Source organism: Enhydra lutris, unplaced genomic scaffold (genome assembly GCF_002288905.1).
Source record: "Enhydra lutris kenyoni isolate GAN:26980312 unplaced genomic scaffold, ASM228890v2 scaffoldscaffold49, whole genome shotgun sequence".
Lineage (NCBI taxonomy): Eukaryota > Metazoa > Chordata > Mammalia > Carnivora > Mustelidae > Enhydra > Enhydra lutris.
In genome coordinates this window covers 4,578,159-4,650,247 of record NW_019154133.1, presented here as the reverse complement: position 1 = coordinate 4,650,247, position 72,089 = coordinate 4,578,159, and the positions used below count along the sequence as shown (strand labels likewise).

The 72,089-nt window shown below is 39.0% G+C and overlaps 1 protein-coding gene across 1 annotated transcript; it reads left to right on the top strand.

The window, feature by feature from the left end:
* Nucleotides 1-17,488: 17,488 nt before the first annotated feature.
* LOC111156778 (stathmin 2) lies at nucleotides 17,489-68,782 on the top strand. The gene is made up of 5 exons (XM_022517848.1): nucleotides 17,489-17,837; nucleotides 44,216-44,311; nucleotides 46,866-47,038; nucleotides 58,004-58,195; nucleotides 67,145-68,782. The coding sequence occupies exons 1-5, from the start codon at nucleotides 17,819-17,821 to the stop codon at nucleotides 67,202-67,204; spliced, it is 540 nt and encodes a 179-aa protein (XP_022373556.1). The 5' UTR covers nucleotides 17,489-17,818; the 3' UTR covers nucleotides 67,205-68,782.
* The last annotated feature ends 3,307 nt before the right edge of the window (nucleotides 68,783-72,089 follow it).

The window sequence follows — 72,089 nt, the reverse complement described above, 5'->3', positions numbered from 1 at the left end:
TCATCTCTGTTAGCATCAAGTTAAGTGGACAATTAGAGGTCAGGGAAGGCCATTTTATAGTACGTGCACAAGTAAGTCAACCTGTTAAAGAGAGAGGAAAGTAAAAAGGCCAAGAGAGAAAGACAGCAGAGATGGATCGACAAGGACCCAGAGGAAGGGTGGCAGAGAGAGTGAGGATGTAGTGGATTGGAATAACTTTCCATTTCTGACTCCAACTCTTCATGAGCTCTGACTTCTGTTCCTCTCACTAGGTTGGTATTTATTTTCAACATATCCTATTTTTGCTTATGTTAATTTGAATGGATTTTGATCAGTGGTAAAAGTGATGGTGGATTATAACATAAATGCCTTCCAAAATAAAAAGAGACTAAGAAAATGTGAGGGAAAAACTCAAGATCCGCATTCTAATTCATTTACTTTAGGAGAAATCACAAGGGTGACTTCAGATTGAAGTTGTTCTTATAATGCTGTTGATTGATTCTACTTGGATATCCATTGCGTATGCTCAAGTCATCCGAGAGTTTGGCCTGTCTACTTCCTTAAGGGCTTTCTGGAACATTTTCCTGCAGTGCTACTACAATGCACAAAATTGTAGGTTGGTGGACTGAAAGGATTAAAGAGCTTCTTTTATTAGCCAGCTTTCTACTAAGAAATGACTTGAGTATTGGCCAAAAGAGAGGACTCTAACAAAGACAGAAACCTGGATACTGTTGACCCAACAGTGGGAACTGTTAATGTAAGTTTTCAAGCAATCAGGTCTTCAGGGAAGCATATATAAACTGGGAAAGAAATAAAATATCTTCTACTTCTTCCAGAGGAAATAATAATTTTTGGTGTCAATACTGATAATTCAAAAAGAAATGTGAGCCTACCTCCAAGCATGTCCATGCAGCTATTCTGTTTCCTTGGACTTTATTTGCCTCACAAGCCATCATTTGGCTATAGGGAATTCTTCTCAAGAAATGTGCATGAGTCCAAAATGGACTAAGAGCTGTATTTTCCCCACTTTTATGTTAAATGCAATTGTCTGAATCACAAATCTTGTCAGTGTGGTGTAGCTGAATTTCTTGTCTCTTGAGAATTGCTTCTTACCACTGGTTTGGGATTTGAAATCTGAAACCATGTTCTTGTCCTATGGCTATAATGGTGAGACTGATCTCTATGATGAGTCTACAATAAAAATCATCTTTTCCATGTAAGCACACACACACACCATGCTGATTTACACACAGTTCTTCCATGCCATGTAGTCAAGCATTTAGGGCCCTGGGAACAAGGAGTAACCCAAGGGAGGAAACCTCTGCCCATGTGGGAAAATTCTCAGATACAGAATAGAGAGAGAACTCAAAGTTTCTGTTTTCATAAGATACCCTAGCCTTAAACATGAAATGCAGTGTTTCTTCTTCACAAGAACCTAAAGAATCCATTATCCTAGTGCTCTGCCTTTCACATGAGTAATTTTCTTTCCTTATTTGCATCTACTCAACCAGATATGTGGGTCTTCTAGCACGACTTTGAAAATACAAATTAAAACAAAGAAGACTAATGATAATCACAGAATAGAAATAAAATAAATATAATTGTTCTATCTTGACTTCATTGATTTTTTTTACATCTTATTTTTGAAGAATCCAAGTCCACATGTATATCTTTGCAAATGCTGTGCATAGGTCAGTAACCTTTATATTGAAAATATATTGAAATGGTTTCTGTGTATCTGTCTCTCTCATTAGAGTATAAACTCCTAGTTACAGTATCTATGCCTTATACAATTTTGTGGTATGGCATAAGATAGTGTCTTGGAAATTTTGCCTCTGTTTTTAAACTGTTTACACTTAGATAAGACCTAACATGAAATTTCTTTTTTTTTTAAGATTTATTTATTTATTTGTTTGTTTGTTTATTTAACAGAGAGAGAGAGAGAGAGAGAGATCACAAGTAGGCAGAAAGGCAGGCAGAGAGAGAGGGAAGCAGGCTCCCCACAGGGCAAAGAGTCCGATCCCAGGACACTGAGATCATGACCTGAGCCAAAGGCAGAGGCTCAACCTACTGAGCCACCCAGGCACCCCCTAACATGAAATTTCTATAGTCAAAATCAAAATGAGTTTAAGCTGACATTATTTGAAATGAAGGCAGTTGTGTCTGTTAAATACTGACGTAAACATCTAGCTCTGGTACAGAAATACTTATAGGAACTTTGACCTTTATTTTTTTTAATAATTTTTTTATTATGTTAGTCACCATATAGTACATCATTAGTTTTTGATGTAGTGTTCCATGATTCATTCATTCCAGGGCTCCATGCAGTAATAACCATCACCAGGCTCACCCATACCTCCACCTCCCTCACCTCTAAAACCTTCCTTTTGATTCCCAGAGTCCATAGCCTCTCATAATTCATCTTCTCCTCTGATTTTCCCCCCTTAATTTTTCCCTTCCTTCTCCTAATTTCCTCCATGCTATTCCTTATGTTCCACAAGTAAGTGAAACCATATGATAATTGCCCTTCTCTGTTTGACTTATTTCACTCAGCATAATCTCCTCCAGGTCCATCCCTGTTGATGCAGATGTTGGATATTAATCCTTTCTGATGGCTGAGTAATATTCCATTGTATATATGGACCACATCTTCTTTTTCCATTAGTCTGTTGAAGGACCTCTTGGCTCTTTCCACAGTTTGACTATTGTGGACATTGCTGCTATGAACATTGGGATGGATATGGCCCTTCTTTTCACTACATCTGTATCTTTGGAGTAAATACTCAGTAATACAATTGCTGGGTCACAGGGAAGCTCTATTTTTAACTTTTTGAGGAACATACACACTGTTTTCAAAGTGACTGTACCAACTTGATTCCTACCAAGAATGTGAGGGGGTTCCCCTTCTCTACAACCTCTCCAATATTTGTTGTTTCTTGTCTTGTCGATTTTTGCCATTCTAACTGGTATAAGGTGCTATCTCAATGTGGTTTTGATTTGAATTTCCCTGATGGATAATTATGGTGAATGTTTTTTCATTTGTCTGATAGTCATTTGTATGTCTTCTTTGGAGAAGTACATGTCTTCTGCCCATTTTTTGACTGATTATTTGTTTTTTGGGTGTTGAGTTTCAGAAGTTCTTTATAGATCTTGGATACCAGCCCTTTATCTGTAATGTCATTTGCAAATATATTCTCCCATTCCTTGGGTTGTCCTTTTGATTTGTTGACTGTTTCCTTTGCTGTGCAAAGGTTTTTATCTTGATGAAATCCTAAAAGCTCATTTTCACTTTTGTTCTCCTTGTCTTTGGAGACATGTTTTGAAAGAAGTGCTGTGGCTGATGTGGGAAAGGCTACTGCCTATGTTCTCCTCTAAGATTTTGATGGATTCCTGTCTCACATTGAGGTCTTTCATCCATTTAGAGTTTATCTTTGTGTATGGTGTAAGAGAATGGTCAAGTTTCTTTTTTTTTTTTTTTTCAAGTTTCGTTCATCTTATATAGCCATCAAATTTTTCCAGCACCATTTATTGAAGAGACTGTCTTTTTTCTATTGGAAAAAAAAAAATTTTTCCTGCTTTGTTGAAGAATATTTGACCATACAGTTGAGGGTCTATATCTGGGCTCCCTATTCTGTTCCATTGATCTACATCTATATGGGATTGTAAATTAGTGAGGAAAAGATGGACATTTTTAAATGACATTGGAATAAAGAATAGCTATTTGGAAAAAGAAAACTGAATTTTCATTTCACACTGACTCCAAGGAGATCCAAGATCTAAAATATAAAAATTAAATTAAGTTAAGGAAATTATGCAATGGAGAAATAAAATAAGGGTAAGTTTCTTTATGACTTGGAAATTGGAAAAATATCCCTGATTCGCAATTTAAAAACAATAAAAGGAATAATAAGTTTGACTAAACTAAAATTTTGAAAAAACTCATATAAGAAAAAATATCATAATCAAAAGCAAAGGACAAACTAAAAAAAGATATTTATAACTAATATCATAGACAAAGGGATGATATTTTTATGACATGAAGATATCTTAAAAATTTAGACAAAAACCAAACAACAACCAGATAGAAACAGGGACAATCGATGTGAACAAACAATAAACAGAAGAATGAAACATATAACAAGTTGCTTAACCTTAACCATACATGAACATTTTATTAAGATATCACCTCCAATTGGGAAACATCCAAAATTTTTACAATATCTATTTTATTTTGATGGAACAAATCCATGGCAGATAAGAATACAAAGAAGTTAACAGTGATAAAGGGGGATGTGACAGTAATTAAAAGAACTATTTATGCATTTTTTTAAACTCACTTCTAAATATCTGTAAAGAAATGGCAAAAGTATGAAATACGAAATATTTTATGTACAAAGTTATTCTTTGCAAAATTATTTTTAAAAACCAGGGTGCCTGGGTGACTCAGTCGGGTAAGCGCCTGGCTCTGGGTTTTGGCTCAGGTCATGATCTCAGAGTCCTGGGATCCAGCCCTTAGGGGCTCTGTGCTAAGCCGGGAGTCTGCTTGAGATTCTCCCCTCCGCCTCAGCCCCTCCCCCCAAAATAAATCATTCTTAAAAATATATTTTTTTAAAACCAGAAACAGGAAGTCACTCAAATGCTGGTTAAATTAATTATGGTAAATTAAATAGTATCTAACCATAAACAGGACTGAAAAAGATTGCTATACACTGATGTGAAATGATCTCCAAAATATATAAAGTGGAAAAAAACTCAGAATAGCATATATAATATTCAATCTTTAGTATTAGTAAGAATTTTCATTTATTTAGCAAATTACACTTGTAAAAAGAATTTTTGTGTGTTAAACTTGTACTAATCACAACTTGTTACCAAAAAAAAGGATAGCTACAGAAAAAGAGAGGGAAGAGGATGGAATACATTGGAATTGAAGCAAGAACCCTAAAATATGAAAACAAAAAGAAAAAATAAGCCTAATTATATATCTAGTTAAAGACATAAGCACACACCCACAAAAAATTGTTTTTCCACATAGTGTTTTGACTTTTCATACTTAATGGAATAAGATGTATTTCATGGACAAATAGAGTTCAAAAGAAATTTTAACAATAGTCTATTTGTTGGTAATAATATTGGTAAGTTTATGTTGACATTTTATGTGTATATATGCAAATATATAATGAAGTTTAATATTATTATATAGTAAAATGCAAGAGAAAAGTAGAAAATCAAAAATTTGACTTAAATATTTTAATGCTAAATCTGAGTTTGAAATATCATTATAAATTCATAATTTTTTTCTCCTTTGAAAAAATACAAGTGCCCTAGTTCTGTCTACTGAAGAGACCTAGAAGTCATGATAGCCAAATAATACTGAACACAACTAGCGTTATGGTTTCCAAATGCCATTTCCTTCTAAAAGGATTCAGGAACTTCAGAGGAAGACTTGATTCTAAGTGTGAATCTGTAAATATACAAGATGAACATTTTGCTGTGTCAAGGAGGAAGGAAATTGTCAAAGTCAAAGAGTCATTTCCAAAGGCTACACACTAAGCCAACATGAAGGGGTGCCTATTGGCCAAAGTTGAAATGATCTGACTGTCAAATACAATAATGAATGTAATTGTTTAAAACATTTAATGTAAGTGTATTTTAAATGAGTAAATAATAAGAAAAAAGAAAGAAAGCAAAAAAAATCTATTTAATAAACATTTTTAAAAACCTTACTTCAAAAAATGTCAATTAAGAGGATGAAATTGAGTGTCCATCTGTCATTACTATTTGAGAGAACCAAAATCATTCTTCCTCTTCTTTTTTTTTTTTAATTTTGTTTGTTTATTTATTTGTTTATTTATTTGACAGAGAAAGAGCACACGCAAAGCAGGGGAGGGGCAGAGGGAGAAGAAGAAGGAGACTCCCCGCCAAGCAGGAATCCTGATGCAGGGCTTAATCCCAGGATGCCCAGATCATGACCTGAGCCCAAGGCAGATGCTTAATCAACTGAGCCACCCAGGTGCTCCCCAAAGTCATTCTTCTTAATTAGAGAAAGTTCTTCTTTGTAGTATGGTGTGGATGAATTTATGGGATTGTAATGTAGAATTCGTAAAAACCTGTTTTATACCCTGAAATGAAATAATTGATTCAAACCTCATCAATAGATGAAATCATTACATGACAGAGGCCTTTACAATGGAGGGAGGGATGAGGCTGCCACCACCCAAAACCCCCTGACCATTTATGGCATCACAAAAATTTAGACAATGCATGCACCTTAATGTGTTGTGATATAAGGCATCCTGTGCCACCTGTGAGAGATTCTTACCAAAAAGTTTGGGGGAATTACAATGACGGGAATAAGACATACCCATGAATGGAGATACCCAGAACATTACCGGCAGCCATTACCCAGAAATTTACATACCACACACATTCCACAGTCATAAGCATTTTTTGAAAATAGATGAAAATGCCCTCTTCCCTGATTACTGTCAGTCAGCTCCAGGACAGGTAGCTAGCTCTCTCTGAGATCTGCAGGCAGAAGGAAGGAAATAATAAAGAAAAAAGTACAAATCAATGAAATATGAAACAAAGTACAATAGAAAAAAAAATCAATGAAACCAACAGTCAGAATGACCCAGAAAAAAAGAGCAAAGATACAAATTAGCAATGTCAGGAAGAAAAAGGACACTTAAAGAGAAATCTGAATAGACATTACAAAAATAATAGGGAATTAATGAACATTTGCATTGTTTGAAAAACAAAGAACTCTATGTATGATACTTATACAAATACACTATAAAGGGGATGCAGATGGAATGAGAGTCATAGCTTCTGGCTTGTCTGAAGATTCAGGACCTCCCAAGAAACCTGAACTTTCCTGGGTGCATGACTTTTTCTCCTCTCTTTAGAAAAGAAATAGAAATCCCATAGAAATACATACAATGAGCCAAATCAAGATGTAAGAAGAGCTTCTTATGAAAAAAAAAATTATAAAAATAAATAAAAAAAAAAAAAAAAATATATATATATATATATATATATATATATATATATATTAATAAAACTTCAAATTGAGCCCATAGCTTGACTTGGAGAAGTCCTACTGAAAAAAACACTGCTTAAAAATAGCACATAGTGAAAAAAGGAGAGCCTGGGTCTCTTAGTCAGTTAAGCAACCAACTCTTGGCTTCCACTGACCATGTCAAGGTGGAGAGATTAAGCCCCATGTCCAGCTCATCAGGGAATCCACTTGAAGATTCTGTCCCTCTGCCACTCCCACCACTCGCTCTTGTGCACACACTCTCTCTCTAAAGCAAATAAATCTTTAAATACATAAACCACCCAACCCAGAATCTTCATTGATCTATTAGTCTAACCTGAGGAAGTAAGATGAATTAATAATATTTTTAAATTTTTACATTTTTATTTTTTAAAAATCCAATTTAAGGGTTTCTGGGTAGCTCAGTGGGTTGGGCTCTGATTCTTGATTTCTACTCAGGTCATGATCTCAGGGTTTCAGATAGAGCCCTGTGTCAGGCTCCAGGTTCAGTGGGAAGTCTGCTGGAGACTCTTTCTCCAACCCCATGTTCCTATCCCTTCCCCACCCCCTGCACACTTGCACTCTCTCCTCAATAAACAAATCTTTTAAAATAATAATTAATTAATTAATTAATTAAAAATCCATATTTAGAGAAAGTCCCAAGAACAGTTAACTCCTATATGACCTTCACCTACATTCATTGTTAACATTTATACAGTTTATACATCTCTCTCCTTTCTCTCTTTATATATATGTTATACATACTCATAAAAATAATAAAATAATTATTATTAAAAATGCTATACCATTTGAAAGTTGATTACAGATATTATGACCCTTTATTTTTATTTTTTTAATTTTTGATCCTTTATTTTTAAATACTTCCATGTTTATCTCTTAAGAATATACTCTCTTACATAACCTCAGTGCAGTCATCAAACTCAGAAAAATCGATAGTAATATAATGTCACAATAGCATAAACTATTCTTCTATCACATACATTCTTTATATAATTTTGTTCTTGACCTAGAATCCATTCCAGAATCATCCATTGCAATTAGTTGTCATGTCTTTTCAGCAGTTACTCATCAGTCTTTGCCTTTATGACATTGATATTTTTTAAGAATACGAGTGTCTTACAGACTCCATCAGTATGGGCTTTTTGATGTTTTTGTCACAATTAATTTGTGTATGTTTGGCAGAAATGTCAAGTAACTGATGATATGTCCTTAGTGTGTCACATCTAAAGGTACATGATGCTTATTTATATTACTAGTGATGTTCACTTCAATCGCTTGGCTCAGTTGGCTTCTGCAAGGTTTCAAGGTTCCATGTAAAATCATCAATATTTCCTCTGTAATTAGTAAGTAATCTGTGAGGAAATACTCTGAGAGAGTTTAATTATCTCTTCCCCATCAAACTTTCACCTAGCAGTTTTAGCATTTATTAATGATTCTTGCCTAAGTCAATGATCACTATGGCAATTGCAGAATGATTTTTTTCCAACTTTATCTTCCCTTCTACATTAATTATATAAAATTGCATGGTAAAGAAGAGCTTTTCCTTCTCTCCCATTTATTTTTCTATCATCAGTGGAGACCCAGGAATTCTATTTTATTTAATGAATTCTTAGCCATTGTTGCTATATTTTATCGATGCTCAGATTGCCCCAGATTTGGTCATTAAGATTTCTTCAAGCCGGCTCCTGTGCCCTTTTTATAATATCCATTAGTTTTAGAACTTCCTTCTGTTGAGGTCCATTATCAAAGGAGCGAGACTGATACAATGTGAAGGTCAAGCAAAGCTTTATTTCGTGCCAGCACCGAGAATCAAACCGACCGGTCAGGGCGTCTCTTACGGAGAGAGCGACGACCCCCAGCCTCACAGACTGGCTTTTATAAAGCAAAGGCCATGTGGTTGAGCCTGGCCAATGAGATTGTAATACACAGAGAAAGTTGCATAGTCATGCTAGGTCACACACGGGTGGCCAATTGAATTACAATCTACCCTATAGTAGCTATTTGAACTAGCCTATCACTTTGGTCAGAATTGGCGCTCAAGTTGGTGCCCGAAAAGGCGGGGCCCACATTCTTTGGTGGTTAGAGAGATAGTATGTGTGCTTTACTGATTGGATGCTTCCATCTGGCCTGACTCGTCCTTGCATCTGGGCTCTGTTATCTCTGCCTAACCTGACCCATTCTTGTATCTGGGCTCTGTTATCAGGGACTGGTCGGCTACATTTTACTGGTTTCCCAAACTTGTTTCTAAGTGAATTCCTCTGGGGGGGGGGGGCGGGGGGAGGGCAGGGTCATTTTAAGTTTACTGCACAAACAACAAAATGGCTGTTTTACTGAGATGGAGTCGCTCTGGCTAAGTAGGCCCTTACACTTTCTTTTTGACTCAATAACGTGCTTCAGACTCCTCTTGAATTTTCTCCGTCCCAGCCCTGGAATCAGCCAAGTCTCTAAGGTATTCAGAAACCACTACATGGTTTGTTTAAATCTATGTAGACTATTCATTCTCATATCAATAAGTTTATGTCTCCTCAATATACACTCTCAAGGAAACTTCTTCCTAGTAATTAGATGGCCTTCTCATGCTCGCTACATATAAATGTGGCATATATTTTGGCAAGATCACACTGCCCAAGCTCCTTTTAGTGGAGAATGGTATTTCAAAACCATATTCTGGGAGCACCTGGGTGGCTCAGTTGTTGAGTATCTGCCTTCAGCTCAGGTCATGATCCCAGGGTCCTGGGACTGAGCCCCATAACAGGGTCCCTGCTCAGCAGGAATCCTGCTCTCCCACCTCTCCCCCTGCTTCTCTTCCCTCTCTTGCTGTCTCTCTCTATATATCAAATAAATAAATAAATAAATAAGTAAAATCTTAAAAACGAAAACAAACTCTGGGTGCTAGCTGTTCTCGTTATACCAGTATATAATTGCTTCTAAGTGCATTGAGTAGATAAAACTAAGAAGCACAGACTTTTATTATATATATGGTATATTTTAAATCATGAATTAAGAAATGCATATATATTTTTATACTATGAATTGTTATATGTCTAATTCCAATCTAATACCACAATATTCTTTTCCACCTTCCCAAATTCCACATTTGTATATCTCTTCTGCCACAGAGGCAAACTGTCTGGCTCCCAACAATAAGGTTAACATTGGTTCAGTTTCTCATTCATAGGATGTATGTACAAAATGATTCCAGAATTTCCACATCCATATTATACATGTAAGAAATAATTAAGAAATGTTCAAGGTTTTGTTTTTTGGATTTGGGGGTAGTTGTTTCAGATTTGGGCAAGGGGTTTACAGTTTTGTTGTCTTTAAACTGAGATTATAGAATCAAAGCACCGTGTTTAAAAGTTGTGAACTAATGGTATTTATAATTAGAACAGTTAATATTTATGGAAGAATTTAATCCTCCTTATCTTAAAGTTCTACCCTAGCCTTAATTATGATATAATGTACATACAAAATCCCCATAAATTCTCATTTTCTTATTGACCAACCTTATCCTTACCACATTTTGATCTTATCAGGTGTTTTCAAAACCTAGCGTCATATACAATCATAACCAACAGGTGCAAGCTTTATTTCCTAAAGAGATAGAAATGAACATATCCCTATATAATACACAACCAGTAGACTGATTACATAGGGAAAGACACCAGTGAAAGTCAGTTTTAGAACTGTATTGAAAACAGGGTCATTTCAAGTGTTTCAAACACCAACGCTGTTCTTAAATTCCAGAACATATAATCCATGGATTTATGCCTCCCAAAACAAATGTACCAAGGAGTTTATAATCTAATAACAATTTCCATTGGAGGTCTAATTCAGAAACAGGAAATTTACAGAAATAAAATGACAATTACAACAGACAATTGCCATAGCTATTAAAATTGCCAATTGTGGAATTTCTTATCTGGTCCAGATCCTCCTAAAGAGTATTAACCCAAACACATCTAAGGCAAAATCAATTGAACTCTAGGCCTCCCACAATTATATACATCAAAGACCTCATGATCACCAATAGAATGTCAAAAATGGAAAGCGACAGGTCACTAATAATGTAAATTATAATTCAACTACCTTGTCATAAATCAATGCAGACCATCACATCATTTGTTTAAAACTACCGAGGATGTTCTTTGCAATTAGACCAATTACAATTAGGAAGCAACTAGTACCAGCTGATTATCTTTATGCTCTCTCAATATACACACATGGGACTATTTTTCCTATATAATTAGATGGGCCTTCCATGCTAATGATATCAAAATATGATTTACACTTTGAGAAGATCATATTGCCTTTCTGAGGATTCAAGACAAATCCCTCTACATCTCATATTTTTGGTGAGAAACCTGGCTAAGTAACTTATTAGAAAGATCCAAGACACAAGATATCATGAAAATGTCGTTCTCAGACTGAAATGTGTGATCCCCAATTTACAACAGACTATAACTATGTGACAAATAAAAGAGCTTAGGCTTTAGAAGTCCACTCAACCCGCAAAAATTTGTTGGCTAGAATAGTTCCAGCTAATAAAATTGTCCCTGACTATTTACAGGCCAACCAAATCCTGAGTCAATACAATAACTAACGCCTGGGAAACACTTCAGGAAAAGTGGAATCATTTATTTGGCAGGGTAGGGGGCGGCGGTGAGGGGTAGAAAAAGGCACGTAGTTGTTAAGGTTGGCCAAATAGATCCATGAGATTTATACTCCTTGTTGGTTCTGGGCAAATTAAAAATTAGATACAAAGTGGGATTGCAAATACATCTTGCCTTTTCTACTGAATCATATGCTTAAAAATTACCCCACTGCCACTATACCAGAGTGACACTTGCTGGTGCTGTCACCATTAAAAAAAAAAAAAAACTGAAGCTATTACAGCTCACTTAGCCCACTTTGGACAAAAGGACAATGGTGTTATTATAAGAGAAAAAAGGTACAGTCAGTTTGACTAAGGAGGAGAATTCAGTGAAGTCCAGCCAAGAGTTCAGCAATAGCCATATCCAGAAACAAAACACATCATTTTCAGTAATAAGAGTTATCAGAATACTCATAAATAACTACAGTTGCTTTCCCTGATATGGAATATTTTTGCTTCAGGAACATTTTCCCCCTGGTAAGTTTTAACTAATAGTTGAATACATGATGCTTGAACTCAAGGCTAATGTTACTGTCAAATTGAATTTTTGATGAAACAGCTTTTTAAAAATCCTACCTACATCTATTAATTCAATTCCATTTGATAATAAAGCAGAACAGGGGTGAGGGAAGTTCAGACGGTCAGAGAATGAGTTAATAAATGATTAATGGCAAAATATCACTGGAAAGCAGTATAATAAAATGTTTTTGCTTTTTCCTTCCATAATTCATCCTCCTCCTCCTTGTGTGATTTAAAATAAAGTTCTTAGGCAACTACTGTTAACAGTATTCACAGCGTAATGCTCATAGTGGGACTTCTGTTTAAAAAATAAAATAAGGGGCACCTGTGTGGCTCAGTGGTTAAAGGCCTCTGCCTTGGGCTCAGGTCATGGTCCCGGGGTCCTGGGATCGAGCCTCACATCAGGCTCTCTGCTCAGCAGGGAGCCTGCCTCCTCCTCCTCTCTCTCTCTGCCTGCCTCTCTGCCTGCTTGTGATCTGTCTGTCAAATAAATAAAAATCTTAAAAAAAAATAAAAAATAAATAAAATAAAATAAAATGGGACCTATGAGTTAAGTAGAGTGAGTCATACTTCCCCTAGATTTTTCCTCCAGCACTTCAGTATTGTATCCATTGTGTTCCCACTCAAATGTTGTAAGTAAAATGCTGAGTGGAATCCCAAGGGGAATCAACTTCCCAGCTTCAGTGATGTCCAACTAATACCCTTCTTAGACTCAAGCTGTAAATCAACTCATAGAGAGAAGGAAACAGTCATAGTAGTTGCTGCCAAGAGAGCAAACAGGTTTTCAACATACCAATTTAATGTAAAGATTCAATATATTTAATTTATATTAAGTCCTTCTTACGATTAGAACAAATTTGTTTTCAGAGAAGTTCAATTATAAAATCATCGATAGGACTTACTAATTTCAATAGGTCATTTTCCTTCCAGGTAAATTATACTAATTACTAATATGTACAAGTCCCATTTGAACATAAAGAAACCCTAGGTACAAAAAAGGAGATAGTAATTAACTAAGGACTCTTCATCTTTAAATAATTGATCTAAGGAGAAATAATAAGATATGTTCATTTACCATTGCAGAAAACAACTCTAACATGTTGGAAAATCCTGAACAATACAGATTTCATTATTAATAAGAAACACTAACTCTCCCTCCTCAGATGTTTTTCATTTTAAATAAACCATATTGGAAAAATGCTACTAAAGAATATTTGATTCTTCTTACTTTTCATTAATCTATAAGGGTTTAAGTATAGCAAAATAGGGGTGCCTGAGTGGCTCAATGGGTTAAAGCCTCTGCTTTTGGCTCAGGTCATGATCCCAGGGTTCTGGGATCGAGCCCCGCATCCGGCTCTCTGCTCGGCAGGGAGACTGCTTCCCTTCCCCTCTCTCTGCCTGCCTCTCTGCCTACTTGTGATCTCTCTCTGTCAAATAAATAAAATCTTAAAAAAAATTTTTTAAATAAATAAATATAGCAAAATAGTCAAAATGTTAGTCAATTAACTATTTTTTCATCTTATTATTTTAGATGCATTTCTAGATATCTTCAGCTATAGCTGCATTCCCAACCACCTAAAAAAATTCTTTGGCCTTTTTCCCCCCACAAACTTCCTTTGTAATCAACTGAGGCCAGACTCTAACAATATTTTTTGTATCTACTAACTTCTAATAATTACTTTAGGATTCTTTCCCAGACACTTGATTATTAATAGCAGAAAATCATATGACTACATTAGATTACATCAGCTAATCCTCCAAAGCAACTGTTCCTCTCCAGTTTGGAAAGAAATCAACACCTCAGTTCTCCTCCCTGAGATAATACACAATACACTGTAACCCACAGTAATTAAAATCTCTGTTAGCACATCTTGACTTCCACAATTTCCTCTTCCGGCTGTTAAAGATTTTAAAAAGTTAACAAGGGTCTTCTACCAATGTGAGTTCTATCCACCTATGTCCTTTAGGAAATGGGCAGTATATAAATAAAGGAACAATAGTAAACAGCTTATTCACTGCTCCCAACATGAGCTAAGCAAAGAAAGGTGGTTGAAAGTATCACAATGGTTTCACCACGTTCAATCCTTTTGAATTATGTTCAACAGTGTTTTATTATTGTCATTGTTAGTTCACAAGCATTTACAGACTTACGACCATGTGAATCATGAAGCCAAGCACTAAAAAGGACATAAAAATATACACTACCCAGTTCCTACCCTTAAAAATTTTAAATATATTGGAAATCACAAACATAGTAAGTATAATTTATTAAGCATCCATAGTGATTTAGGCTGGTTATACATGATAACACTTACCCTACCCCAAATCCTGGAGGATAGGTAACTTTGGGCCTTATTAGACACTTTACAGACCTAGTACCTATTCCTTAATTTGGGTATCCACCCATCCTTATCAAAACCACTTGCTTCAGGCAACTGGGTGGCTCAGTTGGTTAAGCATTTGCCTTCAGCTCAGGTCATGATCTCAGAGCCCTGGGATCCAGCCCCAAATTGAACTCCTTGCTCAGCCAGGAGTCTGCTTCTCTCTCTGCCTGCTGCTCTCCATGCTTACACTGGCTCTCTGACAAATAAATAAATAAAGCTTAAAAAAAAAACACTTGCTTCAGGGAAAGCTGATTCTTATCTCCGGACTGTTGGGGCCTACTCTACCTCTATGTAGTTAGATGAATAAAAAGGAAAAAAAAAAAAAAAAACCTTTTATTATCAGAGTCACTTTGGTCATCTTTTCTATATTTTGCAACCAAAACACCCTGATACACAGGACAATATTTGTCCTCCAAAATTAATAGCATTTTCTTGAAGAAATGGGGGTTACATTTTCTTTCATTGTGTATTTTTGAGACATTAGGGAAAAGGTTGGCTGATTTCATACTATTAAAGCCCGAAATTTCATTAAAAATATTTGTTGGGTGAATGAATTAGCTGAATAAATGAATGAACAATGAATAAACTACTGAATATAAGATAATTCTCTGTTCCTGTTTGTCCCTACCCCCCAAGCCAAATCTATGATTGAAATTACGATCTTAAAAGAAAAGAAAGAACAATAATTGATGATAAGTCAGCTCTTTGAATTTATTGAGTTTTTCTTCGCCACTTGATGACAGTGCTATCTCGATGTTCTATAGTTAAACATACTAACCTACCCTCTCCCCTGCTTGACATTACTTGAAAATCACACATAGGTGAGGTTAGGTGGCTAGCACTCAGAAAGTCAGAAATGGAAAAGAGAAACACATGTGACAGCTGTCCCTATGGATACTGACCTCCTTCTCATATTCCTATCCATTAGTAAGTCATGTTCACCATAGGAGGAGAGATTAGACAGTAGAATGTGTGTTTTGTTTTGTTTTGTTTTATTTGATTAAAAGTGCAAAAGATCTTATTCAACTGCTATGTGGTAATTATTAAAGACATTAATGCCATGTCTTAGGGATCTTGTTCTCCAAGGAAGCTAAAGAATGTGTAAAGATGTTACATAGCCTGAGGGGGAAGGGGACGGTTGGGAGAAGAATATTCTAAAGATATGAGTCACACAGAATGCTAAAGATCCTTCATCTCATGACTGGTAACTACTCCACTGAGAAGGAATTAGCTCTCACATTTAAAGTGGGAAACGACCATAGAAAGGGAGAAAATGGTTATTTATTTCCAGACCTTGCCAACTTCCATACTGCTCTATTGCTGTGTCATAGCCACAGACCTGTACAATGACAGGAAAAATAATTTCTAATCTTCCTGTTCAAGAAGTAATTTTATTGATCTCCACTTTATCTTTTATTTTTCCTATGATTCAGCAGGTCAGAATTGCTCTAGTTCCAGTACTTTCTATCACTCAGCAAGATGTCCATGGAGTTTAAATGTCTCAAAAGTTAATAGGAGGTGAAGAAATTTATTTCAGCACCAAGGAGAGTGCCTGTGGGGGTTTTTTGTTGTTGTTGTTTTAATGGTTTTGTGTGTTCAAAACTGCTTATTATTCATGAGGCTATGAAAAAATTTTGAAATGTGATTTAATAGAAAGTTGCTAAGAATTTATTTCATTCATTAGAATAATCCCAATCATTTCTTTTTATAAAATTTAAAATTGCCGGGATTTTGTGTATGTTCATGATTTCAACAATGTGTTATTCTTTCAACTTTCAAATGCAATGGAATTAACAATCCTTTGCCTTTTTTTCAAATGTCAAAAACCACATTTTCTGAATGGATCTAGAATGGAGGAAGGTGCAGTGAAATCACAGAAGTGTTAAATTAACAGAGATTAAAATCTCTATGAGAACAAGGTCTAAAATCTTTTTCACCATTGTGTCCTCAAATCTTGGCATATGATAAATGCTCAATGAATATTTATGTGAGTCTTCTGAGAAAGAATGAATTAATGAATGATGTTCATTAAGTCAACAGGAATGAATTAGTGAATGTCTTCTCTCTAATGACAGGTCACTTTTTGCACCTGATCTGGGAGATACTCACACACCACATTGCTCATCCTGAAACCTGAACACATCTTTCTTTGGTCCATATCAATGGAGTCTCTGGATCTCTGAAGAATCCTGCTCCAGGTCACACCTTTCATCTCCATGAACTGTTCACTGTAAAGGTTTCTCCTTTAAGACCTGCAAAAGTCACTGAGATCTCAATCCCTATAACCCTACATCTCCAAGTCAGAATGGCACTACCCACCCATGGTTCCTCCAGTGCTCCAGTCAGTCAGCCAAACTGGTTCTGTCCTGTAGCCAGATGAACAAGACAGGAAACTGACTTTCATCCTCCTCTATGAGGTCCCAGGTAGACCATAACTATTTGTCCCTATTCCCAACAGCCCAGACAGCCCCTTCCTTTTGTGCCAAGAGTAGAAAACACCAGGCCTCACTCTGCTGAGAGACTTCAACAGTCCAAGACATCTGAGTCCAACTGTGCCGAGAGACAAAGGACAATAATGCAGTTCTGTTTCAAGCTGCCACCATAGCAAGAAACAAGGTCACCCTGGGAGACTAGACACTACCAAAGCAGGGCCAAAGGTGAAGGAGAAAACATGAACAAGTAAACCCACGATGTTCAAACAGATGTTTCCAATAGTCAGCAAGTTGTGAAGACTTCTCAAAGTTCTAAATCCCTTCCCCTTTTTATGTGTATTTGTGCGATAAAACATGTGTGAATAAAGTCAATCCTCCTGGCTCCAAGGTAGACACAGCCCAGTTCTTAGCTCCTAGGAGGCTTCTGGGCTAAGGCTCCACTCTACTTGGACTGTACTATCAGGCCCCCAAAACGGGGGGGAGCTGCCAGGGAAGGACTGATTTCCATTTCAAACTGCATTCTGGTACTTTGTACTCCAGCACCATTGGCCGATCAATATTTAATGCTTGGAGATTCTGACTCTGCGGGAGTCATGTCAGGGGACCTTGGGAGCCAATCTGCTTGAGCTTCTGAGTGATAATTATTCATGGGCTCCTGCCTCTTGCTCTTTCTCTCGCACGGTCCCACTCTGCAGACTCAGTGCCTTATTCAGTCTTCTCTCTCGCGCTCTCCGCTGCTGTAGCTGGACCCTTCGCCTTCGCCACCGCTCAGCATCTGCACATCCCTACAATGGCTAAAACAGCAATGGGTAAGGCATCGCGCCTCCTTCTCCCTCGGCTCGACCTGGAGCCCACCTCTCACCTTCTCTCTTAAGAGATTTTAAGGCATTGGGAAATATTTTATAAAGAGAAAGATGTTAATGATAAAACAGAAACCGAGAAGGACGAAGGCAGTTCTGGGGGTTTGAGAAGGGCAAAGAGGGGGTCCCTGGAAATCTAAAACTAAAATTTTCTTTTGAAAGGAAGAAGCAGGTAAGTTGCCTTCCCATGGGAAGAGAATTTGTTCTGTTTCCATGTTTTAAATTAGGGCTCAATCGTGGGGGGAGGGAGCTACCTTTAATGTTTGCCTTAAATGGGGTTAAGGGACATTTTGGAAAGTGCTTGTAACATCCTTTATTTCTTCTCTAGTTAAAAAAAGGAAAATGGGTAAGAGGAGAGGGAGGTGGCGGAAAGGAAAAAGAAAAATGCGAAGTCAAATCGGTCCCTTTTAGGTTGTTTGAAAGATGGGTGGAGACCGGGGGGGGGGGGGGGGGGGGGGGGGGGGGGGGAGAGTTTGGGGGGGTGGGCGTGGGGGACGCGGGTGGGCAGGTGCAGGGGCGGGGAAGCGCGCGGTGGGGAGGGGTGGAGGGACAGCGGTTTCGCAGGCGCTGGGGTGGGGTTTCTTTGTGTGAGGACGGACGGTCCCAGGGGGAGGCACCTGCAGCGCTGGGCGCACAATGCGGACGGCCCCACCCTGTGTGAAGCCGAGCCGGCGCCCTCACTCCTCCCCACCGCCGGGTGCAGCAGCTTCAGCGGAAAGAGGGCCTGGTGGGGAGCGCAGCGCGACACCCAGGAGCCCAGCCCTGGGGGGAACAGCAGCGCCACGCCCCGCGCTTGTAGCTGACTCCGACTCGGCTTCCGAATGAGACCTGACCATTGCCCCTGCCTTCCCCACCCTGGCCTCATTGTTCTGTTTAACCGAGAGGAGGAAAAAAGTGGGTTAACATTCTTTTTTTCCAAAACCACATTGCATAGGGTAACTAGACATTGACGCAGATAAGGCTTCTTTGAGCTCATTAACCGTTTTGGGTAAAAGCTTCGGGAACCTAGATAAGTGTAGATATAATAATACAGATACAAAACAGGTCAACTTCTTAATAAATTGAGCCACGTGAAAATACCCGTCTTCTAGGTCAGACAGGGCCAAATAATGGCAATTTCCATAAGCTCAACCTATATATCAGGGAAACAGTTGAGACCCGAGAGATCCCCAACCGGTTGTACGCCTCTAAGTGCCCCCATGGTTCCAGCGCTCGGTGGCCCCCGAGGTGGACAGGCAGGGATGGGCCCGAGGTCTGGTGACTGCTGGAAGCACCCCTCCCCCGGGACACTGGTGCGGGATGCGGAGAAGGGATAAAGCAATGGACAGGGCTTGCTCCGCACAGCCCCGCCCTGCCCCACCCTTTTTGCGGAGCTGGGAAGACCTCCGGCTCCGAGGCTTGGCGAAGAAATGGAGTTGGGGAGGGGCCGTTGAACGGTCTGCTGTCCTAAAGCCCCCCCTTTTTTCAGCCCCGCAGTCCAGAACAACCCAGACACCCCCTTGCTTAGCGCAGACACCCGGTATTGCCCCAAGTCCTGGTGCCGAGCCCCTCCCAGCCAAGCGGGTGTCTCTGCAGAAAAGCTGGCTCGAGCCCCGCCCGGCCATACAAAAGCGCGGCCCCACCCCAGCCCGCGGCGAGACCGCAGAGGTGACCCCTTCCCAGGGGTGCGGGGAGGGTTCTTCTCTTCTCGCCCTCCCACAACCCGCGGAGTTCAGGCTACTTTCCCCCCAGTTGAAACCCTTGGCCCAAGCGGGGTTCTCTATCATTTCCCGGGACGTAGTCCCTTTGGATAGTCTCTCCAGAAGGGACCCTCACTAATCGAGCAAGGCGCGGCTCGGCCCCACCCCTCCCAGCTGCGGCCCGGACTAATCAGCCGCTGGCCGGGTGGGGGCGCTCTTGGCGAGCCGGCGCGTGGAGCGCTGCCAGCCCTGCAGAGCCCCGCGCCGCGCCCTGTGCTCCCCTCCCCGGAGCTGGGCGCTCTCCCCCGCGGGTGCAGCCTGGGAGACGCGTTTCTGCGCAGTGTCCTAAGCTACCCCCACTTCTCACAGTTCTCGATTCACCCGCAAATCCAGAAAGGTTCTCAGAATGAGGGATGGGGCGATCTCGCTCTGCGTTCTGCACACGCACCGGGAGGTTTCTGCTGCAGGAGGGGGGAGACAAACTCATCACTATCGGTGTTATTTCATATTATTATGATTATTATGATTATTATTATTACTACTACTCCATGATTCAATGGCCTTATTTGTTCAAAAGGTTTGAATGATTGAATTTAAAGATTAACCCTTGTTGCACTCTCTTTTTCTTCCTTCTACTCTTCCCTTCCTTCACCACCCCTTAAAAAAGGAATTTTTTGTTCTGTTGTTCATTTTACATTATAAAGCGAATGTGTTTTCAATTCCTGTCTGGATTACATATGTTCTTGTGGGTCGGGTATTACCCGAAGGTGCTTGCTAAGGATAGGGTTTGTGCGCCAGAGATTGCTGGAAAATTCTTCGCAGACAATTGTGACTGCAAAGGGTAAAATTATACGTATATAATTGAGATGTAATGATCTTCACTGTGTATTCCATAAGGTCATATCTACCAATCAATATACATAGGTTATGCATACATTTTTAACTGTTTCTTTTCTTTTTTTCTGAAACTGTTCTTCCAATTGCTGATTCTTGATAGTGTCTCAGTTCGGCACAGAAACCTGGATCCTGAAATGGTAGCCACCATTCCATTAATAAAAATCCCACCCAAAATATGACAAATGCAAGGGTTCTTTCTGTCGTGAGTAAGCTGTATTTGCAAATCATGAAGAGAAGTACAACCTCTGCAATACAAAAATAATGGATTTTGGACTTGTTTCAGTTGCACAGCATAATCAATTAATCACCAGGGCAGGTGCTTTTTCCTGATTCATTAAACAATTATTCAACATGATTGTCCTAGGTGCATATAGTATTCCCCATTATCTACTCTAATAAAGTGGGCACCTTTTAAATGGATATATAAATAACCAGAAGTGGAAAAATGAGGATTTAGTCAGGATTGCAACATAAAACTGAAAGAGAGGGGCACCTGGGTGGTTCAGTCGTTAAGCGTTTGCCTTCAGCTCAGGTCATGATCCCAGAACCCTGGGACTGAGCCCTGCATCAGGCTCCCTGCTCAGCAGGAAGCCTGCTTCTCTCTCTCCCATACCCTCTACTGTGTTCCCTCTCTCCCTGTGTCTCTCTGTGTCAAATAAATAAATAAAATCTAACAAACAAAAAAACTGAAAGAGAAATAGCAGTAGCTTATCAATTAATTATATATATGGTTAATACCAGTGAGTAAGCTGAACCTGTAGTAAGCATTACGTGACCCAGTGTAGCCCTATACAAAAAGTTAGTATGATGATATAAATTAGTATACCTGGTGGCATTTGTCGACACACGTCAAAATTCTCTGAAAGTGTACTTTAAAATAATAAATAAGATTGAATGGTTTTTATCATTAAAGTCTGGAATTTTTTTCAGTCACTATTCGCAATAGTTTTGCGAAGTGACCTATGGCTTTGTAGTAAATAGTTTTATCCTAAGGAGGAGGGGAGTATTTTTATTGTTAGAATGAGTGCCTCTGCTCTTAGTCATTAACATTTTTAGCAGGATTTTTATTTGTTGCACTAAAAACACATTTATTTACTTTGGAGATTTTTTAAATTATTAATGGATAGAAGCATTCAGTCATTTGAGCCAGTATGTCTTCCATCAAGTAGCCTGTGATGAAGAGGCTGTAAGAGGCTACATTTTGCTCAGATTCCACAGTGCCTGGCAGTCCTTTCAGAGTGGATAAAGCCGACGCACGCAATAAAACCCTACACTGTAGGATCAAAATAGTTACTGAGTTCTGTGAATATCTAGTAGTTTCTATCATCCAGAATTGCAAGTTAAATCTGTAAGGTTAAAAATGAAATGGGAGATGAATCAATCATTTAATTGAGCATTTTTGTCATTAATGAATCCAGACCATCTTTAGGAAAATTCCTCATTTGTCAATCACCACGGTTTTTTTTATTCCAACCGAGCAGCCCTGACTACATGCCCCATTCCATCTCAGGAGCTCCTTGCTCACAAGGCTGGATGATGCTGGCCCTGGGCAGGTGGCTACCTGCTCTGGGTGTGGCCATTCCCAAGCTGCTAAAACCCAATTCCAGCTCACGCCAATTTCCTATTTGTTTCTTGGAGAAACACATGCTACACTGTTGTCACAGGATCTGTGACCTTATATGAAAAATGCAAGAAATTGGCCACATAAAATACCAAATTAGCTGATGACCCAGATGTTTCCAGAACCAAGGCTGGTTCTTGTTTCCTGTTCTCTCCATTGGAAAGCCTTGGAGTCCGCATAAGCTTTCACCCCACTAGAGGGCAATCTAGTTCTCTAAATAGGTGATTGATTTTTTTTTTTTTAAACCCAGTTTCAAATACTATTTAATAAAATCTTTTTTTTTTTTTTAATCTGGAACATTCAATTGCTTATTCAATAAATTAATACCATACTTTACCCTGCTGGATGAAAATTTGTGCACATTTTCAAGGAGACTATTAAAAATGAGTGGAAATGAGTGTTAACCCTGGTTAGTCCTTCTCTTATGATTTTACTTTCTAGTTTTATTACATTGTTATTATAATATCATTTATGTTACTTTTGGGAGTTTGTAGTGGATGAATGGTAGAAAATGGTCAGTAGTAATAGCAAAATTATTTAGGAACAGAGAGTTGTAACGTTTAAATAAAGGAATAAATTAAACAAAAACATTGTTTAATTTATTCCTTTATTTAAAATGTGCTCAAGATGTTGGGGACATACCTGAATGTCAGTGTCCACCTTTAGGGAGCTTTAGGCTAGAAGTTAAAACAGAGATACAACATGATACTGAGGAGGGGGTTACCAAAAACAAGCCTAAACTAATTTTTAGGATCATCAAAAGTAGTTTTTTTCCATGTTTGAATTGGCAGGGATTTTTTTTTTCTCTTGTGTTTCACGTAACTATAATCCATCTGTAAAATATTTAATAGTTTCATATTACTGTGCTCCTCAAACTTTAATGTGCATATGAATTACCTGTGATTTTCATTAAAATGCTAATTCTGATACAGTAGGACCAGTTGAGACCAGACATTCTGCATTACTTACAAACTCCCAGGTGATGCTGATTCTAACCACCCAGTAAGTCAGTTTCAGAAAGAGAGAATTGTAATAGAGGTGTTCCTCACTTAATAAACTTTGGTATTGGGTCTTAATATTTTCAAATGCATGGCAATCTTTACAAAATATTTCACTTCCCCCTTTATACTCTTAGGGATTTATTCCTCTGGGACTTATGTGTTCTCTGCCATCAGTCTCTCATAATTGGATTTTTAAAAATATATTCATATTGTAGGACTCAGCAGAAGACCTTCAAGAAAATGTAGAAAATGAGAATTTGGCTGTGTGTGTGTGTGTGTGTGTGTGCCTAAGAAAAAATGAATATGGCTTGTGGCACAGTGGAGAAAGATGCTAAAGCAATATTGCTAGCTTAGTGTTATTTACAAAACAATGTGCAGAGCAAAGACTTCAACTCACAATCTTTTAGTTATGGGATAATCTAAAATTTGCCTAATTCAATTTGCCATATAGCTAATCCCATTTGCCACAGAGATAATTTGCTACAAATACTCCACATACTGTATAAACTAAAACAGATTAAACAGCACTAAAATTGCCTTTCAACATAGCCCATAAGTGTTACTTACCAAATTATTCTAACAGAATTTCTTCCACATGAGAAAATTATTAATAATTTATTGAGTATGGCTGCATAATTGAAAACAGATTATGTGTGTGTTTTCTCCTTACTTAAGCCAATAAAGGACCTCCATTGTTCCATACTAACTTTGGAAGAAAGTCAACCTAAAGGGAAAAAAAAAAAAACTGGACTTCGAAAAATAGCTCCAAAAATACCATATGTCAGTGCTCCCATGCAGTGGGGTGCATTCCTACATTTCTGGAAATGCTATCCTACAAAATTATACTATACATAAAATATCTCAAATTAGAAATACATTATTTCCCAAATAGAGCACTAAAAACAGTCCCCAATAAAACTGGCCCCACAGCTGTAGGATAATCTATTATGCAACGTGAAGTTGGATTAAGCCTCAAGATTATCCATTCCTGTTTTGTAGCTGTTGTTGTCAATCAACAGTTTTCCACTGCCACTGTTCTCTTTCAAGATTCATTTTTTTTAGCATAGACATAAATTTTAGAGTATCTATAAGAAAGGATTTTTACTGATTGATTTAACCCTTATATAGCATATATAACATGCTAGGCACCAAGCCCTTTACACATATTCATTACACTAATCATCCAATAAGCCCAAAAAGTAGTACTTTTACAGAGGAGGAAATTGAATCACGCGGGGGGAGTAACTTTTATCCAAGGTCACACAGTTAGATACAGAATTTGAACCCAGGCCAGCTGGTTCCAGAATCTGTCCCTTTAACCAGTACCAGTTACTCTTACAAATGCTCCATGTCAGAGGTGTTCCCACCATGGAGGTCAAACCTGTGAGACTGCCATTTTGTCTAACAAGCCTGAGATGGTCTTATCCTTTCTTAGCACCGATTCACTTTAAAGAGGCGATGCCTTCAAATTGATGGCTACCTTTAATTGCTAACCTGGGACTTATTAAAATAATTGTTTTGATTTAGGCTTTGGGGGAACAAGAGCTATGAGACCTTGGGGGTTGTAATGTATGGAACACATGATTGTCTGAGGGCTAAGAGAGAAGCAGAGACTTCTCATGTGGACACACCATGATGACCAGTCTGGAAAGAAAGAAAGAAATGAAGATCTTGATTTAATCTAATCAGTGTCATCATGGTTATTGCATTTTAAAATGGACACTTACCTCCTTACATAGACACTAGATATTTAGCTTTAATATTTTTTTATGAAATAAATCTAGAACTAAAAGAGATATACCGCCTAGGCATCCACATTTAGTATAATCATTAGATATTACTTCAAGACTCTTCCCCTTATTATCTCAAAAGCAGGCGGGCAGGAGGAAGGCTCTGAATCCCTTGTGAAACATTTTTAATTATCTTTTAATAAAGGAATCAGGTCCTGTCATTTGTCAAGGAGACATCTGCAGTAGTAAAACCTGTGTTTATATAACCCATTTTTATTAGCCATGATTAAAGATAACATTTTGTGTACATTTGTTCTCACAAAACACTTTTATGTGAATATAAAGGTTAATTAATGCATTTCAGCAATCATTTTGTTAGTCATCTGGAAATATAGCTTCTCTAGGAACTGTACTTAAGAGAAGCAGTCATACATTTTACTACAAAACCATAGCAAAAATTTTAAGATTTTTCTCATTTTCAATTTTGTCGACCTCCAGATTAAAATATCTAATACTCAAAAATTACGAAATTCAAAAAATTTGACCAGAAATAGATAATTATAGTTTTTGTATAGTACACTAAAAATAACACTGTCGGGGCCTGACTTTTTTCTTTTTCTTTTTCTTTTTTTTTTAAGCGAAGTTGTAAAGCAATGCCTGTATGAGTGCTTATTTAGCAGTTCTTTTGGGATAAGACTTTTGATGTCAGAGTTCGTACACCATCCATTGGACAAATAATTAGTCTAACAATAGATCATCCGAATATCAATGTGTCAATCTTTCAACCATTCAAGTAGCAGGTCTTTTTATCAGAATAAAAAGAAATTGATGAACTTTATCTAAACCTTGTTCCAGACATATTTGTACGAGAGAGCATTGTAAACTTTAATTTTTTGTTAGCACTCTATTCCCTCTTTTGGAAGATTTCCCCATGCACCGCAGCCCTGGTTGATTTCCATTCAACAACAACACTCACAATGAACCTAATGATAATCTTTCAGTTCCGGGTTCCTAGTAGATAGAAGTCTAACTCACGTGACAAAGTTCAGCCTGCAATATACTGCAATTTACTATTGCAAAACGGAGACCAGAAAATCTCAAGACGTTCCTTGATAGCACTCCCCCAATCTCAGCGGAAGGGGCACCAACCTCGTCAGGCAGTTCATCAACCCTGAAGTTACTGGAGGCTCTCTTGGAATCTTGCTATAGAACATCTTGTCCTTATGCCTTCCAAGTTCTTTTTTATTCCCAACACTAATATCTGTTGTTGTAATTTAAGTCTTGCAGCTTTCTCTGAAAAGCACCAGTTAGCATCCTTCTCATTCTCATCATTCAAACACATCAAAAATTACCAGTCAATTCTAGTCTTTTGATGTACAGATTACATGATTATCCAAGACTCCTTGTCACTTTAAAAATCTTTCCATTCTACTTCAGACTTACCTTTTCCTTTCATATTAAAAAAAAAGAGTAAACATAGAAGACTGAGAAATGTAAAAGTTTCAAAAGAAGAGTTAGATAGCATGATCTACCTGTAAGGACCTTGTAGTTCTTAGAAAATATTTACTTCCTCTATCCTTTTTAATCTTCACATAGTCCCTATGAAACGGACATAATATACATGTTGCTTTGTTTAAAATGAGTCAGTTTAAGCTCAAAGAATTTACTCAGTCAAGTTCATATGTGGTAAGCTTCAGGGCCAGGGCCAGAACATGTGTCTAATAAAGATAGATAGATAGATAGATAGATAATTATATATTCTATATGATTATAATGGTATAATATATTATGTAATATAATATATTATGTAATAAAAAATAAAACTAATAAAGTTTAGCACTTACTCCTCTAAGTCCTATAAACAAATGGGCATACATGAGGGAGGTCACACACTAAACATATTTGCCTCTAGCCCAAAGTCATTAATAGTTAATAGTTAATGACAAGACTTACCAAAGTAAAATAGATTCAAGCACCAATTCTCTTCTGAAGCTTCTGCTAAGTATCATGAGACTATAAATAAACATGACTCTCTTGCTTGGGGGAATTTAGTCTTTTGTAGAAGACAAGACTCTGTACATACAAAAAAGTTGAATGCCGATAGTAGTAGCTTAAAACCATAACTGGAAGTCTCCACCATTTTAAAAAATTTTATTATACTATCCTGCCATATTACAAGACAGTACATAATGCTACACAAAGAACATCAGTTAAAAGTACTGTGATCCACCCAGAGGATACAAACTTGAAATATCTAACTAGTGTCCTCTCTCAACCAATCCAGCCAGGGAATCCCTTAGTTAAAAGGTTTTTCCGGGGCGCCTGGGTGGCTCAGTGGGTTAAGCCGCTGCCTTCGGCTCAGGTCATGATCCCAGGTCCTGGGTTCGAGCCCCGCATCGGGCTTTCTGCTCGGCGGGGAGCCTGCTTCCTCCTCTCTCTCTGCCTGCCTCTCTGCCTGCTTGTGATTTCTCTCTGTCAAATAAATAAATAAAATCTTAAAAAAAAAAAAAAAGAAAGGTTTTTCCACCTTAACTGAGCCTCAGTAGCACTCAGATCCCGTCCTGCACCAGCGCCCCCACCCCTGAGGTTTTGATTCCCATCCCCTGGCTCTGAGGTGGGTCTCATTAATTTGCATTTCTAACAAGCTTAGGAGGTGGGGGGCACATTGCTGATGCTCCTGGTCCAGAACCACACTTGGATCAACCCTAATGCTGGTGACCAGTGGGGTACCTGGAACAGTGTGGGGAGCAGCATGGCCCTCTAGTGTGATTTCCCTCCTCTGAACAGCTCTGCAACTCTGGACTTGAGAGAATAGAGGACTTAAGCTCTAACAGCTCTGCCCCCTCTCCACATGCGGCCAGTGTTGCATTGCTGGAAGAGCCCAGGAGCAGGATTCTGAAGCCCTGAGCTCTCGTCTTCACTGTCTCAGCTAGCCAACCTTGGTCAGGTCCCTTTTCCTCTCTGTGCCCCTATTGTAGCATTATAAAGTGGCGAGATATTGCCTTGTCTGTTTCAGAGGGTCCTTTCCGGAGCCAAGGAAACAAATGTGAAAGTGATTAGTATCTGTCAAACACTGTATAAATGCAGCCAGTGGCATTATGTGTCATCAGATAGAATGCCTGGATATTTTACCCATGTACTGATGCACATTTAGAATGAATAACGAAGGAACAAGGAGCACAGAAACGGAGTATTTTGGTTTTCTTTGAAAAACACTTCCTAAATAATAAATTAAAATAAAATGTCGAGTGAATTGCTTGAGCAACAGTATCTGTTAAAAGTTTTTTTAAATGAACATCAGCTGAGAAGAAGCAACTAACTTCTCCAAAGCTTAACTTCTTGCAGTCAGTCCCCACCCCATTTTTTCTCCAGCCCAACCTTCTTTAAGGAAAGGGTGATGAATAGTGGCCCAAGATGGCAGCCATCAAGGTAAGAGAATTGTTGGGCAAAGTAGGTGTGCCCTTGCAACTAGAAATAGAAAATATCAGAGGGTTGAAAAGGAAAAGATAAAACTCAATACAAATTGTTATGCTGGTTCCATGTTTGCCCCTTACCAGCACCACCTTGACGTTCTCTACCTTCTGAGTCTGCCCCATCAAGCAACAGTACAAGCCCACCTTAGATCAAACAACCTAAACCCAAATGTTCATGCTGCTGAAAGCTTGGTTTAAAGCTGCCTCCAAAAGTTAAAAACAAAAGGGAAAAGCTTTGTATAATAAGAAAATGCAACTTGTCACGGAACTCAAAAGAATGCAAAATGCTATGTAAATTAAAAACAGCCCCCCTCCTCCTCCCAAAAACCTTAGGTCAGGCAGATTAGAGGTGGGTTGCATATTAGATGGACAGAGTTTTGAACCCTGCCCTGCTACTCACTATCAGATAATCCTTGAGCAAATTATCATTTCTATACCACAACTTTATCAATTATGAAATGAGAAAAATAATGCCACCTAAATCACATGGTTGTTATGAGGCGTCATTAAACAATTGACTGTTAAGTACTTTTTAATAAAAAAAAATTTAATCTCCTTCCAAGCCCCCCTAAATAGATGATGAAAATACTAAATAAAAGTAATCCTTTAAAGTAAACTTCTAAATTCTTATGCTCTGTGAATGTAGTAACAAATCTACTAGAAATTACTTGGAATTTAAGAAATGGCCACTATTCAACAATTCTTTGTGATACAGAGAGAGCTGATATTATATTTATGATGCAGCTACCAATATAGTATATCTCCAAGACAGATCGACTCCAGAGAATGCCAAAATTAAAAGTACACCTCTCTTGCATTTATTTCTCATGGCATGTTTCACAGTCATATTTCATATCTCATCCAACTTCAAATATATATAAAACTTCAATAAAATTGACCGTTCTTGTCTGCCCTGCAAGGCTCATCTACGGAAAATGTCACATTCAGTAGAAATAATTAAGAAGAACAATAAGATGTAAAAGTCTACACTGAGTTCTCTGAAAGAGCAGGAAGGGGGGCATCCTGCTGGCTCAGTGGGTTAAGTCTCTGGCTTTTTATAGGTCATGATCTTGGCGTTGTGAGATCTGCCTGAGCCCCTTGGCAGATGTTCACACATTGGGCATGAAGCCTGCTGGGATTCTCTCTCTCCTTCTCCCTCTGCCTCCCCCGCCCCCCGCCACCTCTCAAAGAAAGAAAAAAAAGAGCGGAGAAGTGGGGATTATATCATGTAACATACACACACCACACACGCAGAGTCTCTTCTCCTTACAATCTTATAAATCCATCAGTTTGAGCCACACAGTAAGAATGTAATATTCCTTAGATGACTGTGATGGGAAAAGACTATGGATATGTAGAGGTTCGTATTATTCCTCAGTCATTGATGACAGTAATATTTTTTCAATCAATAGTGTTTCAGGTACCAGCCAATATAAATCTGGAAGATGTTAGCAGAATGTAATCGTTAGAATAATAAAGATATCCTGAGAAATCAAATTAGCATTCATCTGACTTCTGACTTTACAAAGGCTTAAGGGAGGATGATTGACTACCAATAGAAAAGAGCATTTTAAGTATTTGCCTCCAAAATTTCATATAAATGTATGGTACATAAACTAGGAATTATATTTATGACATAACTGCAGACATATTAATAGAATTGTGTGCTTACATTTATAAGTGTTGTATAGGCCTTTTTCAAATTAGTTACTGTTGATTATAGCTCTCTCCGTATAAAAGTCCTCAATATTTTTTCACATCTAAAGGCCATAAAATACAGGTAATAATAGACTCCTTTCTCATAAACATAGAATAATGACAAAGGAGGAGCTTTATATGAAAGCCTTAAAACAATGTAAATCCTCACAAGTTCATAATACAGGCACCTGGTAGGAAAGACCAGCTTTAAAGAAAATGTAGATATTTCCTCACTTAAAAAAATCTAGCAGAGTTCTGAAACAGCTACCAAGCACAAAGTAGAGAGCAAAGAGCTGCACCTCTTTATTAGACAAAAACTTGGCTTAGAAAAGAAAAAAGTTGGGATGCCTGGGTGGCTCAGTTGGCTAAGTGTCTGCCTTTGGCTCAGGTCATGATCCCAGCATCTGACTTCTTGCTCAGCAGGGAGCCTGTTTCTCCCTCTGCCCGCCACTCCCCTGCTTGAGCACTCTCTCTCTTTCTCTGACAAATAAATAAATAAAACCTTTAAAAAAAAAAAGTTTAGTAACAGAACAAAATAAAAGAAAATGAAAGTCAGTATTTAGGGTGAAAATTTTTTTCTAAGTTCAGGGCTGACATGGAAGAAATACTGAATTAAGTAGCTTTGAAAAAACTGGATTTCACCCACTGAAATTTTTCTTAAAATGCAATCTCAAAATAGTGTTCACAGTTGCAGTCCATATTGGTTACCAAGTGCTACAAGCTATGTTACAACAAATGCAGAAAGATGTAGCTTGCCCAGAACACTGGACTCTGTGTCTTGGTTGCCTGGTCAAACGAAAGCTTATGCATCTAAATTAATTGCAAGGGGAACGACAGATAACAAACAGCCCTGAAGTTTTTCTATGCAGAAAACTACAGGTTTTATCACTTCTGCTAAATTTTAGAAACGAATGGGCAATAAGTAGGGTAGTCAGCTAAGAAGTCAAACAGGATTTCTCAGAATTGCTTCTGAGAAACTATTTGCTCTCCTTGAAGCAAATTCTACCGGCTTTCCCACGTCTGGCTTTCCTTAATCTTCCCTTCCTGTAAACTCTTACAGCAGATTTACTGTCTCCCAGTAAATGTGGGAATTGGCCATATATCATCAAATACACCTTTTGCTAACATCTTCCTGGTCACTTATTTCTTCCCTACTACGAGTGAACCAACCACATGCCACATATCCTCCTTATGCTCCTTTTCCCCATTTAATTTTTATGGCAACCCCCAAACAAGTTTCATTATCCCCACCTGACAAGGAAGGAAAGCAGAAGCCAAGGAAAGTTAAGTGACTTGCCCTGGGGTACAAATATTCAGGGCAGCGCTAGGTTTCAATCTAGCGCTCACCTCACTACACTCCAGCTTCCTCATCGTGAGCTGTTCTTAGTTCCTGTTTTGCTGCAGACCTTTCTTTGTCTTTGATCCAACTATGCTGAGGGCTTCTTCTAGGACTGAACCATGTTCCACTTACTTTGTAAGTGGCTGGTAATAACACTGCTATTGGCTAATATGTACTGAGTACTAACTCTGTTTTGTTCTATGACTATGCCAAACACTTGTGAGGGGTATTATCATCCCCATTTTCACAGGTGAGAAAGGGAGAGAGGAGAAGTCACACACAGCCTGAGATTGGTCACCCCCCCCCCACAGTGATGGGTCAGGATTCAAGACAAATCAGTCAAATCTCAGGGTTCACCCGTTTAACCACTATGTCTCTCTTGGACATCGTAGGAGCTCTGACTGTGTTTGTTGACTTAATGAGATAAGGATGAACTAAGAGAAGCAGGCAGAACTGTACGAAACGAGGTTCCACAACATTTCACTTTAGCCAAACCCAATAAAACTTCAAAAGGTCACTCAAGAATATAGATCAGTTTATAGAAGAAGAATCTTCACTAACAATACATTATGTCAGTACAGCATTTCAATTTCCCAACACATACCTAAGTCGATCCTTACAACAACATCCTATCTCCATTTTGTGGCTAAATAAACTATTCAGGTTTAATAAATTGTTCAAAGTGGAAAAGATCCTGAACAAGAGCTTAAGTCTTCAGCTCTATTCATATCCTTTCCACGGGCAGGGGGGTGGAGGAGGAGGGAAAGAAAGCAACACAACGTATACATGTAGAGGAAACATTCACTTGTCTCCTTTTTCTCCTGAATAGAGAGAGTTGATTACCCGCTGTTGTGAAAAATAAAGGTGGTGGGGGGTTCTTAAATTTTGTCAGGGAACCACACAACCATAGTTGTGCCCTTTACTAGTGCCATTTTGAAACTATGCACACAGCTACAGCTAGGGGATAAGCGCTAAGTGGGAGAAGCAAACAACTTCAAGTATGCAGAAATACCGGTCTGTAGCATAATATGAAGCTAGTACATTTAGTGGAGAGAAAAGTTGAACTCAATCTTGCTCCAACATCTGGGCTCTTAACCCCCACTTTATACCTACTTTCAATGGGAGAGCTCCTGGGCCACTGACCCATTCAAATATCATTTGCTGCTGATGAACAGCCCTACCTTGCTTGGCCCCCAATGGATAAGTGTTCACAGAACACCTTCTAACTGCCATACACACTCCTACATGTTGGGGGAAAACTATAGAAAACATTAAATGAGACACCTTCCCTCATCCTCAAAAAACTTAAATATAGTTGGGAAGAAACAATAAGCAGCAAACAAAATAGTAGAGGAATGAGGGCTAACCTCTACGAAACAAGCCAGGAAATGATTGTCTTTTAAAAGAGAAGAAACTCAAAGGCCCTTGCAATGGAAACCGTTAGGGTTGACTCACTCCTGTATTGAGGGAGATACAAGCCCAGCCTTATGGAATTGCATGAGTCACAACTGTGGGAGACATTCCTCAATTGGCCCACACCCCAGTACACAGATCCCCTGTCCTACTCCTTCTATTATTATTTGGCAAATGTTTTGAAGATGTGAGCAGTATTCCCAACCACAAGGCCACTCTTTTATGAATAATATTTGGGCAGAATAAATCTAGAAAAAAAAAAGACCATAGGATAAAGGCAATATTGTGCCTTCATATATTATGTATTACCACGTTGCCATTTGTAAAACAATATCAGCCACTTATGCCACATTCCAACCCACATTTGTCTCTGCAGATCAAACACTTGATTCCATTTTTGCTTTCCTTTTATTTTATTGGCAATATTTATCACCAAATCATATGGTATTTGCTGCCACAAATGAAAAAAATGCATGGGCTCTTGCAACCTCAATCAGTAAAACAACATGTAATCCTTCACATATCTTAAGAATGACTATTACTGATTCCAAAAGAGTTCTAAATGGTATCCAAGAAGCTTACACTGTGTGCATCATTTGTTCTGTCTAATAGTGAAAATTATATATTTAAAGCCAAAGCCAAAAATAAATCTATCTTACATGTGGGAAAGTGAAATTTGTTCTAATAGTTGGACAATTTGAAATTTAAAACGTGAATTGTTTTATGAAGAACATTATATGTTATAATATTTTATGTCATACAAATATTTATTATGGAATATCAAAATTTGGAAAGAGATGGGGTGCCTAGGTGGCTCAGTGGGTTAAGGCCTCTGCCTTTGGCTCTGGTCATGATCCCATAGTCCTGGGATCGAGCCCCACATCGGGCTCTCTGCTCGGCAGGGAGCCTGCTTCCTTCTCTCTCTGCTGCCTCTCTGCCTACTTGTGATCTCTGTCTGTCAAATAAATAAATAAATAAAAACTTAAAAAAAAATTTGGAAAGAGGCAACATTTTTGCCAAGTAGAAATATTAAGTTTTCTTTAAAATGTAATGCCTTGGGGCACCTGGATGGCTCAGATGGTTAAGCGTCTGCCTTGGGCTCAGGTCATGATCCCAGTGTCCTGAGTTAGAGCCCTCTGCTCTGGCTCCCTGCTCAACAGGGAGTCTGGTTCTCCCACCCCTGCTCTTCCACTCTTGCTCTCTCCCTTTCTCTCCCTCTCAAATAAATATGTAAGTCTTTTTAAAAATGCAATGCCTTAAAATAATTTGTTAAAAAATATATAGGTAAAGAAAATGCCTACTGCAGAAAACACAACAAGATGAATCTGTAGGTAACAGGAAACTTACTTATTTAAAGACAAGATTACTAAATTTGTAAAATCATAAAATTTCAGAGCTTAGAGCTATTAGTTATAGATGAGGAAAAGGTCCAGAGTGGTTACATGACTTGCTCAAGGTCATAAAATAAAAAACCTAAAGTTCTGAAAAGATCTTCAAGGTCCTATAACACAGTTAGCATCTCAGGCTTATTTTCCTACGTCTCACGTGGGACTGATCCAGCCAAGGGCAACTCCATGGGATCATAGTTTCACTTGAAAGGATCTCCACACATTTCATGATTTTGCAAAGTAAAAGAAAAATCTGTTCTTCCTGAAAATTCTGTAACTGGAAGGAATTCTGGAAGTAATACAGAGTATACACGTTTTAGTATTGGTGGGTAGAAGCAGCTATAAGCACAATGTATCCCAGGAACTTTGTATCCACACCAGAGGCAGCAGTCTTCCCACACAGAAAGATTTGCTTCCCAAGAGGATCTAAAATATGTGACCATCTTTGAAAGGTTGCCCCCAAGTGCTCTGAAAGAGGAAATTAAAGACTTCCCAGGTCCCTGCCACAATGCAAAAAAGATTGCTTCTTACCGCCAACATAAAAAAAGGTCAGACTTAGAAACATGAGAGTCAAATATTGAAGAGAGACATTGATTTATTAAAAGCCTGCCATCACTTTCATTTAGGATGCCCCTTTCCCATTTCTGTTTTCCATTCTGTCTCTGCCACGAGCATCACCCCACCATCGATCACCCCCAAAGGGAGCCTTCAAAGTAATAAAGTTTATTAGATCTGCTTTCTTCATCTATAAAATAAGAAAAATAGATGATTTCAAGTGTTCCTTCCAGGCCTAAATCGCTGTGGCCAGTGATTCCAACTGCTTTAGACTATGTTGTCTTTTGTTTATTTTTTTAATTAAAATGTTTTTTTAAGATTTTATTTATTTGACAGAGAGAGAGAGAGATCACAAGGAGGCAGAGAGGTGGCGGGGCGGGTGGTGGGGAGCGGAGCAGGGTCCCTGCTGAGCAGAGAGCCTGATGCTGGGCTGGATCCCAAGACCCTGACTGAGATCAGGACCTGAGCCTGAAGGCAGAGGCTTAACCCACTGAGCCACCCAGGGACCCCTACGTTGTCTTTTATATTTCAACCCCATTTGTAGCAGCGATGACCCCAGCTGACTGTAGAATGCAGACTTCGGATGCATTACTGGCTTTGTATGTTGCTTTACGTTCCCTGCAGAAAACTATACTAATTCAAGCACCAGTGTACAATCTGAGGAATCCTATTTCAGAAAATGAGTCTTTACCTGGCAGGTCTTGAGGAAGTAGCATTTGATTTCCAAAACAAAAAAGCAATTTTCGTCACCTTCCGGGATTAACCTGAAGGGCTTCTTTCATGCCTGGAGATCTGACGCTGAAGATGGCCCTGCAGACACATTAACGTTAAGGTGCTTCACGCTCCCCTCCAAGGCTCTGCTACTCCCACATCCTCCTGGAGCAACTCAAGAATGTTACTACAATAATTTTTTTTTTTTTTTTTTTTTTTACTATCAGGTAGTTCAAACCTTAAAAATATGTATATTTACTATTTTTTAAAGATGTATTTGTTCATTCTATTCTCTGTAACGCAGAGTGACCGGAGCACATACTAATGTGACTAGCAAAGTCACAGATGTATTTTCGGTCAGAGGGAAAAATTACCTGATTGTTCAGTTTTGGTTCACTATACCAATTACAGAAGCATGTAATGTGAGGTTTTTGAATGGATGGCTGAAATAAAACACCACTGAACGTGATTTAAAAATCTGACTTTAGGGTGTCGTTAAGTAAAATGTTACATACTGTGCATTTTGCAAAGTTTCATTAAATGAGATCCTGGAATTCTCATTAGGTTTTTGGAAGCAAGCAGAATGCTTGCCTTTCCATGAGGTTTTAGCAGCCATTGCCCGAAATAGTTATTTTCTATTAATTATTTGCATACCATTTAGGTTTCCTAAGAAAACATTTAGGGAGACTGATCTGAATGCAGTCTATATACTATCTAGATAAAAATTCTATCCAGTGGACCCTTAACAATCACACCAAGGTGAAATACCTCTATTCGTGGCTGATGCTAGGAACTGTTCTAAGTAGAATGTATTTTGTAGAACACACTCAGAATTAAAACAACAATATGGAGTTTTTCGAATGCATAGAAACCTCACACCATTCCAAGGAAGCAGAAGTTTACATAGAAACGCTTCAAGAAATATGCTTTCAAGTTTTAGTAAGTTTTCAGCCCAATAAATTAATTAAATCAAGATTAACATCTAAGGCTTGTCACACAAGTTGCTGTGGAGTCTCGGCTTAATCCTGCTGTGTTTTTTCACAATGTTTTCTATAAATTAGCGTGTTCCTCTATTTGCATACAGGCAGCCCATTCTTGTGATTGACAGATAAGTTTCTCTGAATTCATTTTCTGTATCCTCAGTATCTAAACCACTGGTCCATTCGGGGGGAAAGTCAACTGTCCCGTTAACTGAGATAAAATCATATGAATCTTATATGAGAAGTTTTTTTTTTCTTTTTTGCACTTGTGATAAAAGTCTTGCATTTTCCATTTCTGAAAGGTGTTGCTTTCACTGAGAACATAGTAGGTAACTTACTGTATTTGTAGTTTCACACCACTTTATTCAATGCAAAGACACACGTCATGGACTTTATTCTAAAATCCACATGAAGGGGTGCCTGGGTGGCTCAGTGGGTTAAAGCCTCTGTCTTGGGATCGAGCCCCATATTGGGCTCTCTGCTCAGCAGGGAGCCTGCTTCCTCCTCTCTCCCTCTCCCTGCCTGCATCTCTGCCTACTTGTGATCTCTTGTCTGTCAAATTAATAAATAAAATCTTTTAAAAAATAAAATAAAACCCACATGAAGTAGAAGCCAGAGCTTTTTTTCCGGAGAAAGTTCACACATTATTATAACAAAGCGAAAGAGGAAACTGACATCCCTATCATTGATAACTAAAATATTTTGGATTCTAGAAATTGAGCCCACAAATGCAATAATTAGTCTGGATAGGAAGTATGAGTTTTTGCTGAATTAAGAATGGATGGGAAGTATTTTTCCAGTTTTCAGCCAATAAAATTAAAAAGTAATGGGAAGGGGAAAAAAGTAATGGGGAGTAATTTAAATTACATAGATGCCGGAGGAAGCCGTTTTGCAGACATAATTCAGAGAACGGCATGGCAGCCTCAGATGACAGCTGCTTCCAGCTCAGGAGGCTGCAGGAAGGGAAGAGTCATTTGGATGAGAGAACTCTACTCACCCAGGTGAGCCGACTCTCCTGAGTGTCTGAGATGGCGTTCTCTCATTTAAGTACCCACCAATCTAGCTATCGCATTAGGCTATCATTTTATTCATACTACCTGGTAGTGTTAAGGCCTAAGAAAAAATTTCCTTGAATACTCAAAATTAGGTTGGCAATAAAGTCTTGAAATATAAACAGAATAAAGAGCTTTCATTACTCCGATAAACCAGTGTAGATCTCCATGTAGAACTGTAAGAATGTCTTTCATTAGAGGGAGAGAAAAAAAGGGCAAAACCCTGCATGATATAGTGGGATTCTCATTAAACTCAGCAGGAGGTTTAACTGGAATCAAGGGTAAGGTGAGGTCTCAGATTGGTACAATTTACCGTTCTTATTACATTTTTGATCACAAGGACTGATTCATGTCATCCAATTTCTTTTCCTTGTCACAGCTGCTTTGCCAAAAATCAATCAAATTGAAATTTAAGAGCCTCGTATGTTTCTGTGCAACCAGTGATGGGTTGTACAGCTTTGACCTTCTTAAATGTCCCCTAATTTGATTTGATATCTATTCCTGCAGGAAAAGTATGCCATTTCAGCTGATCAAACATTAATCTTTCAAACCCTCCCTTGTAATTATATCTTAGGAAACCATAATTTGGGGGGTGGGGAGGAGGTGGGTAGAATGAATGTAGACTGAATCCATTTTTGTGCTAAGCCAATTAACATTACATCATCGTAGCAGAAATATCTAGAACATTACCTCATATCAATGATCTTCTGGGATGTTAAAATAGACCTTCAAAAATGGGAGATTTATTTTTCATGTCAATGTTGAATCTTCAGTTACATATTCATCAACTATATTCATCAACCTTTTTTTAAGGTCCAAATTCAAGCTAATGTGGTATACAAGTGTTTTAAATAAAATCCATTTCATTTATTTCCTCTTTCAAGAAGAAAATCATAGTGATAGAGCACCCAAAAGTATTTCTAAATAGGATAACAGATTTGACTTTTAGAAAATAATCTGACCTCAAGCTCTAGGACCCCAAAGCAATCAAACTATCAAATGCAACACACACACCCACACACACACACATTATGGTCAAAATCAAGTTAAAAGAAGGATGAGGAGCTTAATTTATGACATGGAAAAAGGTGCCAAAGAAAGCTGTAAGATCACTGATTCTGATCTATGTGAAGACTGCATATTTAGAAGAGTGAGGAAATCATTATATATGTGTTTGTCTATTTCATATTTTACTAAGTACAATTAATTTCTCTGCTACTAATTTAATCTAAACCAAGATCTAATCTATTAAATCTCTAGTACCAATTGTATTTTTCTCCTGGATGCTCCTTGTTCTTCAAAGAAAAAAATCCTCAGATTCACACACACACAAACACAAATGGAAAATGGAAGAAAATGAAAAAATTCAGGTAATTGCCAGGCAAAATATATTGCTCTTAAAATATCCAAATAACCAGTGCAATGCATTTCCCCCCTAAAATGCCTAGATAATTACCACTTACTTCATTAGCTGTGATAGGAGTGGATAAGGATATATTCAGTCATAAAAGAATACACATACTCAGAGTTCCTTTTGAGAAACTGTTCCTGAGTTTTGTAGCCATCTCTGCCAGTATTTACTATCCAAGTGAAACATACAAGTGAAAAAAACACCTTATACTTTATTTCTCTAAGTCTCTGTACTTGACCTATAGTTCTGTAGTCAGTAAGTCACATGTGGGAATTAATTAAGGAACAAATGCCAAAGAAAAATGGGAAGAGAAAAAAAGTCTTGGATTCTTTATTTTCAAAGGCAATAGTAACATGCATTACTTTCTTGTTAAAAAACAATATGGAGATGGTGAAGGTATGTGTAATACATCTGAACAGATAGTTGGAGGAAGTGAATGGCATTACAGGCAAGGCACATAGAACCAGTCAGACCCATAATCAAACTGAACTCCACACTTCATGATCTGTTGGCTATTGGGCAAACTACTCCACTTCTCTGCATCTTTTTCTTTCATCTGTAAATCTAGTCTCATTATAGTATCTTTCTCCTAACATTATCGAGAAGAGTAAATGAGAAATGCATGCATATATTGTAGCACGGTGCCTGATATATTCTTTGTGCTCCAAACCCAAATAAGCCACTGCTACCATGATTCATAATCCACTGTAGCCATTTGGAAGAATGGAAAAACAATTAGTGTTCATACATCATTAGGTGAAAGGGTATTGCTATAGAATCATTGTACATCATATGGGTTGAGTTTTAAATGAATTCACTAGAGAAATACACTAACTTGCAAACATTAATAGTTAATAGCAAATGCAACCAACTATGAGAAAGATTATATGGAATTACCTGTTACTTCCCACATCCTTACAAACTGCCCAGAACTTTACTTGGTGTTGGGGTATAAAGAAAAAATTAATATATGCTGAGTTCCAAAAACCAGTCAATGGGATTGTCAGTTGAAAGTATGAAATATCAATAGTGAAATCTTATTAGTGCATTTCTAATAGCCTTCATATTTGCTTGGGATTTTTCATTGTTGATTAAAAAAAAAGGTAATCCAAATTCCATATATTTTGACCTATACTCTAGGGTGTGGCCAACCTATCCTACTGGACTCAGATTTAGTGACAGTTTGTCTGGAAAGCTTCCTTAACCACCCATCTGTAAGGCTCTCTTGCTCTCTTCCTCTGCCCTTAACTCCAAATACAGTCATTGTTTACTATCCATTGTTCTTTCATATGGTTTCTAGTAACTATCTTCCCTTTCTTTTCCCTTTGCCATTCCCTACTGCTTTCTTAAGTCATACCACATTACCTGCTGAACTTTATTCGGTTGCATCTTAAGTGTATCTCGTGGTAACAGGTCCTTCCTGCATAATAAAATGACTAGATAAATCTTTCTAAGACGCTTTCACCAGGTAACGCCCCTTTCAAAATGTTCAGTGGCTCCCTATTGCTAAGATAATTGTAATGACCAAATTCTGACAGTGAAAGAGGATATTATTAACGGGCTTCACCTAGAACTGTGCAGGCAAACCAGGACTTCCAGCTAACCACTCATTCTCAGCTCTGAGCTTCTCAAATTTTCCCACAGAATTATTCCTGAGAGTGGACTCAAAACCAAACCCTCGAGCTTAAATTTCTTTTAAGTAACATGTAGAAAATTCATGATATTGTGACATTCTGGTAAAAAATATACGAATGGTTGTCTTAATGTAAATACAATATCTTAAGTCATAACCTTTTCACATGAACAAAAATTCAGAACATCTTACCCAACATAACAGAGCAAAACTGAGCCCCAGGAAGTCTTTCTGTCAGGACACAACTCCTGAAAACCTCATTGTAGTGTAGTCCCTGAAAATGAAGTGAATGATTCTCCCCGTAGTTCAGTTATCCTTTTCTTGCATGAATTCAACTCACTGCCCACCCACAAAAGCCTTCCAAATAGCTTCTTCAGAACCCCATTTCCATGTCAACAATAATAAACATATCTTCTCCCTTCCTTGCTCTCCTTAACACCACTCAGTCTTTACCATCCAGGTCCATTTGTTCTAGTTGCTGTATAAAAGATAAATCACCCAATGAAATTTGAACCTCAGAAAAGCAAGGAATGATTTTTAGTATGTCCCATGCAATTTTTGGGTTAAAACTTAACTACGCACCTCGTATTTTTGCTTGCTGAATCTGGCAACCGTAACTGTAAAGCCATTCCTGCCCACTCTCCCCATAGCACCAAGGCTTTGAGATTCTTCTGAATTTCTAACACAAATTACCTGTACCTCTATTTGACACCATATTTTGCATGTGTTTCTATCCATACACTCCATATTTTTATATCCATGTATTCCATTTCCTAAATTTGAAAGCTTCTTGAGAATAAGGATACTATTGTATTTCTTTGTAGTTCCATAGTGCCTTACAGAAACTCCTCTCCATCAGTGGTGATCATAAATACTTTTTTTTTTCTTTTCAGTGTGACAGAATTCATTGTTTTTGCACCACACCCAGTGCTCCATGCAATGCGTGCCCTCCATAATACCCACCACCATAAATACTTGTTAATTGAGAGATTGACTTAAAATCAATGAGCAAGGTAGCCAACAACAGTTTATTAAGCAATAGCCTTCTGTTCCATCCAGACCTGTGCTGTGAATTTTTTCATAGATGAGTAAGATGTAGTATTTGTTTTCAAAGAGCTTATGGTTTCATAAGCAAAAATTATACATCAAAACCCAGTAGTGACTGATCTTAGACAGTATAGAACCACATATAACAGTATATAATCAAGATTGGGTAGTACAGTCAGCTAAGGGCAATTGGAGATCAATGTGGGCAGCACCCCTAAGAGAGACAAACCCTGAGGAGGGAAGGCTGGAATTGGGATTGAAATTTTGGCAGGAATTTAGTTGAGAGGAGAGGATTAGGAAGAGCAATGCCACCTGGGGAAAATTTGGGCACCTCTCCATGTGAAGAAGAAACCTTTCTTCACTGGAGAATGTGCCTTTGTTGCAGGGAAAGTCAAGATATGCTCGGACTGGTTGCAAGTGGTTTTAAGGAGCTCCTTAGGATTCAGAGCAAATATATGAATGAGAACCTATGTTCATGCCATGGAGAGTCATGGCCCTCGATAAAAACAATGTAAGGATTCCCTTAAGTAATTGCCCACATTGGTCAATTGAGTTTTGTCCCCAAACCACCTAGGAGAGGAAAGACAAACTTTTCATCAGTCATGGTTATACACTACACACAGGGTTCTAAACTGTTGGTCTCAGACAACCTTTCTAGCTTCCACCTTCATTAACTTATGGAGTATAATAGAGCAGTGGCCTTACTAAAAAGTATTGAATTTCATTTCCAAGAAACGGAAGACAGATGTTGAAGAGTATTCTTTTCAGTAGAAATTCATGTTCTTCTATAGCTTTAATCTGTTACTGCTCTATGAGATAGAGATCTTATTTTATTTTTATTTTGGGGTTAGCCCTCCCTAATAAAGTTGGTACTTTTAACATGTGTTCCTTGTATGTGCTTAATTTTGCAAAATATTTTTGATAACATTTTGCTTTCTCTTATTAAAAAAAAAGACACCAGCCTGCAAAAACTTGCTGTTTTGAGTTTTATTCTTCATGGAATCAAATGTACTAAACCACCAAATGTTTTTATCTGACAGAAGCTGTGATTCACACTAAGCATCCATGTAAAGACCTGCTTGGAACTTTTTTTTTCTTTTTTTTACCGACCTGCTTGGAACTTTAGAAGTGACATAAATTTATTAACCAAATATACAAATAAGACAAAGAAATACAGTTTCAGCCTTTTAAAATTCCAAAAGCATCTAATGTATTCTCTCAAAGTAGGTGTTAGCAGGACTGTTACAACAAAAGGCAAATTGTGTTGTTTATTTTAAAGGAAATAAGCTACACAAGGAGAGAAAATTCTCTTAGAGTGACCCTCTGGATGTATTAGGTTAAACCATATGCATTATTGGCAATATTTGATCTTTGCATGTGGTTCAATGATATACAAGCATGTCTAGCCCTGACATTGAACCTCATCCTAAAAGTAGAAATAGAAAAATGCTGCTTGGCAATCTTGATATTGATTGATTTACTGCATTTTTATCTGGAGGCCACATATGACTTTAGCCTCTGGGGGCCAGTTTCATTTGCAAAATTGGTGGTGGGGTAGATGGACTGTTAGCTCAATGATCTTTTAGGACCCTCCTCATCTAGCATTTGGTAGCTCTAGAGCATCTGTGTGTCAAATCTGTTTCCCATTAGCCAACAAAAGATGGACTTTGTTAATAATGCCCAAATTAATCATCTGGAAATTCCTGTCTTCCCAAGGTATTCACCCTCCCTTGCATTACCATAATGATCAGAAGCCCCTGCCAAAAGATGAACATTACCGTGAGATTCAACACATTAGACCATCACCATTGTTTGTACCTTTCCTCAAGTTAGTGCACAGTATGCCTGTCATTTCTCTTCCATTTTTTAAAAATTTATTGATAATCAACAATGGTGGGACAATCCCACCTCCTTATACCCATCGGGTCTTCTCTCATCCTGATGTCAACCAGCACTGAGGAGATGCCTTCCGAGGTTACCTGGGCAGGAGGCCTCTTGACGGAGAAAGGGAAAAATGAAATAGGGAGGGGGTGTGAAGGAGGAAGGAGATCCCTCACTGAATGCCTACAGCTGCTTGGCAAGTTGGGCCCCCAAATTGGGTTCCACAGAGGAGATAAGAGCCTTATCAGATCTCAGATCTAGCTTTATGGTATGTGTGGAAAGAAGTTGGGACAAGAAAGTTGCTTGGGGATAAAGAGAAAGCAGGAACAGAGATTCTTGGAGGACGCATCCACTTGAGAACAATCCTGATGGGTTCTCTGCCTGTCCCCAACTGCATCCATGGCCACACAGGCCAAGGCCACAAAGGACACCTCCTGAGTCATACTTATGTCCGGTAGATGCACATACACGTGTACTCGGACGGACCTGTCTCCCGGAGCATTCCGTCTGGTTTTCCTTTTCCTATGTCTTCTTTGTCTCTCCTCCCTGTCCTGCTGGATCTTCATTCCTCCTACTTCCCTTTCTTTCTCTCACTCCCTTTCTCTCGCTTTTTATCTAACCTGGTTTAATGTGTCATTTATGTCCTCTGTAATAAGGAATATACACCTGTTTCAGTCTTTCTTTCATTTATATTTTGCGAAGCTGTGTCCCTGCCAACATTCATTCCGAAAGAGTCTGTAATTGTTACTTAGATTAAAAGAAGCACCAAGAGGAAATTCAGAAAATGAAAGATACTAATCCTGAGTCTTTTGTTTTAGCCTACAAGGAAAAAATGAAGGAGCTGTCCATGCTGTCACTGATCTGCTCTTGCTTTTACCCCGAACCTCGCAACATCAACATCTATACTTATGACGGTGAGTTGCCTGCAGTAGAAATGCTCCTGCTAACATTGTTTGGAAAAGCTTACATACACTTGTTTCTCTCTCACAGCTCCTGATCTAATTAAATCAATGTTTTGTAGATCTCACTATTGACTTGTTGCTTCTAGCTATTTGGTCTTATTGATTGCCTCTTGCTCTAAACAGTTTAAGGGTTTTGTGGTTTGTGTGTGTGTGTTTCTCTGTTTTTTTTAAAGTAAACCCTAACCCTGAGATCAAGAGTCACACGTTTGGGGCACATGGGTGGCTCAGTCAGTTTAAGCATCAGACTCTTGATTTCGGCTCAGGTCATGATCTCAGGGTCATGAGATCGAGCCCTGCTTGGGGCTCCACACTCAGAGAGTCTGCTTGAGATTCTCTCTCTCTCCCTCTCCCTCTGTCTTTTGCTCCCCACATGTCCTTCTCTCTCAAAAATAATAAATAAATCTTAAAAAAAAAAAAAGTCACATGTTTTATTGACTGAACAAGCCAGACGCCCCTAAAACAGTTCCAGTTTGATGCTAACAAGAGCACATTCGTGTCTCTTCAGAAATAGAGCTAGATGGCTGTTAGCAGCCACATCCAGCATACCAACATGGATAGCAAGTCTAAGGCTTTTCTTTGCAAATGCTATAATATGCTAAGCTTTCGTTAGACCAAACAGTAATTTGCAAGAAAATGCTTTATACTCAGGAAACTCAAAAGAAAAAAATCAACAACCATCACTGTTTCCCCTTATTATATTCTCCATAACGTTCCCATATTTTGAATATGCATGTCAACAAGCTAACAAGTTCCCATGATAAAAGTGACTTATGACTGAGGCCCCAGATAATAAGAATTGAAATTAAAATAGAAAGAAAGAAAGGAAGAAGGAAGGAAGAAAGAAACCCAGCTTAAAGAACTGGCATGACTACAAACTTCACTGTAGTACAACACTTTCCACTGGATTTATCAAAGTTCAGTCTACTTAGCTTGCTTCTCTTCCTGGCTCTGCAACTATCTGTGTGACCTCAGGCAATTAGATTTTCGGAGCCTTATTTAACTCTAGTATCTTCTTGCCATAGTTGTTACAGGTTTTAAATGGTCTAATGCAGGTCAAACACTTGGCAGCAAGGCTGACCTCTTACAAGGCCTCAAAAATGGTAGCTATCATTGCCAATGATCTCATCCTCACTTAATTCAGTCAGTATAATGACAGTGTTTGATAGAGGTCTATGTGTAGCAGTCAGAGCTGAGGTATATTTTGTTACTTGGTGGCTTATCATGTTTCTTTTCCAGATGAGTAAAGACACACATTAAAGATAAGCTGAAGGCATCTGTGGCACTTGACCCCTTCTGTGTGTTTATTTCTTTTTTAAGATTTTATTTGTTTATTAGAGAGAGAGAGAGAGCAGGATGAGGGGCAGAGGGAGAAGGAGGCACCTTGCTGAGCAGGGAGCCCAACATGGAGCTCCATCCAGGACCCTGGGATCATGACCTGAGCTGAAGGCAGACGCTTTAACGACTGAGCCACCCAGGCACCCCACTTCTGTGCCTTTAAAGCCTGGCCCAGGACTTAGAGGCTTTTTCCTTCCAAAGTTATGCTAACATAGCACAAGTGTCATAAATGCTAATTAACTGTTTTGTAACCAGGTCCTTGTGAAAGGGTTTCAGTTTCCAACCCAAACTTCCATTAGAATGCGGGGCCAATCCCTACCTTGTGTAAATTCATTCAGTTGATAGATAACCCAGACAGATGCTTCCTCTGCTAGATACAGCCGTGACCCATAATCCGGCCACGTTTATTCTGGGATTCTAATACCTCACTACAGGCTGTCACAGAGGCTGCAAAGATAAATATGGAACAGCCTCTCTTTGGGGAACTTAGAGCTGAAGAGAAGAGACATACGTCCAATATCAAATATAATCAGCAAGCAGAGCACAGTGTGGTTAAGGGATAAGCTGGAGGTTGGGAAGACAGTGACAGGTTCTACAGCATTAGGGATTGAAGACAGGAGATAAAAAGTCAGAAGTCATGGGTGAGCTGAGTCTTAGAAGCTAAACAGATAAATTCAACATTGCTCGTGCACTGCTTCCTAGAAGAACTGGTAAAGCATTTCAAATTTCCAATAAACCTTTGTTATTTTTTTTCTTTCTCATTTAGCCTGAAAATGCCTCCAGCCATGGTAATTTTCAAAGGATAAATCGAAATCTGTGCCACTTTATTTTCATGTGAAGCTCATATTTATTCAAAAGGAAAAAAAAGTTCGGTTTAAAATCAATTTGGGCTCTTTTCTCCTAAGGAGGCCTGCCTTTAATCGACTCCCTATGGATGTTGTTGAATTTCCCAACACTGTACATATTTATTCTGTTGGAATATATCTGTAATGATAGTAAAAAAAGAGATCTTGTATGTTCAAAACCATGTAGAACAGATAATCACACACAGCATTTATTCCTATTTGCCAGAATAACAAGGCTGCTTTCCGTTGCCAGAACACACATTATTTCAAAAAACCCCTGCTTCACAGCTCTGTATGCTTAACATCCTCCAATATTCATTCCTCAGATATGGAAGTGAAGCAAATCAACAAACGTGCCTCTGGCCAGGCTTTTGAGCTGATCCTGAAGCCACCATCTCCCATCTCAGAAGCCCCACGGACTTTAGCTTCTCCAAAGAAGAAAGACCTGTCTCTGGAGGAGATCCAGAAAAAACTGGAGGCTGCCGAGGAAAGAAGAAAGGTAACTTCTCCCATAGGTTTTTCAATTCTTCTCTCTTTTCTCTGTCTCTTCCCTTCCCTCCTCTTCTCTCTCCTTTCTTCTCCCCCCACCCCACACATTCTAGCAGAGGTTCCAGGGGACAATATGTGTAAACCTACAATATCCCAGCACGTGTAGGTCTTCAACAGACACAGAGCCAGGCTAGTTCAAGTAAACATTGTTGCCTCTGGGCTCCTTGAAACCAAACATCTTAGACACTAAAAGAGCTTCAATACCTTGGTGCCCTTCTCCCTTTCTTAGATCCCTTATCATAAAAATCTCCCTGCCTTAGTCCACGGTGCATATCCAGGAAAGCATAAACTTAGGAAACTTAGCTTCACGGTTTGGAGGTGAGGTGGGATATACGAGTGGTGATTACTCCTCTCAGGGTCGGTGTCCCATCCCCAGTGTGGTGCATGGTTTTCCTTGAAACTATAGGCCACCAGATCCTCCCCCTAAAATATCTCTGCCCAGATGCTGCTCACCCCAGGATAAGGGCCCCAAGCTTGCCTCTGTCCTCAAGGCCTTACTTCCTGCCTTTGAAGTTGGTCCTTCCAAGATCAGGACCCTCTAAATCTATCAGTGTCCTCCTCTCCCCAGTTCTAAGCCTTGATGGCCTTTTCTTTTCCATTGGCCCCTGTTTGTATTAAAGCACTTTTCTTTTGCCCAATCTCTAATTGTTCACAATTAGATGACTAAGAAGCCAAGGGTATTAAAAATGGGGGGGGGCACTCAGAAATCCCAAGGACTCTACACATAAAGATAGAAGTTACATCTGAATATGCCTGTACCAACCAAGTGATTGTTAAAGTCCATTCCACCAAAATGCTCTTGACCAACCCAAATGGAATTATTTTTAGGTAATTCATGCCTCTATTGTATTTTTCACTGACTTTATCATAAAATATTTTTAGAAGCATGTAGTCACTAAGAATATGCTCCATGCACTGTCTTACTTGAGTGGAAACTCTGCATTTACAATATTTTTTTATTTTATTAATATATTGTCTATAGAAAGTTAGCCAATACATTCAACACCTATAGGTTGGATAGTTACAAAGAAAACAAAGATAGTCTTTCTCGCTGAATTCTCTAACAGTCAACATGAAATAAGCCAAATATGTGTATGTGCATATGTGTGTGTGTATAATACATGTGTACATATATGCACACACATATATATACATACATATGTAATATCAGATAACGAGAACTTATCTCCTAACTTGCTGCCAACAGATACAAGTTACTAACTACAACAGTGATGGTGTGTTACATTCTAGGTAGATCAAGTTCTCTTACAGGTAAAGGGCAGTGGGTACAGGTCCTAGGTTGTCCTGTAGAGATGCTGGGATTTGATTATAATAGAAGGTCAGTGACTAAGCTGAGATTGAAACTTGAGATGAAAATTCAGCATCATGGTTCAGAATGTTGCTGGTGTTTCCAGGCAACGTATTTAATTTGAAGGATACTGTTAAAAGGAAAGAAAAACACAGAGATTATCAAAATTAACTTGGTAGCCTCATAAAACTCCTGAGTTAGCTAATTACTAATTCTTTCTGGTAAAATTCCTACACCCTGACAATGATAAATTATCAACAATTACACCTTTATACAAGTGAATTGAACTAGAAATTGGCCTTAAAATGTCTTTTAAGACATTTATAAATATAATCATCCGGCATTATGACACCAGGAAAAATTTTTGAAAGCCTTTAAAATCAGTATTCCTTCACATGTCTGGTATTACTTGTTACAACTTTCAAGGCAAAAATCATTATATAGATTATGTCCTGGTAGTAGAGTTTTAATTAGAAGAGAATATAACTAATTAACAGAAAGTACCAAGTTAAAAAATCATTAATTGATTTTATTCTATTGGCTTGTGCCAACTTAATTAGTGCTCGTTAGAAGAATTGTTAATTCTCCTCAAAGAGCCTCTAGCTAGTGGATATATGTCAGTGATTACCTTAGTGAAAACATGCATATAACCAAAACTCAATTCAGCTAGCTAAAACACAAAGTGGGTATGTGACTAAAATGTCTAGAAATGGTTACAGCTTCAAAAACAAGCTGGATCCAGACGAAGCAATGTGGCCAGATAAACCTTTTTATATCTATCATGATCTCTTCCTGGCTCTCGTTGATTTCAAGACCAAGAGAGTTTCCTTTCCAATAGTCGCTCCCAACTTATTTTCCTCACAAATTAGACACTCGAGCAGAAAGAACATTTTTCTTTCCCACGAAAGTCCTGGGATTGAGCCCCAGTGTCCTGTCCTGGGGTCACACCCTGAACCCTGAGCCCATCCTTGGGGTTGAGAGGATGCGGTACTTTGATTGGATATCCTGGATCACCTGACCTTCAGAGGTCGGGAGGTAAGATTCCTGCAGAGAAATGCGGAGAAGTAGAGCCCTAAAAGGAAATTGAGGTGTTGTTATCCAAAGAAGGGGAAATGGAATTTCGACAAGCAAAATGACAGATAGCCACAATTTTCATCTTTAGAAGCTTAGCTTTAGTATAACAATTGCAGTAACTATTTAGCTCCTACACTATTCAACTGGTAATTCTCCTAGCCCTGTCAGCATGAAAAAAGCGATCTCTGCAGCTACACAGAACAGTGCTGTCCAACAAAAATATAATGTGAGCCACATATGTATTTTAAATTTTTCTAACAGTTACATTTTAAGGAGTAAAAAGTAACATGAAACAGCCCTGTGCGGCTAGTAGCTATTCAGTTGGACAGCACAGATAAAAATGAGACCAGAAAAATTTTAGTGAACCATGGAGGAATTTTAGGCCTAACTGTTTCTAAATGGTACCAAATAATTATTCAGTTCCAACTTTACTAATTTTTTACATATTTTCTAAGAATTACATTGAAATATAAACTCAGAAAGTTAAAAAGAAACTGCTATGCTGTGATTTCAATCTTTATGTAATCAGAACCAACCCAGGGGAAGTTTGGGACCTACTGGAAGTAATAGAATCTTCTAAATCTCACACTTTCTTCTTTGGCTCCGTGGGCTCTGCATTTACTTGTCAAGTCCTCACTGTGGGGAGGGAGCTTCTTTGGGCCCAATTTTCACCTGCTGGTCTCTCTCCTGGTGTTCAAATTTATTATTATTATTTTTTTTTGTAACACTTTGCACAATTAGTAATCATATGTTTATCTGCACATATATTTATTTAGCCCTAATGTCCCCACTGTTAAATTATACACTCCATGAAGGCATGGATTCTGTCTTTTGTTATTAGTTCCTAGAAAAATTAGTACTGCAAATGCTTTTAAATGACTAAGGAAATGATAATTTTTAGAACCAAACGTTAAAGTGGCAATATATCACTTGCTTTGACTTTTTATTTTGTCTTCACATCCTAAAATAAAATTATAATTACTGTATTTCCAAAGGATATCTTCTGAAAGTGCACTAAATAAATTATACAATCCAAAGACTTCTTAGTCTGGGAAAAATCACTCAATCAACAGATATTTTAAGAACCTACTATTTGACAGGCACTGTTCTAGCTATTAGAGATGCCTCATCAACCTTATTCCAATTGGGAAAAAATAGCTAATAACTAAATAAAGCAGGGCAAAGGTAATTGATAGTGCTGGAGCGGAAAGCGTTATTCATATGGGGTGACCAAAAATGGCCTCTTATATATGAGAACATTTTGGGGGGTTGGGAGGAAGCATGAAAGAAAAGAGTAAGCTTTACAGCTCTTCTCTGGGGATAGAACACTTGAAGTAAAGAGATTAGCAAGTGCAAAGGCCCTGAGATAGGAGTGTGCTAGGACAGTTTAAGTACACAGAGCTCAGTGTGACTGAAGTAGAAAGAACAAGGAGGGGCCAGCAGGAATTGGGGTCAGAAGGTAGCATTTTAATGACTTAGACTTCAATTGAAATGGGAGATCATTGAGGAAAATAAAAACATTTCACTATTTGATGTGAATCACAGCATCTCTTTAGAAAAATATCTACTAAAAAAAAAACTGGCTGACTAGAAAAATAAATAGTGTTAGATAGAGAAGACATGAAAGTGTTCTAGACTAAGAGAATCGTTCCAGAAGTAAGGATACACAGAGATAAGAATGCATAATGTATGTTTTCAGGGCAGTGGGTAGACCAGTGAACTAGTGCAGTTGGGTAGGGAGATGGAGAGTAATGAGGTGAGATTGTGGAGGGCCTTGAAGCACCCAGATTGGATGTTCAAACTCTATTACAGAAGACATAAAAAAAACACCAAAGGCTTTCAAAAATAAACGCATGTCCAACCTAGTCCAGTGGTCAGCAACATTTTGCTCTGGGTCTATTTCTGTTCTCATAGTTACAAGTTTTTAAAGATTCTGCCTATCAAACATGTTACTAATAGTAGTATGATATTAACATAATAGTATTAATAAAATAAATATAATAGTATTAATAAATTTGTTTTGCCATGGTTATAAGCAAAAAAATCTGTAACTGCTAATTAATATTTTGATTATCATTAAAAATAAGTATTTTCTCACTAAATTTACTTAATTCTAACTCAATGTGAGTATAAAAATAGACAAAGAAAAAGGTGAAATATGATTTCTGATAGGGTTTCTAAAACATAATAAAAGTTTATGAGCCCCTTTCCCCTCCACTGGTATCATCAAAAGGCCTGCTTCTGAGAGTTTAGGGACCACATCTGGGAACCAATGACCTAGGCTATGTTGCATAGGCCTTCTGGATTTATAACTGGAGGGCTGCAATGCAGTCATCTCCATGTGGGCTCAAACTCACTTCACAGTAAATGTTCTGGCAGTGTCCCCAATTCCTCATACCATCTGCTGACACTATTGCAGCACCGACCATCTGGTTACTAGGTTGGACAGTCCTCCCTTAGGCTCCTTTGAACCAGAATTAATCCCCATTGATTGGTTCACAGAAGAAATTTGTTACACAAGAAATAAGTCTTTTTCCTGCTTTTCCTCCTCTCTTTGATTATCTGTGGGAATCAGCGTTCGCCTCCGTAAGACCAAATTATCTCATGAGGTCAGCTTGAAGCTCATATTTTGAAATCAAAGTTTCCATACTGCAACCAATCCCCATGGGTGAAACTCTTCAGTCATCCATCCGTTCAGCCAGCCAGCCAGTCATTTATTCATTCAACAAACGTTTAGAAAGAAACAGCCAGCTAAGCTAACCCAAAGTCCCAATTGGCCCAGGACAACTCCAGCTTAATCCTGCTTTTTCTATATCATTATTATCATTTCAATTTTACAAGTACCCCAGTTTGGACAATAAATTATATGGTCATCATAAGCTGATCATAGTGTTTAAGAGCATCTTTAAAAGCACAGTGGGTGAAAACATATGTTTAAGACAATACCTGTGATCAAAGTCTGGTTCTACCACATAATAGCTGTATGACCTTGGACAAGTCCTTAACCTGTCTATGTCTTATTTTACCCATCTGTAAAGTGAGCCTAGTAATGGGACCTCTGTCATGGAGTTAATGTGAGAACCAGAAGACCTATCCTACATGAAGACACTTGACAAGCCCTGTGAGACAAAGAGCTATTATTATGCAAAAACACATCTGGTTCCTGCCCATTTAGTCCAGCAAACTCACAATTTTTTAAATTTTATTTTACTTAAATTCAATTAAACATATAGTGTATTATTCATTTCAGAGGTAGAATTCAGGGATTTATCAATTGCATATAACACTCAGTGCTCATTACATCAAGTGCCCTCCTTAATGCCCATCCCCCAGTTACCCCATCCCCACCCTGCTCCCCTCCAGCAACCCTCAGTTTGTTTCCCATACCTAAAAGTCTCCTATGGTTTGTCTCCCTCTCTGATTTTGAAAATTCACAATTTTAAAAAGAAAAGAAGTTTCTTATCAACAAAGATACTGAAATGTTACCGTACATTTCATAAATTCTTCAAATATTATAAAATATTATTTATCAAGTTACAAAGAAGGAGAAACAGTTTGATAGGTGACACCTATATAAATAGGTCTGCACAACTACCAGTGGCCTGAAAAAAATTAGTATTAGGAAAAAATGATGAAAATTTGAGAATTCTAATGACATGGATAAAATCTCAACCTAAAATAGATTGAATTAAAAAGAGCACTACTCAAACCAGTTCAGTGAGATACACACACTGATAATATTATCACCTATCAACTCCAAAGTCCCTGAATCTCTGAAAGAAAGATACATTGCTTATTTTTAAGAAAATGGAATAAAGTGGACCATTGGTCACCAAACTTGATAGACTTACCTTTTCTGTTTGTTGGCATCTCCTAGATGGCAATTAAAGTTGCATCCAGGAAAAGAGGGGGTGGTTTGTACAGCAGTGGATTATGAGCTAAAGTGCTAGATTATTTGTAATTCAACATTCAGAAAGCATCTTCTCCTTGGTGAATCTGACCCTTGGTCCACAGAACCCTCTTGTGTGTGGTCCCCTCAAGGAAGAGCAGCCCTACCCCCGGTAGTTCTTTTCCTAGTTCATCACAGTAAAATCAGTACAGGCTTTAGTCTAAGAGCTCATTCTAAAGGTCTTTAGGTTTTAATCATTTTAAAATTTTTATTACACTTCTCACTCCAACACAAAGTGAATATGGCACCCTTTTGTTTTACACAATTATATTCAATTATTATATCTTAACAAGACATTATTATGCTCCAGCTGGCTTACTAATGTTTTTTCATTGTTAATAGTAAAGCCAATAATTTAAGACACCGCTATCGCTGTGAAGACACCGAGATACTAGGAGATCCCGTGTCTGAAAAAAGGTTCTAGTTAGTGGCAAGTAATGTATTCAAATGATGAAAGGAGACAATAAAAAAAAGGGCTAGAAGTGTGTTCACTTCTGAAATAAGTGGAACACTAATACTATCTAAAATATAGTCTTAAATCTCTTATGTGTACATAAAATAAAGTGAGTTTTATATACCACTTAACTCAAATTTATCTTCCATTTCATTTGGATAGTAATTAAATTCATACTCAGTAATACAAGGAACGGTAATGAACCTCTTTAGAAAATGTTGAAATGTTCCTAAATGTACAATAACTCCTCTCCCTGTCTCATTGTTTTTCCCTTCACGTAGTCTCATGTAATCATTGCAGTGATACTTAGTTCAGTGTGAGGAGGTTGATGCCTAGAAAAGGTGTTCACCAATTCTGCGCCTCTATTATTACAATAGCAAGGCGGAGAAAGTTCCCTGATCTCCCAGAATGTCATGTTGGATGTCTCGGTTCTATAAATAGTTTGCCTTGACATTTGCATTGTATCAGCTGATGATTATCATGCCCTAATTTTCCATTTCATTGTGTCCGTGATCTTCTATATTAAGTACATGCTCTTCAGAGATGGTCCTCCATGGTCAGACCTTTTCCCTTAAACAATTTATTTTTAACAACTTTCAACAAATCCTACCTTTCAAGCCTCCCAGTCAGGGCTCTTTCTGCTAATCTGCCCAAGCAAGGAATAAAATAAAAAACACCTCTTCCACCTCGCAGTGAGAACATTGCATCTGCCAAAATGAAGGGATACTTATCCACTTTTGTCTAACACGTATTTTTATTCTACATCCTTACACACACCTTATATTTTAAGGCAGTTTTTTAAACTGTATCCTTTTTTGCTCACTGATGGAAATATTAGAACCATAACCGGTTTTCTTCCGGGCTGTGATGCTGTGACTGAGAGGTTAAGGTGTATCTTTTTTTTTTTTTTCAAGATTGTATTTATTTATTTGACAGACAGAGATCACAAGTAGGCAGAGAGGCAGGCAGAGAGAGGAGGAAGCAGGCTCCCCACCAAGCAGAAAGCCCGATGCTGGGCTCGATCCCAGGACCCTGAGATCATGACCTGAACTGAAGGCAGAGGCTTTAACCCACTGAGCCACCCAGGTGCCCCTATCTTTTTTTTTTTTTTTAAGATTTATTTGTTTATTTATTTGAGAGACAGAGAGAGAGAGCGTGAGCAGGAGGGGGAGAGGGAAAAGGAAACAGAATCTCAAGCAGACTCCCTCTGAGCATGGAGCCCGATGAGGGCTTCATCCCACCTCCCTGAGATCATGACCTGAAGGGAAACCAAGAGTTGAAGGCTTAACTAACTGAGCCATCCAGGCGCCCTTGGGAGATGAAGGTGTATATATGAATGAATCAGTTTCTCCCCAAGAATAAATTCAGAGAAGTTGTAGACAGAGATATCTGGGTGCTAGGCTGCAAAAGAAAGAAAAAGGAATATGACTGTCACAGCAGTGGAATTATGGAGACCTTAGGAACTGAGGTAAAGACCGTAAGTCTGTTGGCTCTGTGGAAGAATGTGTTTGAAAGTTAAGTACTTGTGAGGAGAAACCAAAATGGGGCCCCGTCATAAATATTTTCTCAGTATGGAATTCTTTCCATAATCAACTTCATGTCATATATTTCTTTAATGGACCTGAGCTTTATATATTTGAAACACAGGTAATCATTAGGTCCTAAAAATGGATTAGTTGAGACGATCGCAAATATGACCTTTCCTCTGTAGAAGAAAAGGCACGACAGGAAGGAACAGCCTTGAAGTGGCCTGGCCCAGTTTGGCCGGCCTTCATCGTTTAGTAGTGGCCTCACCTGAGAACGCTCTAGACTGCCTTCTGTTTCTGTTTCACCCCATTAATTGTGCTAAAGAAATACACTTGACAGTGATGCTGGGTAGTCTCATTTAGTCCCAGCGGCTGCCAAAGGAGTAATGCCATTAACTGAGGCAGCTCGAACGGAGCCAAACGCTCCACCCAGTGAGGCAATAGGCCTCTCTCCATCACTGGTGATGGGGCCTGGGGGAGTGTTTGTTCACACAGACCAAACTTCCCCCACCAAGGAAGTCCTTTGAAAAGACACATGCTGCCATATTGCCCTGTGAGTCCCCAGGGCTTCCCTTCTCGATTCTGTTCCCCTGCTGTCTCCTGACTGTCTTTAGGCCTTTCACAAAAGAAAACTAAGAATGCAAATATAAACTGTAAGTTAGAACCCAATTTTAGAAGAGCCACAGTAAATTTGAGCACCTGAAAATGAAAAGTTCCTCAGTTGCCCCTTGATACCCAAACATGATAACTCTCTCTATGAGCAGATACAGTGGAGAACAGCAGGCACATGGCCTCTTGCCCTGCAGTCCCTCAGAGAGAAACTGTATAACTGTGTGTGTACACACACACACACACATCTGTAGTCAGTGTGTCCCTGTCCCAGTTCAGTAGTCCTAACAATAAGGAAGCAAAATCCATGTAGGATGCTTTACCAATAGTCCCACCTAGAGGCAGGAGGATGCATCAGCTAGAAAATATTTTTTCATGTTTTTTCCCAAAAAGCTCCATTTGATTTTGAATTTATTCTGTGTTAACATTTTCTCATCATTTTTCTTACTGGTTTTTTTGTCAGCTATAATGAAGCAAGTCTACCAAGGATGTCAGTGAAACCGTTTGGGGGTTAAAAGGAGACCTGGGGCTAGTTTCCAAAATGTTCTAATCTCCAGTGAGTCACTAGACCTGTTCCTGATGAACTTCAGAGCAAACACGTCAGCAAAGAGTCTTTAAGGCTGCCTGATGTTACCATTCCTGTAGAATTATATCTGAGGAGAAGCTTATTCCCCTGTCAAACTTCACAGTTCTCACATACCAAGATCTCTCCTGTAAGACCCCATGGTTTCCCATTAATGCTTCTAATAGTAATCAGTATTTGACAAGCCATGAAATATTTTTTTGATCTGCCATTGTTTAGGTGTTCACATTTACGATTACTCCTGTGAAGCTTCCCCTCAGAGCACTGGCCAGTCCTAAGGCATTACCCAGGAACAATGAGTGTGCAGTAATTTAGTCTTAAACCTGGATAGCTCTGCACTGAGTAAGACTTCTTTCCGTTGCATATTATGGAGGAAAAAGTCAAGTTAAATAGCACATCTGGGTCACCAATGCAGCCCTGACATCAAATACCATGCCAGAGCATTTTCCAGAAGGTATTCTGTGAATAGAGTGCATTCGAATCACCAGAGAAGCTTATCAAAAATATAGATTCCTGGGTCTCAGGAAAGAACCACAGAATCAGAATTTGGGAAGGGAGGTGGATACCAAGCCTCTGCATTTTCATCAAGCACCTCAGTGATTGCTAACCTCCACTGCACAGAGTCATACAGCCCCCTGATGCTGCAGGAGAAATAAGGACACAAAATGTGGGGATGTTGGGTGGGTGCTGGGTAGGGTGTGTCTGGCTTTGATGTTTCTGCTCTGATCATAAGTAACCCCAGGATTTCAAAGATTGCCCAGGTGACCTCAGCATGTTCAAGAGGAGACCAGAATAAGGGCTTTCTATTTTCTGTCGCCAAGTGGACATTAATTTTGTACTGTTCACCAGTCTCCGAAGAGAATTTGGCTAATGAAAGAAAAATAAGCAGGTTGGGGGGCGAGTGAGGTGGGGTAGGTGGGGGGTGGAATAAAATGAGAAAATGAATTTGGGGATTTGATTGGCTAGAGTTGAAAGCTTTCTGCGGGACTCAGCCTATAGCTGGTGAAAAAATGGGGCAGGGAAAAGACTAGAACTTGCCCTAATCTTCCCATATTTTCCTTAGGCTTCAATGGACGCTGCACTCCAGTGATTAACTGCAGCATCCTGGTTGCATAAATGCTTAGCAGCAACTAACTCTAAAAAAAAAACAAAAACTCCTCAGTCGGGGTTAAATGCTTCTTCTAAGACAGTGCCTCCAAAAAACTCACAGCTGAAATTTCAGCTGACCACATCTCCCAGCTAACCACATTCTACAGAAAACTCTAAGCCGTGCAGATGAGTACTGAATGGCAACCATGCTCAAGGCTAGAAGTGGAGTTCATTTGAAAAGAACACTCTCGAATCAGGAGGCCATTGTTCCCCCAGGTTTGTGTGTGGGTGACTCTTAGATGAGTATGTTTTTCTTCCCCAGTCTCAGGAGGCCCAGGTGCTGAAGCAATTGGCAGAGAAGAGGGAACATGAGCGAGAAGTCCTCCAGAAGGCTTTGGAGGAGAACAACAACTTCAGCAAAATGGCGGAGGAAAAGCTGATCCTGAAAATGGAACAAATTAAAGAAAACCGTGAGGCTAATCTAGCTGCTATTATTGAACGTCTGCAGGAAAAGGTAATCCAACAAAGTTCTGGGCATAAGCATGCATTGCGATGCAACACAGCTGGGTGAGCTCTCAGATGTCCAGGCACCAGAGACTTAGTCAAAACCTGCTTCAAATGCACAGACAGCCAACAGTTTGGGTAGGTTCACCCATTGTAGCATTGACTTCATGGGCACTGCAACATGGTAGAAGAATGGGAATCCAACATTAAAGTTAGAACTGTGTCTGATTTTTTTTTTTAAGCAGTGAATGCTTAAAAAAGTGCTCAGCAGGGAGGCTGATCCATGCTTTTCAAGTATAGCAAAGACTTCTGTACAAATTTGAAGAACAATCCCTTAGAAGAATATTAAATTGGAAATATGAAGTAGACCATACAAATATATATTAGTAAGCAATAATAATATATAATAAAACAACACATTCAATATTTATTTCAATTCAATATTTATTTAATTTATTTAATTAAAACATGATGCTAAATATAAAAGTAATAATTTGGAAAAATACATTTGTATTTTTGTAGGAAAAGGACAGAATATCTATGAAAAAAAGCAGGAAGCCCAAGCTCTCCATGTAGGAAAATCTACATGGGAAACTGGAGTATAATAACATTGCTTGAAACCAAAGCAAAGGGAAGCTAGTAAGGGATGTTCATTTCCCCAAGTTCTGATATCCTGGTGCCTTCTCACCAACCCTTCAGTCAGGATGAGCAGTGCTGGAGAGCCTCTGGAAAGTGTTCTGTCTTTCCCTTTTGTGGGCTCCACTGCTATCTACCCACCACCACCACCCAGAAAACTTTCTTTTGAAAATGTGGAGTATAGCTACAAATGGTTTAGCTTTGTCCACCTCCAGAAATTGGATGAAACATTGAGAAATATGACTTTTGAGAAACAATGCCTAAGTCCTTTTCTGAGCAGTTGCCCCTGCGCCAGTACTGAGTACGACAACATGTCGGCACTGGAGAGAGAAGTAGGACTGCCCCGTCATCAGAGCATTAGGAGTCTCTACAACAGGAGTTGTGCTCCTGTTTTCTGAGTTTTTCTTAGGAAGATTCATGTCTTCAATTAGAGTTGGCCCATCTCATCTAAGGATCAGGCAATCCCGTGCTGATGTTCTCATCTATTCTGATCACTCTGTTTTTGCTCCCATTCTCTGATTACACATATCAGGCCAGAATCAAAGAAAATTAGGCATAAAACCTGAAAATAGATACATTTAACTCCATGGAGAGTTTGGTAGGCATCTGTGCTCTTGAGGAACTTTTGAAAGCATTGCTGGGGAAGTGTGTGTGGGCTCTGATACAGCGGTGGGACGCTGAGGCTCTCTGAAGTGTGTAGAGGAAGTACTAGGTGACTCGGGTGGGAACGGAGAGCCACTGAATGCCTTAATCAGAACTTTAAAGTTAAAATTTAATTTACTTATATAAGCTGGTGTTTCCCCACTCTCAGAACAATGTCATTGTACTTCATCTAAGTGCATCAGGTCAGAATTTGAAGGTGGCCCTTCCACTCTCTGCGTGTTACACATGGTGGTACCATGGCCAGTGCTTTGCTGAGATGCAGGAGGGCAAAGTTCCATTGGGTAAAATTTATGCCCCTCGCTTTGAACCATTCGGTCTTCCTCCATTTGCCCTCAGTTCACATGTTTCTCTTCACTCACTCCCTGCCCAGCACCTTGCACTCTTCCCCATTCTCACCCAGATTTAGTCTCTACCCCCTTTCAGACACACAGATGCATACAGACATGCAGTTTGTCCTGGAAATAATCAACCTGTGGACAGCTTAACATTCCTGACATCAAGCTGCAGAATCTCCAGAGGTAGAACCTATTTTCTTTTTTTTAATCCTCTGGATGACTCCAATATTCAGTCAGGTTTGATAACTATGGGTTGTAGCCTATTCTGATTTAAATCTCAGCTGACAGTATTCTTTTTTTTTTTTTTAAGATTTTATTTATTTATTTAACAGAGAGAGAGAGAGAGAGAGTGAAAAGAGAGAGACAGTAAGAGACGGAACACAAGCAGGGGGAGCTGAGCAGGGAGCCCGATGTTGGGCTCAGTCCCAGGACCCTGGGACCATGACCTGGACCAAAGGCAGACGCTTAACGACTGAGCCACCCAGACTCCCTCAGCTGACAATATTCTATCCCATGCTGAATGATACAATGCAGATCATTTTTAAGACCACATTTCCCCTGGTATTTCACAGCCACAGAGACATTTTTCAAATCTAATGAGATCTTTGGCCAGTGTTACCCAAGATCTATTATCTTTTCCATGAAGTGGAGAGATTTCTTAAGTAATACCAAATTTGCTTCCTTTTGATGTATTTTAAATATGTGTTCTCTTTCCTAAAATAATACAAAGTAAGTTTTTTTATTAATACCAGTATCTAGCCTTTTGTTTGAATGAAATTACTGCAATGAGATTAAAATTATAAAGAGAATCAGTAATAAGAATCGTGCTGAAAATGCATGAAAGTGCTAACACGCATAAGTTATTCTGGAATCTCTACTTCAAAAGATGTTTACCACTGAAAATGAGACCTATTAGTAAGTCATTCAGTGAGTATTGATAGAGTACCGACTATGTGCTTAGGAACCTGGAAGGGAACATAATATCAAATAGCATTAACTAATCATCTCTCTCCCCATGCAGACAATATAAAACCCAACAATAAATGACCTAGCAGCAAAAATTAGGGAATAAGTCAACGTATCATAATGGACCAATATAAATAGTAAATACAAAAACACTGGGAAAATGTCAGTAAAAATAAATCCACATCAAGGCTAACACACTAAATTCCCACCATTTGACAGGCCTCACTGACCCTATCAGTTAACCAGGAGATGTGATACAATCCATGTGAGCTCTTGCCAGCACTCTGCCCCGCCGCCACCCTCCCCCACACCCCTCAAATAAAAGAACGGAGCATCCGAGCAGAGCATGTCTTCCTGTGGTATTCGTGGCTTCTTTGGTGTTATTCATTGATAAATTTCCACAGACTTCTTGGAGACCCAGCCATGCCAGACTCAAAATCTTTAGCTAGAACTGAAAGCCTAAAGCAAAAGCAATCTCAGTTGAACTTTAGAATCTCTAAAGTGCTCTTTAAGCGAAGAGATTTTGATATAATTGTCTGGGATGGGACCCAGAGATCAGCATTACTTTTAAAATTTGTCGGTAGATGCTAATATTTAGCAGGAGTTGAGAACAACTGAGCTAAAGACTCCTTAAATATGCTTTGCTAGGTTTTCATAAATTATATTTAAAGATTTTTTTTAATTTATTTATTTGACAGACAGAGATCACAAGTAGACCGAGAGGCAGGCAGAGAGAGAGAGAGGAGGAAGCAGGCTTCCTGCTGAGCAGAGAGCCCGATTCATGGCTCGATCCCAGGACCCTGGGATAATGACCTGAGCTGAAGGCAGAGGCTTTAACCCACTGAGCCACCCAGGTGCCCCCATAAATTATATTTAAATATTTTTTACCTTTGTTCTGTAAAACTGTTCTTTTTTCCTTCAGAAAAGAATGTGACACTTTTTTTTTCAATTTCTGTTTTCATAACACCTCATCTCAACACTCCAGCTTATTATATAGAAAAGAATCAAATATGGAGAAAGGTATGGAAAAAAGAATGCCTAGGTCACAAAGACCTACACTAGGCTGATCTGTTTATGTCACTCAGATCGAAATTATACATACCCAATAGTCTTCAAATTAAGTGACATAAATTGTCATACCCAGGACTAGAAACTGTAGTCTGTGGGTTAATTGACACTCTGGTGTGGGGCGCCTGGATGGCTCAGTGGGTTAAAGCCTCTGCCTTTGGCTCAGGTCATGATTTCAGGGTCCGGGGATCAAGCCCCGAATCGGGCTTTCTGCTCAACAGGGAGCCTGCTTCCCTTCCTCTCTCTCTGCCTACCTCTCTACCTACTTGTGATCTCTGTCTGTCAAATAAATAAATAAAATCTTTAAGAAAAAAAAATTGACACTCTGGTGAAGTTTCAAATATTCTTATTCTTGGAATAGTTTAATAGAAAGAGACACAGAGACAGAGACAGAAAGAAAAGCACCGGTTCCTGCCACATGGAAAGGATTAAAGAGGCACTTTCTGCCTCCCCTAACATGTTCTTCCTCCCCTAACGCTGGACAGTATCCTGCAGAAAATTCACCACCTGGCCCTTCAGGAGCCCTGAAGAGCAACAGCTCTCTCATCAGACCCGAACAGGGTCTGTAGTGGGTAATTTTGAAAAATCAGTTAAAGCAGGTATAATCATTTTAACAATAATACATACATTCATTAAACACGGAACTTTAACATCAAACATTTAAATGTACAGCCAGTTACCAATCTTTTGATGTAGACCAGGACCTTTGTGAGAAATGGATCAGTTAATAGGGGTCCCATGTCCTTTTTTTCTCCCATTTTCCACCTATATCCTCTTAGCCATGTTTTACAGTTTTAATTTCTTTAAAATTGGGTGAGAATTTCTGTATAATAATATGGATACATAGGATCTTTACAACTTTTCTTTTTTACAAGCGAGTTTCCCCTCGCTTTTACAGTTGATCCACTATCTGATCATAATTCCCTTTCCTGAGTATTTCCAAAGCTTTCCCTCCACCCTCACAACTTTCTATTACTATAATATTTAACTGAATCATATAATGAAATTCTCAACTAGCTGGTCGAACAGGTTGGAAATATAACGGACTGCAAGCAAGCTATATAGCTCAACCAGTGAGAGGAAAAGTATGTGGAGATAATAGAGAAGAGGCTCCCAGCCTTACAAACAACCCAACATTTAGGAGGTTCCAAGATAATGGGGGGAATGGAGAATGTTGGTTGACCTAGCAGGTCAATTGAGAGGACTTCCGCTGAATCTTGTTGAATTCTCCACTTAACTCAAAGGTGTCACATCCTCTTGCTTTGATAACACAATGCCACCATTCACTAGCCCCTGCCAAGACAGCTCAGATCATAATATTGTGACTAGAGACCAAAGGAGCTTTCCATGGCATTCAGGAGTGAGAGAAGCAAAAAAACACAGACGACCTTGACAGCTACTTTACCTAGCCAACCACAAAGGATAGCACTTAGGAAATAAGGGATATTGTCTTACTATAATTGATAAATATCACCTCTAACAATATAGAAAAGTTGAACTGAAAATATCATAGCCATTATTTCAGTGACAATCACATCACATAACGTGATATAACTTAAAATAATAAAAATAGTTTGAGAGAATGTTATATAACTTTAAATCAAGATTTCAGCCATTATTAGTTTTCATCTATTGTCAAGTTTTATTCTTCTCATCGGACTTTGTTTTTTTGGGGGGGTCATTCTCATTCATAAGTGCCACTTATGTAACTATTTACTGTTGACCATGTCTGATGGAAGACTAATGAAGGGAAAAGAGGAGTTGAACCCAGCTATTACTGATTGGTTCTTGTAGACCAACCATTTTGAGCGTACTATTGCACGTAATCCAAACAACAACCCTGAAAAGAGATCCTGTTCCCATTTCACCTCTAAGGAACTTTGAGATTACACCATTCGGTCAAGATCACAAAGCTAAGTAGACCACAGAGTCTAGATTTGAACCCACGTCTTTTTGATTCCCAGTGTCTGTACTAAGCTAAAGCAGCAATTCTTTGTCAATCATCAAACACTGCTCAGTAAGCAAGCTGGGCAGTGCCATTGGGAGTTTATACTCAGTGACCACTGTCATCTTGATATAAATGAAAACATGCCTTCCGGGCACTCACAGCTCACTCTCGATCCCTCTTTTATTTACAAGTGCCTGTTCTTTTGTCAAAAGAATTCTTGATGACACTGACTGACCTCGTTGGGCATTTAAATAGACTCACCTAACAGAATTTCATAGATGGAACTGATAGTCTAGGTCATCTAATTCAAATCCCTGGTTTGTATTTGATACCTAGTGAGGAAAGGGAGACATTAAAACATAAAGGGGAAAAAGAAGGAAGACCTCAAAGAAATCTCTAATCACATATTCTTAAGGAATCAGAATTTTTCCTAATTTTTCCTTTCATAGATGCTTGTATATCAAAAGAGAATAGTTGCATACAGTGCTAAAAGATGATGTATTACACTTCCCTTATATGGACAAGAGGAAGGAGGGAAATTGCAGAGAACTTGGTAAATGTAGATCTGCTTCAGTCTGTCTTGCCAAAGGTCTGATAGCACCCTCCAAATAGTAGAAGCTCAATAATGAGATGCATCTTATCAAAGAATAGCCTTGACTTTTGAGGAGCTATCTCAGAGCATCACAACTATGTCAGTAACCTCTGACAATTAGAGTTTCCTGATTTAAAAAAAAAAAAAAAAAGACTGTTGAAAAACTCCTGCTTGTCTGCCCTTTGATTCTCCCACATTCTAATAGAAAGTGAAAGTACAATTTCATGGGTATCTCTTTGGTGATTTGAATAGAAAGTTTTCAAATAATGTATTTACTAAAATACCTGAAAATAGACAATATTTTCCCAGAAACTCAGAATTTACTTAATTTCCCTTTTTTAATGTTTATCTCCAGCTCACAGATCTAGTTGTTCTTTCCTATAGCAAAACCCATTTCCTTACAACTAATTTTGAGTTTCATAAGACGTGCGCTCCAGGGTAGCCCAGTAATATTAATTATAATGCTCCCTGTTAGAAATTTGAATTTGTATCAATCCTTACGCTTAGGTGTCTGCTATTTTGCTCCAGTATACTGATGGTCTGGACTTTTTCTCAATTTTTGTCAGAGCTCAGCTCTAATTAGCTTCTTTCTGCCTGAGAAAGGTTTTGCTGCATCTTTTTCCTCGTAATGGTGGGACAAAAGGAAGAACCCGTTTTATCCCTGCTCCTTCCTCTGTGACATTTCTGGATGGGACAGAGGTGACTTCCCTAAAAATGCCTTTTTCCCCTTCTCCTCATGGCTCTTCAACAAACACAAAAAGCTCATTTAAACCAATTAAATAAAATTGTGTTTCAACTCTCTAGAGTCAACTTCCTGTTTACTCCAATTCTTTCTTTAAAGGAAGTGTCAGATGTTATATGCCTTTTTGTCCCAACACCTACATTTGAAAAGACACATTTTTCCTCACAACTATTAAATTTTTTCCTTCTGCTAACAGTAAGTTTGTACAGCAGTGGTTAACAGAGTGGGCTGTAGAGGCAGGCTCCCTGAGGTGGAGTCCCAGCTCTGCCGCTTGTTAGTTCTGTGATCCTGGACAAATGAGGTAGGCTTTCCGTGCCTCAGTTTCTTCATCTGTTAAGTGGGAACCAGAATAACGCCTCTACCATGGGGTTGTTCTGAGGAAGAAAGGGAACTTAACAGATAAAAATCTGTATTTATGCAGAACTGATTCCATGTTAAGTCCTAATAAATGCTCAGTATTATAAAGAACACAGTAAGCAGAGACTCGTTGAGATAATTGGAGTTTAATGGTAAGATTTACTTTATAGCCGGTCCAGGTCTTTGCCCCTGAACTAAGGGAATCCATAGAGCCACAAGAAATTTCTGGAACTGCAAGGAAAAAAAATAGGAATATAAATAATATTCTAAGTAGAAAAAGAAGTAATACTACTAACCATTAGCATTTTAAAATTTCGATTCAACAAGCAATTATTTAGTACCTATGATGTGCAAGACAAGGGGGTTATAGTCATTCGGTACAGAACCATGTACTGAAAAATACCTGATCCACCTTTCCTCTCAGTTCCCTCCACAGTAAGCTCAGTTCCCAAACCAAACTTAGCACCTCAGTCCCCCACATAAATAAACATCTACCAATTTCAGGCTGAACGCAGAACACTCTGCTATGCCCAGCAAGGTATAGCATAACTTATATAGTGAGAAAATACAGTCCTGGCCCTCACTGAGCTTATATATAAGCAACTACTTAACACAGAAGATGAGACAAGAACAGAAATGCTCATAGTACAAGTTAAAACAAAATGGCTGCCACATATAAGCAAACATTTATGCAGGTGTTCAAAAGGAAGGTAAGATCAATTTTATTTTGTGATCTCCTGAAAATCTTCATGGAGGAAAACATGACTGCTACAGGCTTTAAAGAGTAGGTTTAAGATCCTGACCGAATAGAAACGGAAGACTAGGAATCTCAAGCATTAAAAATTCATGAAAAGACAACTCCGTTATACAAAAGCATCAGGTACGCGTGGAAAGGAGAAGAATGGAGGGCAAGGCTGGAAAGGTGATTCGGACAAGCTTTGAAAAGCCCTGACAGGGGCGCCTGGGTGGCTCAGTGGGTTGGGCCGCTGCCTTCGGCTCAGGTCATGATCTCGGGGTCCTGGGATCGAGCTCCGCATCGGGCTCTCTGCTCAGCGGGGAGCCTGCTTCCTCCTCTCTCTCTGCCTGCCTCTCTGCCTGCTTGTGATCTCTCTCTGTCAAATAAATAAATAAAAATCTTAAAAAAAAAAAAAAAAAGAAAGAAAAGCCCTGATAAACAGGGTAAGCATTTAGGAAGTGTACAAAAAGTCTTGCAACTAATCCTCTCAAAGTATCCATCGGCAATTATAAAGCCCTTCATATATGTGGGAAGCGGGGGGAAACACCATTAAAAATGACAGGGTAAACAACAATGCGATGTTTTATTGCTATTTTCTGGATCTAGGACAGTAGTTGGCATATTCAAAATTCTCTTAATCATAGGACCTTCTGATCGTGGTTTTGATCAAATATGGCATGACCGTTTTTTTAGTCTCCATAAGTCTTATAAGACGGTTTTCCCTAACGTGACACTTCCTGGGTCTCCTGTGGTCATTTATCATGAAATGAGAAACTTTCCTAAAGATAGACACCAAACAACTGCGTGATTTCCAGTGAGATGCAAACTGTGGAAAGGAGTAGGCAGGCCTTCCTGGTTCTCTGTGGAGCAGACAGCCGGTCTCTGTGACGTTGCTTCTCCCTTTGGTGTTTTCCAGGAGAGGCATGCTGCCGAGGTGCGCAGGAACAAGGAGCTGCAGGTTGAACTTTCTGGCTGAAGCAATGGAGGGATGGCACGCCCCACTGTTAGTAAATCCCCCTGCCTATATTATAATGGATCATGCGATATCAGTATGGGAAATGTATGACATGGTTTAAAAAGAACTCATTATAAAAAACAAAAAACAGAATCAAAAATTAAAAAAAAATTCAATGCGGTCTCTTTGCAGAATGTTTTGCTTGATGTTTAAAAAATACCTTGGATCTTATTTTGTAAATACTTACATTTTTGTTAAAAAATACAAGTATTGCATTATGCAAGTTATTTCATAATCTTACATGTCCTGTAACAGGCTTTTGATGTTGTGTCTTTCCACTCAAATGAATTTGCTAGGTCTGTTCTTTTTGAAGCCCTCATGTTGAACTCCATTCCCTGCCCTTTTCACTCCAACAGAAAAATGAGGTCAGTAGACAGTCCATGGTGCTAGAAACCCACCATTGCCTAATGACCTAGACGGCTTTGTAATCTCTGAACTTGACTAAGACCATGCCTAGGTTACAGGTATTAATTACAATTCCACACAAACCTCCACATTTGTTCACTCATAATCTACTAACTGCCTAGAAACTACAAAACCAGGCTAAGAAAAAACAAACAAACACACACCAATCATAGCATTTACTTCTGCTTCTACTGGATTATGTGCTACAAATGTGCTTTGGCTTTAGAAAGGGATGGATGAGAAGACAGATCTGAGATCAGTCTGGGTAGAAGCAAAACGTTGAACCTTTTAAAACTGCTGAACACAGATCCAAATCCCAGTGGTTCAAGCAGCCACGAATTCGCTCTTCATGAAGTGGGCTTAATTCTCTAGTTTAAGTTCTTTTGATGGAATGAATTACTTAATGTGTCAGGTGGCTTATTTGTGGATGCCATGATTGATGATGTCATTTTAAGCTCTTACCTATAGTACAAGTACATGATGCTACTGAATATTTTTCCACTTGGAAACTGTGAGCTGGTTGTTGCATTAAAACACACATACGAACAAGGTCAAAAACACTGCGGACTTTCACTCAAGCTGGTCTTTCTTCCCCAGTGTGAGGCAATCCTGCCTGTTAAAATAAAAAGAAACTCCATCTGTGAGGGCTGGTACAGCTAAGGGGGCTAGGCAGGGCATTTGTGCCAACTAAGAATCACCAGACACCCACCATAAGTACCTATCGCAGTTTTGAAGTCGTTTCTCCCCGAAATCCCAACTCCTGAAGGTTGCTGCCTGCATATTTACTCTTCATTAGTGCTATTTTCCTGTGTCATTGTGAGCAAGCTGTGATTAATAAAGAATTGGAGTTCTGTGAACTAATAAACGTTCGGTCTGGTCTCTTGCCCCTTTACATATCTGACCCCAGAGTTCAGATTTCCAAAGAGTAGCCATGGGATTAGACAATCTCCAAAGCCAAGAGACAATAATTAGTGTTTGAAGGAAACCAATGCCCTGCTGATTCACTTCCCTTCTGGGGCAGCAGGCGGCCTCTCTCTTCTCTCTCCCTCTGACAGGCCAGCCCGGCAGGGGAGGTCTTCAATCTGTTCCCCTTAAAAAAACATTCAGGACTGAAGGAGATAACCTTAGGTTCAGATTGGTCATTCTGAGAAAGAGACCCCCCTTGCAAAGCATTTGGGAGGTTCCTGGCACACCGTGCATTCTCCCATGTGGCCCCAGACCCCCTTCGCCAGCCTGGGAGATGTGATTTCCCTGCCATGCTGCTGAATTTTGCACTGCCAGGAAGCACATGGCACACATGGACACAGCGGGGTCCTGTCAGTGACCCAGATGGATCCTCCTCCAGGACCAAATGAAACACATCCAGGTTTAGCAGAACATCATAAATAATTGAAACCACACAGACTTATGAGTAAGTGAACTGGGCTATCGTCCATAGAAGCACTAACAAGCCAAGTGTCAGGGGCAGGCCACCTGGTCCCTGCCTTGACTAGCCTCTGTTTGCAGGACTCTACCGCTGCAACCCTCACTACGCATGCTCACAAACGTGGGCGCCATTATCTTCCTTTGGGAAGTCTATCGCAGCTTCTGATTAGCATAAAGTGATCTGTATTTTCATACTAATCTTTACGTAACTTGGTTCATAACTTTTTTATATAATGTTATTTGAAGGGCTCTCCTAGGGCTGGACCCTGTGATTAAGACCCAGAATCATGAAAATGAGTGACCGCAAGAAGCTCACAGTTTACATGCTTATTTTTGGCTCAGAACTAGCAAGTAAGATATTTTGGTCTGTCTTTTCAGCATATTGAGGGGAAACATAGTTTCCGTGAAGTTTTCTGAAATAGTAGAATTAGTCGACAAACCCCTCACGCTACTTTGTGGGCTCCTAAACCATTCCAACTGCCCAGTCCCAAAGGTGAAGAGACTAAGGCACAGAGAGACAGAGAAGGTTAAGTGATTTTGCTCCTTGTCACAAGGCCCACTTAATGGGATTTCTCTCCTTATTAGTAGCTCATCAACAGACCGTCCTCAAATCTTTCCACACCATTGAGGATATGTTATGTCCTTGAGGCTCCCCTAGACAACTGGTTCCCAAATTTTGGCATGCTTCAGAGTCATTTGGAGGGCTTGATAAAAACAGATTGTTGAGCTCCAACCCCAGAATTTCTGATTCCCGAGGTCTGTGTGGAAACCCGAGAATGTGCATTTCTATCATGTTCCCAAGTGGTACTAGTGCTTCTTGTCTGCAATCTCACTTGACAGACCCCGCCACAAAATCAATTTGGTGTAGATGCATGGACTCTGGGTGATGGCCACAGTGGTGATACTGTTTCAGTCAGGACATGTTCCACTGAGGTGGGGCGTGAAAAGAAACTCCATCTTTCTCAAAAAAGTAGAAGCAGAACCCAAAGGAATCCAAGAAGAAGAAAAAACGAACAACTACATCTTGCAGGTTAATAAAACACCAGAAAGAAAGCATCTAAGAGACAGTTGAGGTCAAGGAACCAATAGTCTTGCGTCTCTGACACAATGTAGTATTTCAGGACAGTTTAAAACATCTCAGATGCTCCTCACCCTTTAAGAGTTGAACTACGTGCTCTTTGCAGGGATGATGTCATTTTGTGAATTATCCAGGTCATTAGTCTTATTCCACTTATAATTTTTTTTTTACAGAGTCTGTTTTTCTCAGGACTATGTTTAAATTGTATATATGACTCTGAAATGCACTCTGAAGAAAATTCATGTAATCTCATTGGTTTAAAGATTCACCCTCCTCCTCTCCTGTTTCTTCTGTACTCAAAAATACATGGCACAACTGAGGGTTGACAAATGCTGTTTTCTCTGGAGGCAAATACCAGCCTTTACAACACTTCTGAGGAGAAAACTAGGCAAAAACATATGGATAGTGATCTACCACATCCATCCCTCTCCCTCTGAGGGAAAGGATGAAAAGGAGGAGACATGCACCCTTGACATTAGCAACCAAATAATCAATCACCTTGTGTGTTCCCAGCCCTGAACAAGCATATCCTTGAGTTCTAATCAGGCAATTTGTTGAAAATTCCTAAGGCGAACACACAACCCAATGCAAAACGAAGATTCTCAAGCTCCTCCCCCAAATTATTGCAGTCATCTTGGAGCCCTCACTGTCCCCACTACCCACCTCCTGCTGAATGAAATCAAGTAGCATCAGTGTGACCTCCACACGGTCCCTCACTTCTTACTTCTTTTCTATTTCCATAATCACTGCCCTAATTTGGGTTGTATTAGCCTCTTACGACAACAAACATGTCTCCTTCACTCCAACCTGCACTCCTCTGCAAGGCATTAAAGTGCTTCACTATATCCCTCATTTGTCAAGAACATTACTCCCCTTGGACACCAAACTGTTCCCTCTGACAAGAAACTTCTGGTCTCTATGCACATGCTGCTCTCTGTCTAGAACTATCTTCACTACAAATGAGCCAGAAGATGCTAGATCAGGCTATGATAAAACCCACAAAATCTCAGGCTAGTAAATCACAGTTGCATATTTCCTGATGCACGGCCAGTGTGGGTCACGGTGGACTCTGCGTCATTCGTCGCTCTGCACGGCAGGCCAGGGAGCTGCCTCTCTCTGAGACACTGCCAGTCACTGTGGAAAAGGGAAAGTGAAAGCAGGGAAATCATGCACTGGCTCTCCTAAGCTTCTACCCAGAAACAGCCCACATCACATTTCATTGGCCAAAGCAAGCTATATGTCCACATTTAACTCCAGAGTACAATCCCAGCATAAACTCAGAAGGAGGAAAGCCAGGAATATTTCACGAACAGCACAGGTGACTACCACAATACTGGTCACCAAACACTCAGTCATTCTCCTTCCCACATGTAAAGCACATTCACACTGTCCCTGCGGGAAAATCCCCAGGTCCATTTGACCACAGCAGCAAGCTCAAGATCCAGGGTCTTGGGGTGATGACGCACAGTACTCCCTCTGACAGATGTGGACATGAGTCCTCTTGAGCAGAAACAAATTAGTTAGACAAATTATTTTCCCCAACATATTCAATATACAATGATGAAATGGGGATAAGATGATCACAATAAACATACCTGTTCTAAAGGTAAACAACAGAAGATACAGAGCATTCACTGACAATAGAAATTCTGGAGAGACATTGTGAGGGCCCTCGACCCTTAGGATAAATAGGGAACATTCCTTGCTCCTGTCTCTATTCTGATACCCAGAGAGGAGCTCTCCCATCCATGGCTCTTGGCTCTAAGTAGATCTGCCTGTTCCTTCATTCTCCTTGGCCACATCTACAGGGGCGTTGGAAAATAATGCCTTTCTTGGAATCCGAGCAGCTCTCCCAGCCAGCTTGCTACCCACCATGTGGATCCAAGAGTTGCTGGGTTTTTCCTGGTCATCCTATTGGTCCGATCCTGGCAAGAAACA

Coding starts and splice junctions, on each gene's coding strand:
- LOC111156778 (XM_022517848.1), top strand. Junction 44,312..46,865: donor CAACATCTATACTTATGACG/GTGAGTTGCCTG, acceptor TTCATTCCTCAG/ATATGGAAGTGAAGCAAATC. Junction 47,039..58,003: donor CTGCCGAGGAAAGAAGAAAG/GTAACTTCTCCC, acceptor TTTCTTCCCCAG/TCTCAGGAGGCCCAGGTGCT.